The sequence below is a fragment of the Neomonachus schauinslandi genome, chromosome 1 (assembly GCF_002201575.2).
Source record: "Neomonachus schauinslandi chromosome 1, ASM220157v2, whole genome shotgun sequence".
Lineage (NCBI taxonomy): Eukaryota > Metazoa > Chordata > Mammalia > Carnivora > Phocidae > Neomonachus > Neomonachus schauinslandi.
The window spans coordinates 132,871,289-132,943,377 of record NC_058403.1 but is presented as its reverse complement, the minus strand read 5'-3'; the positions used below and the strand labels follow the sequence as shown (position 1 = coordinate 132,943,377).

General features: G+C 38.2%; 2 protein-coding genes and 3 pseudogenes across 2 annotated transcripts in view; 3 read left to right on the top strand and 2 right to left on the bottom strand.

Annotated features, from left to right (window-relative positions):
- Positions 1-26,708: 26,708 nt before the first annotated feature.
- LOC110570669 lies at positions 26,709-28,656 on the bottom strand (annotated as a pseudogene).
- A 114-nt stretch (positions 28,657-28,770) lies between these two features.
- LOC110570668 lies at positions 28,771-31,110 on the top strand (annotated as a pseudogene).
- Positions 31,111-44,823: 13,713 nt separating this feature from the next.
- Positions 44,824-44,979, top strand: LOC110570762 (annotated as a pseudogene).
- A 3,765-nt stretch (positions 44,980-48,744) lies between these two features.
- On the top strand, positions 48,745-61,708 carry SGO1 (shugoshin 1). The gene is made up of 8 exons (XM_021678801.1): positions 48,745-48,766; positions 50,833-50,981; positions 51,063-51,259; positions 54,821-54,888; positions 56,865-56,923; positions 57,918-58,724; positions 61,069-61,255; positions 61,477-61,708. The coding sequence occupies exons 2-8, from the start codon at positions 50,840-50,842 to the stop codon at positions 61,592-61,594; spliced, it is 1,578 nt and encodes a 525-aa protein (XP_021534476.1). The 5' UTR covers positions 48,745-48,766; positions 50,833-50,839; the 3' UTR covers positions 61,595-61,708.
- Positions 61,709-69,843: 8,135 nt separating this feature from the next.
- Positions 69,844-72,089, bottom strand: part of KAT2B (lysine acetyltransferase 2B) — a gene marked incomplete at its 5' end in the record, with an annotated part of 96,616 nt that continues 94,370 nt past the window's right edge. Inside the window, one exon of the mRNA XM_044912586.1 lies at positions 69,844-71,907. Coding sequence (XP_044768521.1) covers positions 71,714-71,907 — 194 coding nt within the window. The remainder of the gene's footprint in view (positions 71,908-72,089) is intronic.

Sequence of the window (72,089 nt, the reverse complement as noted above, 5' to 3'; positions counted from 1 at the left end):
GGAGGGGAAGAATGAAGCGGGGGAAATCGGAGGGGTAGAGGAACCATGAGAGACGATGGACTCTGAAAAACAGGGTTCTAGAGGGGAGGGGGGTGGGAGGATGGGTTAGCCTGGTGGTGGGTATTGAGGAGGGCACATTCTGCATGGAGCACTGGGTGTTATGCATGAACAATGAATCCTGGAACACTACATCAAAAACTAATGATGTAATGTATGGTGATTAACATAACAATAAAAATTTTTTAAAGAAGAAAAGTTTAAAATTAATTCATTGAGCTTTCAATTTAAGATGTCAGGAAAGGAATAAAACAGTAAAAGTAAAAAAGATAGAAATAAATAATAAAATAAGAATAAAAATTAATTTAATAGGGTAAAAAAAAATCAGGAAAAAGGATCAGTGAACTAAAAGTTGGCTCTTGGCTCTTGGAAAATACTAATAAAATTGACAAACTTCTAACAAGATTGATGAAGAATAAAAGAGAGAAGCCTTCCCCAAAAATGTTAAGAATGAAAAGGTAGACATCATTACAGATGCATCAGTACAGAGATTAAAAAGAGACTATTATGAATAACTTTACCCCAATAAATGCAAACATTCAAATGAAGTACACAAATTCCATATATACATATATATTTATGTATACATATACACATGTACATAGATGTACATACATCTATATATATACACCCATATATATACACCCACATGATCACATATATATATGTTTCTCTCAGGGAAAACTGAAGCCAACTTTCACCCCAAACACCATAGCGTTTACCAAACTAAATCAAAGAAAAACTTTTAAAAACTAATAAATTCGTTAATTAAAAAAAGGGAGTCAACAATCCACAGTATTTCCACACACACACACACAAACAGGCCTGTATATTATAACAGGTGAGTTATGACCAAAAATCTAAATATTTCTTGGTCCAGTTGCATACAAATTCTTACAGAGACTGGAAAAACAGGGTGTACTCCCTACTCGCTATATGAGGCTAGTACAAATTTTATACCAAAGGCAATGCAGAAGAAAGGGCAATATCACTAATGAACTTAGATTAAAATATCCTAAAGAAAACATTGGCAACCTGAAATCTAGCAATTAATTTAAAAGATAATACCACATGATCAGGTTGTGATTCCTCCCAAAAATGGAAGGTTGGTTTCAGATTAAAAAACCTATTAACATAAATCACTATATTAGCACTTAAGGAGGAAAGATCATATGATTATCTCAATAGAATCAGAAAAAGCACTTTAAGAACTCTTTCATTCACTCAACAAGGATATATTAGTGCTTACTATGTTCCAGGCACTATTCCAGGTGCTGGGAAAAACCCCTGTCTCCATGAAGTTTGTATTTCCCTGAACAAACAAATGAACAAACAAACAAATGAGATACATAGTACAGCAGATGGTGTTACATGTTATGGAGAAAAATTAAGCAAGGCAAGGGAGGGCATTGTGGGAAGCCCAGAATAGGTAGGAGGTTGAAATTTTATGTAAGGTTGTCGGGAAAGGCCCCACTGAGAAGGTGACATCTAAGAAGACCTGAAGGAGGTGAGAGACATATGGAGGCAGAAAAATTCTGACAGAAGGCACAGGCAGTACAACGGCTCTGGCCAAGAGGGTACCTGAAGTATTTGTAGAACTGTGTGTCTGGAGCAGAGTGAAGAAGGGACATTTGAAAGAGTAGGTATCAGGTGATAGAGCATACATCACAGAGTAGGAAATGAGATCAAATTGCATAGGGCATTGTCAGGACTTCGGCTCTCACTACCAGGGAGATGAGATGCTATTCAAAGAGGTAAAGCAAAACAAACAAACAAACAAACAAACAAAAAACACCACCACAACAACAACAGAAAAAAAAAATGGTGGACAATATGTGATTATACTTTAACAGAATCACTCTGACAACTGTAGCAGAATAGATTATAGGAGGAAAGGACGAATGCAGGGTGATTAGTTAAGATGCTAGAGCAAAAACTCCAGGCAAGTGATGACAGCGGCTTGGACCAGGATGGGAATACTGAAGGAATGAGAAGTCACTGAGTTCTGAATATATTTTGAATGTAGAGACAACCTCCTTTGCTGACAGATTGGATATGGGATCTGAGAAAAAGGAGATCCAAAGGTGGATTCCAAAAGTTTGACCTGCACAACTAAGAAAAGTCAGCATTCATTTATGATATAATACTTTAAGTTTTAAAAAAAGAAAACCCTTCTACAAAAGTACAAAAATAAAATGTTATTGCATTAAAAAAAAAAAAAGCCTTAGGGCAATCACAGATGGGAGGAGGAATAGAAAAGAAAGTAAACCTCTTCACCTGACTAGAGAATTGAATACATTCAACCTCCTAAACCCAGTAGAGAAATGAGGAGGTATCAAGACACTTAAAGCCAGGAGACTAAAATCTGCAAGCGCTAGTGAATGCCAACAGGGACCACATTTTCTGAACTCTCCATTATGGGCACCCAACATCAGTCCCCCAGGCCCCCAATGAGAAATGGTTTGCCTTTTAAGCCCATTTTTATTTATTTATTTATTTATTTTTTATTCTTATGTTAATCCCCATACATTACATCATTAGTTTTAGATGTAGTGTTCCATGATTCATTGTCTGTGCATAACACCCAGTGCTCCATGCAGAACGTGCCCTCTTTAATACCCATCACCAGGCTAACCCATCCTCCCACCCCCCTCCCCTCTAGAACCCTCAGTTTTTCAGAGTCCATCGTCTCTCATGGTTCGTCTAAGCCCTTTTTTTTTTACTCAGGATACATTATTCTCATAGAAACAATGTTAGAGATAGTGTATTACAGCCCACAGAAGTCCACTTAACGTGTACTATAGGTGAATGATATTGTTATTAATAGGCCCACAGAATCTAATCATCATTGACAGTATTGTCTCTCAGGGAAAACTGAAGCCAACTTCCACCCCAAACACCATAGCGCTTGTTTCCCCTTAATGTAGCTCTGGAAATGGGAAGGTAAATTTCCCCCTGCCTGCTATCCAAAGCCATAGGGGTGAGATTCCAGTTGCCCTATAAGCACCAGAAAGAAAATTTAGGAAATAAAAAATGTATTATAGTCCTAGACCTCCCCAACTCCCTACCCCAGCAAAACCTCCACATAGACCGTCTCAGACATAACCAGTGACGGCAAGGAAGAGCCCTGAGCATACCCAGAAGCCACAGAGAGCAGAACTTTGGATCCACTCCCAGCATGCTTTGGGAAGAGGACTTACGGCAGCCTGGCCTAGAAATGGATCCTTTGGTCAACGTTCTTATCTAAGGTAAGTTTTTGAGTTCCATATTCAATCAAGAGCTGTCTGAAACTGTAGCAAATAAATATTATCAATAGGAGATTAGGAGATAATAAGACACTCCCTTCTCTGGGGCAGAAGAAACCAGGAGCACATTACGGGCTAGAGAGGCCCACTGGCCTGTCATTCACAGCACGGGATTGTGGGTAAATGGACTTCCTGTAGCTGTTCTACAACACCCTGGGGAGACAAACGGGTGACAGGCACAGTTCCTCCCGTTTTTCATGAAGAGGAAATGAAGCCCAGAAAGTGTAAGTGGCAGATTTCCAGAATGCTTTTCAAAAACTAAGAAGCAAACCTTCCGAAGGTGGCCACTTCACTCTCTAGGTAAAAAGTCCTGCATCAAATGCAAGTATTTCCTGTCGAGACTTGCTGAAAAGTCTCCTGGGACTTGTTGATGAAGCATTTCTCAGGTCCCCTGGGGTGGGGCGGGGGGGAGTAGCAATCTATAATTGTGACATTTTGCAAATGTTTCAACCGTCTGCATAGCTAATTATGCTTCCTAGGGCTTTCCCTAGATTTTTCTTAACTATTTGAATTAGTGATGAATTACTTGGCATATTTCTTCTGACTACATTTGAAATTAAATCTTCTTATTTCTAGTGGGTTTTTCTCCCCTCTGCTTCTTTTCTAATTATCTGGACTACTCAGAAAGAATATTGATATCTACTCTCACAAATACATGTTATATAATTTTTATGCATACATGTCAGACTTACCAAATTCATCTTCCAACTCTAGAAAAGATATTCTTGTAGTCTACTTTATGTTCAAATTATCTTTATGAATTACATTTTATTATGCAAATCCATCTTTCCATCACAAACAGGACTTCTCAGAAATCTCTTCGGGCTGAAAGATGTAATGGGTTTTGAACTACAATTAAAAAAAAAAAAGATGATAGGTGAACAACACAGAAAAGATAAAGAGAAAAAATGGACAGGTAGTAACAACAGATGCCTCTTACTCTGCAGTTATTTAAGCCATAAGAAATTCTTGTTATACTTTTATCTGGCATCTCAGTTGAAGTTCTTCTTTAAGGCATTCAGCATGCCAGCCTTCTTGGAACTTTTCCTTCTTCTAATGAAAAGAGTAATGTACACTTCAGAGAAGTTCATTTTTAAAAAAATTCATTTCTGAAAACAGAAGATGCCATTTCTGACTTCATTGGAAGTCAAATGTTAAGGCCCTTAACACTCACTGTCTCCCTGGATAATTAGAGAGAAAGAAAAATGTAAAACAACACAAATGCCAAAGAAGAATAAAGAAGATTGGCCATTTTCTCTGTTTGAGATATAGTTTCTAATGTCTCTGCTGTCATTTGGAATGTGTGAACCATGCTGGTAAGTAGATGAAAAAGCCCTAGGTGGTCTCACAATCACAATGGTCAGCAATAGGACAATGGAGGAGGGAGAATGAGCCAGACCAAGAAACAAAGAAAGGGACTAAGGACAAAACAGACTTCTTTCTTTCCATTAATCACAAGAGCCTTTGCTTCTTTCTTTCCCGTGACACACAATTTCCCCAAAAAATCTGAAAATGATATCTAAGAATAGAAAGTGCATTTTAGTCTGGAGTCATTTCATCATCAACTGGAGGACCAGTGACCCATGGAAACAGGGGCAGGGGCCAGGAGGAAGAGAAGCAGCTGGTTTGGCTCTCCTATAGGGAGGGGGTCAGCTGCTGTCACAGACACTTCCAAGACAAGGAGCAGCCACTGAATGAGAATGGGCGACCCCAAACAGAGCTGTAGAGAGGTTCTACTCTAAACCAATGACTGGGGAGAAAAAAGGTTTTAGTTATGTAAGGCTTCTCTGCAAGGTTATTATTTCAATATATAATTCAGATCTTTTATTCCCTCAGCTTCTCTACCACTGTTTTTTTTTAATCATATAACAGTGTTATATATGAATATATAACAATGAAAATATGTATATCCTAGTATGTGAAATGTATATAAATATGTAATGTTTATTTTTATATCATAAAATATATATTCGTTTACTCAACAAATCCTTATGAAGGAATGTAATGAATGGGGTGTAGTCAGCTCTTCCCTAGTCTCACTTCAAATCTTTACTGATGTTTGAGCTTAATAATGCTTACAGAAACTGTTTGAAATCAAAAACTTTCAGGGATATAACCATGTCAAAGAATACTTATTTATGTGACGAGATGGACACAGTATATTGCCAAGTTAAAAACACTAACACTTTATCACTGTCTACAAAACAGTATGTTACTATTTCAGTTACAATTATATATTCATTCCTTCCTTCATCAAATATTTATTGACTATCTACCCATATACCAATTACTGTTATCCTCAAAAAGATCCTTTGGCCTGGAAGAGTTTACATTCTAGAAGGTGGGGGAAGCAAAGGAGATGAAGGAGAGGGGAAGTCAGCCTGGCAATAAAGAACAGATGTAATAAAATAATATGTTCTAAAAATAAATAAATAAATAATAAAATAAAATAAAATAATATGTTCTGCAATATGTTTTAAAAAAATCCTAAGTTCTTGGGCGCCTGGGTGGCTCAGTTGGTTGAGCGACTGCCTTCAGCTCAGGTCATGATCCTGGAGTCCCCGGATCGAGTCCTGCGTCGGGCTCCCCGCTCGGCAGGGAGTCTGCTTCTCCCTCTGACCCTCCTCCCTCTCATGCTGTCTCTCATTCTCTCTGTCTCAAATAAATAAATAAAATCTTTAAAAAAAAAAAATCCTAAGTTCTTGAAATGCAGACTAGAGCAGGCTAAGGGGAACCGGAAGTGATGGGTTTAAGGAAATGTGGGCATGGGCTGCAGTTTTAAATAGGGTTGTCAGGCAAGGCTATTTTGAGAACGTGAAATCTGAGCAAAGACTGGAAGGAGAAGGGTATTTAGGGAGATGGTCCCACTTGGAAAAGAGCTAGAACAAAGGCCCGAAGGCAGAGTATGCCAGGTGTACGTGAACAACAGGAATGAGGTGAGTGTGGCTCAAGTAGAGGGAACAGGTAGAAGAAAAGGAAGTCAGAGAGGTACTGTTGGGGGGGGGGGCAGATGATGTGAGTCCTCATAAGATAGGTAGTACAGTTTAGTTGACCCTTGAGCAACATGGGTTTGAACTGTAAGGTCCACTTATACACTGATTTTTTTTTAATAAATATAGTACTGTAAATGTATTTTCCTTATGTTTTCTTAATAACATTTTCCTTTCTCTAGCTTACTTTATTGTAAGAATACAGTATATAATACACAGAACCAAAAAATATGTGTGAATCGACTATTTATGTTATCGGTACGGCTTCCTTCCAGTCCAGAGTAGGTTATTAGTAAAGTTTTGGGGAATTCAAAAGTTATACATGAACTCTAGACTGTGTGGGGATGGGGGTGAGGCGTGTCAAGGCCCCAACCCCCGAGTTGTTCAAGGTCAACTGTATTATTTTTTTCCATATAAATACTAGAAAAGTGTAAGCCACCAAGGTAAATTTTTTTGAGGGACAGGATTACAAATAATTTATATTTTATTTGTGCTTGTCTTTTGTTTTCAGTTTTATTGAGCTATAATTGATATGCATTACTATTTAAATTTAAGGTATACAGCATAGTGACTTGTCTTACATATATTGTGAAATGATTATCACAATTAAGTTTAGTTAGCTTCCATCCTCTCATATAAAGAAAAAGAAAAAGGAAAAAAAGTTTCCTTGTGATGAGAACTCTTAGGATCAACTCTCTTCACTTTCCTAGATACCATACAGCAGTGTTAACTATAGCCATCATGTTGTACATGACACCCCTAGTATTTATTTATCATAAGACTGCAAGTTTGTACTTTTTGACCACCTTCCTACAATTGTGCTTTTCTGTGTACTGGTTTCACAGCTGGGGAAAAAAGTATCATAGAACCAATTTTAATAAGATCTTCGAAGAAATCCAGGCTATTCTAACCCCTCATTCTCTGTCACAGCTGTGAGCAAGGAATACCTACAGAATTCAGAGCTCCCCCTGGCTCTGATCACCCACCCTGCAAGCCACAGTCTCCCTCTGCACGGCAAGAAAGATAAAGGAGAATCAACAGCCTCAAGCAGCCCAATGATCAGAACTCACACACATCAGGGCCTGCCGCTTGTGACAGTCAGTCCCTCCAGTGGTTTGATCTGACAGATCCAGGGCCTTGCCATCTAGACCCTTGAGTCCCACCCAAACAATTTCTGCCTTAGCCACTCATATCTACAAACACTGACTGAGCACCAGCGATTCAATCTCTGCTACTGTGGGACAAAATCTAGGAGATTTGGGCAAAAATCTCTAAAATCTATTGGCTAAACCTACAATTACAGTAATCTATAATAAGGGATATGGTAAAGGTAAATAGAGGCTGTCCGCAGAAGAATAGCCAGAGTACGTGGAAGGAGGGATGAGGAAGTCCTCCAGGATGGGGATGCCTGAGGTCAACCTTAAAGGATAAATGGGATTGAGCAAGCAGGACGGGTCGAAGACAGTTTCTGCAAAAGCATAAGACATAATCACAGTGCTTCCCAGATATCAGTGTGAACATAAATCACTGTAAAAGCTTGTTAAAATGCAAGTTTTGATTTAGGAGGGTGGGGTAGGGCCTGAAATTCTGCATTTCTAACAAACTCAGGTATGCCAACACTGCTGGTAGAAAGACCACATTTGCTGGACAGAGAACCACATTTTGAGTATCCAGGGGCTATGGCAGTCCGTTTCCAAGCTTAACTGCATAGTGAAATCACCTGGACACTTTTTAAAAGTACTGATGCCTGGCTCCACCCCAGACATGCTGATACCATGGGTATAGGATGCCCAGATTCACAACCTGGGCATCAGGATTTTTTTAAATCTCCCCCTGGTGGTCCTGAGATGCAACAACATTTGGCATTCAAAGGGGCAAAAGAGGGCCCAATGCCAGTGGAGAATTGGAGGGAAATGTAACATGAAATCAGGAGATGCCAATCATGAAGAACCCCCCCCACACACACACACACACCGGAATTTCCACACTAAGAAGTCTGGATACATATATAAATATAAAGAGAGATATAAGTGAATAGTTACATAGATAGATCAAACTTGCTGCCTGCTAAGATCTCACTTCTTGAATAGCTAATAGACATCTCAAAACCACAATGTAAAAATCCAAACTCCTGAATCCCACCCCACCCGACCAAAAAAGCTCTGTTTCTCCATTAGTCTTTCCCACGTCCGCAAGTCTCAGCTCCACCACCACCCCCCAACAGGTGATCTCAGGGCCATCCTTGAATCCCACACCTCACATCCAAACTGGCAGCAAATCCTGTTGATTTTACTCTCAAAATAGATCAGAATTGTCTGGGATTTCTTCAAAATAATATGCTAGGCAGAGAATTGAGTGGTTTATAGATGACTGAAAACTGGTCCTAAGTTAATAATCTTTTTCAAGGTGGAGGGACTTATTAAATTATTCTCTCGATATTAATATATCTAAAGCTCTCCACCGTGAAAAGTTTACATCTAAATTTGCACCACCTTCATCACCACCTCGATGGCCTAAGCTACCACAAATTCTCACATGGATTATTGAAAATGCTCCTTAATTGCCTCCAAACCCCTCTCTAATGGGCTCTGCCCCGTTTCCATCTATTCCCAACAAAGCCACAGAGGTGTCCAGTTGGGTAAGTTCACATTGCTCCACTACTCAAAACTCTCCAGTGGCTTCCAGGCTCACTCATGGGAAAAACCGAAGACTTCACAATGGACCATAATTTGCTCCATCCCTGTTCCCATTTCTTCCTGCCTCTTTGATCTTATTTCCTATTTATTTCTCCCTTCTAAACACATTAGCCTTCTTACTTTTTCTTTAAACCATGAGGCACATCCCCTCCTTACTTCTGCACCTGGAACACTCTGCCATCGGATGCAAGCCCTGTGCTTGCCTCCTTCAGGTCCTCACTCAAATACCATTTCCTCTGTGAGATGTCCCTGACTTCTCTATTTTCAATGTAAAATGCTCCCTCTAACACTTCTTTCCCTGCTTTATTTTTCATACGTATCTATCATGAGCTATGTAATACTTGTTTTAAATATTAATTCAGTTATTTCTATTTCCTCTTAGGCCCTTCTATCCTGCCCAACCACCACCAACTAGAATGTAAGCTCCATGAAGACAGTAATCTTTGTTTTGTTCACCCTCTGAATTCCAAGCCCTTTAAACATATTGCCTGGTAGATGACAGGTATAAATATCTATAAATATTCATTGACTGATTGAATGTTTCAACCAATCAACTAACATCTGTCCTGGCCATCTTGGATAAGAGACTTCTACTCTATATAAAGAACTTGTTACAGTGTACCACAATATCGATAAATATTGATAAATGGTAGTTCTTTTTATAACACATATTTCCCTATAGCAGGCAAACTTGTTTATCTAAAGCACCAGCCCTTCCATAGGAGTCATATAATCTCTGTTACAACTATTTAAATCTGCTATTGGAGCACAAAAGAGCCATACATTACAGATAAGCTAAAGGGCATGGTTGTGTTCCAGTAAAACCTTATTTACAGATTTTGCCCATGGGCTATAATGTGCTAGTCCCTGCCTTATAGCAGAACTTCCCAGTTTTGTTACTGAGGTCTATATAAAAGGACTGCCTATCTCACATCAAGCAATGCAACCAAAAGCAGAAGAAATAACCAAATCCCTCAAAATAGATGAAATAACTTCAAAACAATAAAGGACAGATGTAACTAATTCACTCAAGATTTATTAAGGCACGTGGATGGAGCTAGAGTCTATTATGCTAAGCAAAATAAGTCAGTCAGAGAAAGACAAATATCATATGATTTCACTCATAGGTGGAATTTAAGAAACAAAACAGATGAATATAGGGGAAGAGAAGGAAAAATAAAATAAGATAAAAACAGAGAGGGAGGCAAACCATAAGAGAACAAACTCAGAGTTGCTGGAGAGGAGGTGGGGGGCGATGGGCTAAATGGGTGATGGGCATTAAGGAGGACAATTGGTGGGATGAAGCACTGGGGGTTACATGTAAGTGATGAATCACTAAATTCTACTCCTAAAACTAATACTACACTATATGTTAACTAACTTGAATTTAAATTAAAAAAAAAGATTTATTAAGGCATTTTGGCATAATTTAATAGCACTTTGTATTTTTTATAAACAGTGGTGCAAGGGGCACCTGGGTGACTCAGTTGGTCAAACATCTGACTCCTGGTTTCAGCTTAGATGCTTAGATCATAATCTCAGGGGTGGTGGGATCAAGCCCTGCTCAGGAATCCATGCTCAGGAGGGAGTCAACTTGAAGATTCTCTCCCTCTGCCCCTCCCCTCACTCTCTCTCTCTCCCTGTCTCTCTCTCCAATAAGTAAATAAATCTTAAAAAAAAAAAACAGTGGTGCATCTGACAGTTAAGTTTTGATGAAATATAGTAAGTTCTTTTCTGCTTGAAATACCTAGAATAGTGACTATTTCCTGTACCTTGATTAACATAATGCACATTTATCTAATCTGCTGAGATGAATTTTCTCATATTCTATCTCCAGCATTCTCCTGATCTATCAGTAAATTAACTAGGATAGATAAGTTGCTTTTTTTGAAACAAGTTTAATTCCTAAGAACTTCTTAATTGTTAATATAATTGTTTAAAATTATTTTAATTACCAGGTTTATAATCTTTTCAGGATAGTGAGCAAATTCAGATTATCTTTTTTTTTTTTAAAGATTTTATTTATTTATTTGACAGAGAGAGACACAGCGAGAGAGGGAACACAGCAGGGGGAGTTGGAGACGGAGAAGCAAGCTTCCCGTGGAGCAGGGAGCCTGATGCGGGTCTCGATCCCAGGACCCTGGGATCATGACCTGAGCGGAAGCAGATGCTTAATGACTGAGCCACCCAGGCGCCCCCGGATTACCTCTTTTATGGAATAGCTTTATCTATTTATTTTTTTCCATCAGGACTATTTGCCCATATGTAGTTTTCTTATTTTCCTCCAGGCTGACCAATAATGGCTCAGTGATCTAAAATGCAGCTTCTTTGAATATTAGGAAAACTTATCCTTTATCAATAAGGAAGCAGATTCATTTCAAATATCAAAGTATGGCACATGAAGGAATATCTCTGATAAAATGGTCCCCCCATAGAAACACAGACTGGGAGGGAAAGGAGCCAGAAATGCATAAGATTTGCACACGAAAGCAGAACAATGGATGGGAAACTAACTCAAAACAGGCTTTCTCTTCAGAGAAGCAGCCAGATGGGCAAGGCGCAATGTCTCAAGGCAAAATGGAAGTAACTGCATCACCCTTTCCAATGAGATCTTTCAGTGTATTAACTCTGTCTTCAGCTGGGACCAATCTACTGTTCAATCTGTCCACTGAGTTTTTAATGTCAGTGACTGTACCTTTCATTTCTGAAAGTTCTATTTGGTTGCGTTTGTTTCTTTTTTTCCAGTCTTCTTGGATTTTTCCATGGTTTCTGCTTTTTTCTCATGGTTTTGATTCTCGTTATGTCCTTAATTATTTTAAGCACACTTCTTTTATCTTTACTGTTCAGTAGTTCTCCTATCTGAAGTTCTTAACTATATTACTGCTGCTTATTGTGTATGCTGACTCTCAGTGATGACATATTGTAGTCTTAGGTGCTTTGTAATTTGGTATTGTGATTTGTTCAGGATGCTTCAGGATGCTATTGGTGGAAATCTTGTATAGTCTGGATTGAGGGTGTTCCTCCAGAGAGATTTTATATTTACTTTGCCAAATGCTCAGGGTTTTCACATGCTCGGGCCATGTTTATGTTCATTTATTGAATCAGAGTTTCTAGAACCTGACAACTAGGAATATTTTAATCCCAACTGTGGGTGAGGACAGGGATACAGTTACAAATTTTCATTAAAGACTCTATCTAAAATCTAAATGAAAACATAATACAAATGCCTCTCAGACACTATTTTGCATCAGTGAGTAGACAGTTTTTCTAGTGTGAATCTTCAAAGGCCCCAGCTTTCTATGGTGTCTCAAATGCAATCTTTAAACTCATGAAATCCCAAGACATTATATTCTATTCTTGTGTAGGCACTAGGACCTAAACTTCTATGTGACAGAGACAAGGATTCCATCGCTCTCTCCTGATCCCACTCTCTGTCAAAGCACCAACCAGTGTGGTTTGGCTTGGGTTTTCAGTTTGTACTTCATTTTCTGCCCATTGGGAATTTCCTTACATGCTTTCTCATCCAGCTACATGTTTAAAAATGATATTGTTTTATATTTTACCTAGCACATGTATTTTATATCAGGAAGCTTTCTGGATAATCTAGTTTGTCATATTGCCAGAAATATAAGTAGCAAATGGTAGCATCATGCCATAAAGATTAGTGGGATATGTTAAAACTAAGCATCTCAAACCTGAAGAAAAACCATTATTTTTCAGAGATTGATAAAGTCATGCAACATTAAATATAGAATTTTACAAAGTGTCATGAAATGTGGTAATAAATATTTAGAAGCTTCTTTTGAGGTTTCTCATTTTAAAGCAAAGGTAAAAGGCACAGCCACATCTATTGGGGAAATACTTATTTCTGTCACAGTTAAAATGGCTGAAACATAACAAAACAAAACAAAAAGCATGTGGTGAAACCTAAAACGTATATCTTTGTCAGCAAATATTGTTGAATGATATATGCAAAGCATTATAGAAGAGTGAAGAAACAAATGTTGGAACAAATTATGTAGTGTTGAAGGTTTGCTATATATTTGGATGAAACGCTGATGCTTCTAACACATTTCAGCTATGGTATTTTCTGGATTCTGTTTCCAATAATAAAACACATGAAGGGCTTTTTGTGTGTGTGTGAGCTACTAAAAAAGGGACCAAATAACATTTTCCCTCAGTAATAAATAGCTTCTTTTAGAAAAATTATGATGTTTAGAATATTTCAGGCAACTATTTGAATTGGAATTTTTTAAATTCCCCAAAAAAGGTATAAAGTACTGCACATGAAATGCATTCCCTCTATCATTCACAGACAAGTTATTACAGCAAAGATGGTGAAGCTATACAAAATCAAAGTGCTACAGGATAGGGGCACCTGGGTGGCTCAGTTGGTTAAGCATCCAACTCTTGATTTCGGCTCAGCTCATGATCTCAGGGTTGTGAGATCAAAACCCCGTGTGGGGCTCCATGCTAGACATGGAGCCTACTTGAGATTCTCTCTCTCTCCCTCCCCCTCTGCCCGCCACCACCTCACTCCCACCTGCTCATGCACATGTGCGCTCACTCTCTCTCTCTCCCCTCTCCCCAAAAATACAGTGCCACAGAATATCAAGGTGAGGTTAGCTTTATAAAAATGACATTTAAAAATGTAAGGGCTTCTGCACACCTTTTTCTAGGATCAGATTCCCTGGGGAAAAGATTCTGAGAAGAATCACATACAGAAATTTTACTGGAGAGTGCCCTCAAGATTAACTATGGGGAAGTGCAGAAGACAAGATTGAGCAGAGGGAGAAATGAAATTTAATTGGTCCTCAACCAATCCCATGGGGAGTTCTGGGGTTGGGCTGGTGCTTCAGTTTTGTTCCACCTTGCAGCAGGCTGTCTGAGTCTTTATATCCAGCACTGGCCGGTCTTTAGATGAGAGCTGCCCCATGGGAGGGGGTGAGACATCTTTCCACTGAGTGCAATGCCTAGAGAATGACCTCTCAGCCACCAATATAGTGGAAACATAGCAGTGCACCACAGCATCCAATAATGCAATCACACAGAGAATTGCAGGTGAGACTGGCAAAATCCTACAAGAGTTGGCTGACGTAAAGATGAGTTCTTTTCTCCAGCAACAACAACAACAAAAAAATCAAGTGATTCAAATGTGCTGACTTTTGCAGTTAGTGGGCATGAGAATTCCACGTACCACAAAATATTCAATCTAACAATAAGTGAGAAAATAAACTACTACTTGAAAGATATTTATGCTATGGAAAGAGCTTTATGAGAGCAGAAGTTTGGAAGTGTTTCTATTATTACATACTATTGTTGCCAAAACTTACATAGCCCATAAAAACTCTAATACATGCACACTTAAGAAACTTGGAAAACTATTTTAACTTGTTAAAACTTTTTAATAGTTTCAGTGCATGTTAAACCTACATGTTAATTTTTTAAATTATAAACCTTCAATAGGTAAAAATTTCCTAGTTTTTTTAACAAAAATATTTTATTAGTTTTGAAAGATGAGTATTACAGTTTGGAAAGCATACACAAAGATATACTCTTTGTATTTGGGTTACATATTGTTGGAAGAACTTTTCAACTATGACATCGTTAAAATCAAGTATCTAAATAAAGGGAAAACATAGGTTTTTAAATTTCTGCATCACAAGTTTTGAATTAGAGTAAAGCATCTGATCATACAAAGATGTAAGGCTTAGAATTATGGTCTTAACCCAGAACCAGGATAATTCATTGGCTCAAGGCTTCTGGGCTCCCACAATGCCCAAGTTTAAAAATGTTCATTCTCTTCTTTCTAGCAGCCAGCTCCTAGACTGTTACCCTCACTACCACTTTGCACAATGGCCTCCAACTCTTTATCTTCATGTATCACCATTAGTAGAAACATTTTTGTGCATGGACCTCCATTTACTTATAAATTATATGTATGTGCTACTCTTCTGACAAATTATCTATATTATGTAACACATAGAAAAATAGAAATTTAAAAAAATCATTTTTGCCCAAAATGCATAAATTATGAGGAAATATCAGGTGACCTCAAATGAAGAGACACTCTGCAATGTAAGTGACATCTACTTTTCAAAAATGTCAAGTTTATTAAAGACAAAGATTTAGAAATTTTTCCAAGTGGGAGTAACAACTAAATGCAATACATGATCCTGGATTGGGTCTTGTACACATAAAGGCAATTCTGGAGGAAACAGGCAAACTTTGAGTGGGATTTATGGATTAGATGGTAATGTTAGATAAATGTCAATTTCATAATTTTGATTTTTGCACCGTAAAGACACTCTAAATATTAAGGAATTCCAAGGCATCATGTATGCAACATATTTTCTTTTTTTTTTTTAAGATTTTATTTATTTATTTGGCAGAGAGAGAGAGGGAACACAAGCAGGGGGAGTGGGAGAGGGAGAAGCAGGCCTCCCACAGAGCAGGGAGCCCGATGCGGGGCTCGATCCCAGGACCCTGGGATCATGACCCGAGCTGAAGGCAGACGCTTAACGGCTGAGCCACCCAGGCGCCCCGCAACATATTTTCAAGCAGTACAGGAAAAAACAAAATCCACAGCAATATGTATGTGTATATATCTGCGTGTTTGTGAGTGTGTGTGTGTGTGTGAGAGAGAGAGAGAGGGTGTCTGTGGAGAGAGACAGAGAGAGTAAGAGAATGCAAAAATGCTAACAGTTAGAAAATCTCAATAAAAGCCATACAGAAGTCTATGGATCTTTCTACTACTTTTGGAACTTTTCTGTAAATTTAAAATTGTTTCAAAACAAGAGAAATTAAAATTTTAATATAAACAAAAGAAACAATCCTTTAAAACGATGAGACAAAAATAGAAACTAGCTTTAAAGTATTCCATCTACTAATAGTATAAAATGAAGTACTTATTTTATTAAAATAATAATAACTTTTTAACATGAGAATATTTAAAATTCTGGGTACTTGTCCTGTCCTCTTCTTTATGAAACTGCTCCAGAAGAAAACCTTCAGTGATCTTTTTATTAGCAAAAAAAATAAAATTTCCAGATTATAAAATCAGTCCCTCTTAAAAGATTCGATTTAGTGATTTAAAAGTAACTTTTTACTGGTTAATATTTAATGTTTGAGAATTAATGAATCATAAGTAATTTAACAAATACATTTAATATCTATTCATACCTTATTCAAAAGGTTTAACTTATTTCATTTAAGATAATGTTACAAAATAAAATAGAAATTATGTCCTAGAAGACACTCAAAATCTTGACCACGTTCTAACCACTTTCCACATTCCTGGTTCTCTCTCTTCCCTGTTAGTATCAAATTGGGGTGACATCCTCAGAGTATCCAAGATTTGAAACATTACATAGGAGGAAGTGATAATAGTTTTAGCGGCAAAAAATTGTTCTTCCTTAGACCTTCTCTTCATTCTGATCCTCATCCTCATTCTAATTCCCAAAGGACAATAAAATGATTATTTAGCTGCCAGTGTCACATAATAATCCCCTGCTGCCTCCTTCATTGAGCCCACTGGCTGACTCACAAAGGGGAGCCTTCCATCCAGAAATAATAGAGGGGTGAGGGGATGGTGCACTGACTAACAAAAAGTATATGAAAAATGAATATATAATCACTTTAATTATACAAACACCCAAAATGCATGTAAAGAAAGATGATGTTTTCATTCGAGTATTTATATTTCACCAGCATGTAATACAAGTTGCAGTCAGGGGTGTGTAATTTTGAAATAACTTTCTTGAATAACATGGTAGCATGTCTCCCCACAGCACAGCCCTCAAACACAGAGAGTTATTTAATACAGGTACTTAGAAACAGCCCAGCTCCCCCAAAAGTCTGTCACAAATCTACTGCGTACACGATGCTGCTGAGTACCGTGTTCTATGTACGGAATTAACTGCAAGGGAAAGTCAGTCTGCCCATGTATGAGTAATGAACCATCACCATCATCCGGGAATACTCAACCATGGACATACAAGATCAAAGTTCCTTTGGGAATTCTCCCACAGATGTGGACAAACTAAAAATCTTGAACACAAAAAAGCCACTTTTGCTGCAAATAGAAAAGCCTCATTATTATGAACAAGCAGTATGATTTGGCTGAGTTAAGACTGTTACACTTTTCATATCTTCAATTTGCATAATTTTCCCTATGCAAAATGGTAGCAAGAAAGTCAAAGATTTTTGTCAATGGTTACGCTTCCCCTGACAAAAGAACGTGGTGATATAAAAAGACAAAGAAGTGGGCTACAATGTTTAATAAAGAACCTGGCCAGAACTGCTGTGATCTTATAGGTGTCAAGACATCACATACAAAATTAGAAGACACCAGCCATGTGGATATAGCAAAACACAGAAAATTTGAATTTCTTTAAATATTTATTTATTAGAGAGAGAGGTAATGGGTATGCGAATGGGGGGAGGGCCAGAGGGAAAGGGGGAGAGAGAATCTCAAGCAGACTCCCTGCTGAGCGTGGAAACCGACGTGGGGCTCCATCCCAGGACCCTGAGATCATGACCTGAGCCGAAACCAAGAGTTGGAGGTTTAATTGGGACTGAGTCACTCGGGTGCCCTAAAAATTTGAACTTTTTATTCCAACGGCAAAAGCGTACCAAACCCGCAGACTGTTCCTTATGCTTACTGATGCTCTTGAGCCAAAGACCAGTGGAAACACCTGTAGTTGAAAAAGCTGGGTTTCTTAACCTGTTGCAGTAATGGAGAACCATAGGTCATCTCACTGAATGGTATTATTAGAAAGGCTTTATTATAGGATTTGGGGATCTTCATAATTCTTATCTGGAAGCTAAGAAGAATGGAATGAGACAGGCTGTTGTTGGGAAAGCAGCAGCAACCATTCCCATCCACCAGGATACGGGAGATGTTTGGTCGTTTTCGTGGTTTGGATGATGTTCATGTTTTCCTTTGTGGTCAAATACGGTTACTAAGTGGTCTTGTTTTTGTCTTGATTCGCCATGGTCACACAGTGGTCTTGTCGAGGGTTGTTGGTGTTCCCCAGAACGCCAGGGCCTCGCTCTGCATTCCAGGGCTGTTCCTGGCTATCCAGATCTGCTTCTCTCTTTCTCACGCTGATAAAATGTGTAAATGCTCCAGGAAAACTTCTGGGAATACTCAGTGCTCCAGTTTGGGATGATATATATAAAAATATATCCTAGTATTCACAAGAGATGTACTAGGCAAATGTGGAATAAGAAATTATGAAATAGGAAATAGTTCAAGAGGTCAATGGATTCATCTTCTTGCCTCCAGGATGGATCTCTCTATCTTACTTCAAAAGCCCTCATTTAAAAATTACAGTTTCTATTTGGCAGGTCTATTACTATACGAAGTAATCCCAAATTCTCCCTCATTAAATTGTAAGATGATTTGTCCTTTCCTTCTCTGTGAAGAGAGAAGACAAGCAGCCAATATCCTCTTCACTCTAAAAATAAACCTTTGCCTTTCCTTCTCTGGCAAAAGTAGCCTCTATTCCCAAGGGAGCCATTATAACTATCTCAAATTGGTCTGCGACTCCTCTGCTGCCCCCCAGCTCAGTCTACACCCCGATCATGTCTTAACTGGAACACAACAGTAGCTTCCTAAAGCGTCTCTCTCCTTCATTCTGGCACTGCTCCCCACCTCTTTCCACATTGCTGCCAGAGTCGTCTCTGAGTTCATTTCACTAATGTACATTTAGCCTGCCCATTTTTTTAAAGGCAAAATCCAAACTCCTTAATATCACCCAGAAGACCCTGCCGTACTGGCCTGCATCCACATCACAATCACATTCTGCCACACTGATTCTTCTCTGTACTCCAGCCACACTAAATATCTTTCCGTCCTGAATCCATGGTCTTCCAACCCCAAGGCCTTAACACGTGCTCTTCCTGAAATGCTCTTTTTTACCCCTGCTTTACCCAACTAACTTCTATTTATCTTCCAGATCTCATTTTAAACACCCTAATAACCACCCCTGGATGAGACCAGATCCCCCTATTAGCTGCATTCTTCACATCCTGCACTTCATCTAGCATGTATCACAATCATAATTCACTAACCAGACATGAGTTGCTTATTTGGCTCCATAAGGGCAGAGACAATCCCTGTCTTATTCACTACCATTTCCTCAGGGCCTGTTGGCATACTGCCTTTATTAGATAGGCATTCAATAAATACTTGTTAAGCAAATTTAACAAAACACAATAACTTATGGGCTGGGTCCTCTTTAATTTCTATACATTATTTTTAAAACTAGAAAAAGAACTCAAAAGTGATCTAACATTCTGAATACAGCAATGGAATTGCATCCAGGACCCCATATGTCCAATTCACATTAGAAATAATACAGCCCCTTCATGCTACTGGATGATTGGCATATTGACCAGCTCACTCAACCAATGATTTAAGATAATAAAGTAGTTTATCCTTTTACCGACCCTAAGTCAAGTTACTATGCCCAAGTTCTTAGTTTTGGTAAAGCCATTACCTAGTTACTCACTAATCTTTCTTTTAGGATTCTCTACTTTCTTTTAATTATATTAATAATTAAAGTATTACTATCATTATTGATTATTACATTAGGTTCTCTTCACACGTAATCAGTTTAGTTAATTAATAATTATTAGGAATTATTATCCCTATAGAGAAGAAACTGAGGCCACATAGGTAGATGAAGCTACGATTCAAATCCTGATATGTTTCATTAAAATATGCCTCTACAAACCAGGAGTCTTCTTCAGTAGTGATGGGAGATCCTGGTGCTCACCTGAGTCTGGCAGGCCTCCTTCCCGAGGCCATCCATAACCAAGCAGGTAAGTGTTGATCTAATTGAGTGTGTACAGATTCCCTTGCTTTAACAATTGCCCTTTCCTGACTGCCCACGGACTGCTACCTGGGAGAACTTGCGGCCATGTTCTCATCACCAGGCCTGATCACCTTATCTTGCCAACGATTGAGCTGGGTCTATGATTGTTGTGACTTTTGGACATTGCACCTGGAACTTCCTGGCTCTCGTAGCCTGCATCAGCCATTACAGCAGCTTAGGTCCCATCTTACTAGACACTAGCCTACATCTGGCTTTCCACTCTTCCCATAGACCCCAACATTACAAAGGTTCAGCAGGCCGCACAGCAAATGCACTTGCAAAGAGAATTGTGTGTGTGTGTGTGTTTATGTGTAGGTGTGTGTGTTTGAGTAGGGGAAGGTAGAAGCTGATTGAAATTCTCATTGAGAAAGTAAAACACACACGTGATACAATATATAAACAACAGTATAGTCCAGTGTCAAAATACAGGATTCAGAGAAGACATATGCAGTCAGGATGGAAATAGATAGTAATGAGAGAGATTCTCTAGGAGGATTGAGAAAGAAAGTGCGACTTCAGTCAGATAAGGAGCTAGATTATAAAGGACCTTGAGTGCCCTAAGCATGTGTTTCCTAAGCTTAGAGTATTTGTGTAAACTTACCACATCTATAAACTACCTGTACTGCTTTTCTTTAAGTTTATTTATTTATTTTTAAGTAATCTCTACCCCCCAACATGGGGCTCGAACTCACAACCCCAAATCAAGAGTCGCATGCTCTTCTGACTGAGCCAGTCAGGTGCCCCTGTATTGCTTTTGATATTTTTCTTTAAACTGATTCACTTTTTCTATTGAAATAAATTTATTTCAAAAAGAACTTTATACCATTACTTTTATATCACTATAAATGCTAGTTGTATTTTTCAAAATACACAGTGGACTCAAAGTATGATGACTAAGATTGTAAAAGTATGCCCTGAAGTACTACTTAAAACCATCTCACTTACCAACAGTGGTATGCTAGACATGCTTGGGGAAGCACCAACTCAAACACTTGTAGTTGATCAACAAATGTATGACTCTCCCAGGCAACAATGTTACACATTCTCCTTTCCCCTCCTCCCCAACAACACCTCCTCCATCCTCCTTTTCACCCAACCTTCTTTTTTTTTTTTTTTTAAGATTTTATTTATTTATTTGACAGAGAGAGAGACACAGCAAGAGAGGGAACACAAGCAGGGGGAGTGGGAGAGGGAGAAGCAGACTTCCCGCGGAGCAGGGAGCCCGATGCGGGACTCGATCCCAGGGCCTGGAATCATGACCCGAGCCGAAGGCAGACGCTTAACGACTGAGCCACCCAGGTGCCCCTCACCCAACCTTCTTAAAATAACGGTATGTACCCATTCTCTCCAGTATCTCTTCCTTCACATTCTCTTAAACCCACTCCAATCAGGCTTTCACCCCTACCACTCCATACTTGGCTTCTAAAACACCACTCTTTGTCGGTCTCTTCCTGTCTTACTGGACACTGCCCAGCTTTCTTTGCTGATTTCCCCTTTCTCCTCAATGTCTTAATGTCAGTGAGTCCTCAGGCTCAGTCTTGCAAACTCTTTCCTTCTCCCTTGGTGATCTCATCTCAGCCACATGACTTTAAATATATTAAATATAGTCCATATACTGATGACTTCCAGATTTCATCTCCAGTTCAGCTTTCTCTCCTGAACTCCCAGTGGGTACAGTGCCTACCTATCTATACTTAGCTTTGTGGTAAATCTCTCACATATAACACATTTAATGATCAATTTCCAACTCCCAGTCTTTGCCTCCAAACCTGCTCTACTCCCAAGTCTTTCCATCTCAGTTGATGGCAACTCCATCCAGAATCCATCATTTCCTACCCAAATCCCTGCTCCCATCCTGGTCTAATCCCTCCTCACCTCTCTCCTCAGAACTGCAATTCACTTCTGCCCTGCTTCCTCCTACAGTATAATTGCAATACAAAAGCCTTGTAAATGGAGGTATAGCTCAGTGGTAGAGCATTTGATTGCAAAAGCCTTGTAAAATACATTAGATCATATCACTTGTCTGTTCAAAATCCTCAGCTGTTTCCCATCTCCCTCGCGGAAAAAAACAAAATCTTCACAATGGCCTACAGGGCCTCAGATAACCTGCCTCCCTACTTCTCTGACCTCCTTTCCTCTGTGTTCTTTATTGCTTACACTGCTCTACTGCATGTATTTCACACACTGTCATAGCCCTCAAAGGCTATGATCATGTCCATTTTGAAGATGAAAAAAAACTGGAACCCAGAGAAGTTCCTTGGCCAAGGTCCACATCAAGTGCTAGGGTCAGAATTTAGTCTATTTTGCTCCAAGACATGCCTCTCAAGTATACCATGCAGTTTCACATAAACCTTTGTTCTTCTAAAATAAGCCCAACTATACTGGAATCTTATTTATGACAAAGGTGAAATTTCATGTCAGTAGCTAAGTGCTGTTGGGACAACTGAACATCTATCTGGAAATTATACCAAATTTAATTCCAGGTAGAAAAAAATTTTACTATTAAAATGAATCCCAAAACTTTCCAGAACAAATCACAAGTAAAATTATTCATAATATTAGAGGGGAAAAGGAGAAGAAACTCAGAACCACAAAACCCAGAATTGTAAATAGAAAGACTGGTAAATCTAGAACATAAATTTTAAAAACTGCTACATGACAAAACGCCATAAACAAAGTCAAAGCCAAATAAATAATGGAAAAAAAATATTTGAAATGCATATGTCAAAGAGCTAATTTCCTGAATTTACTAAGAGCTGGTACAAATTTTAAAAAGGAAAAAAAAGATAATCTAATTTAAAACAATTGTTTTGTTTTGTTTTGTTTTAATTTTATTATGTTATGTTAGTCACCATACAATACATCATTGGTTTTTGATGTGGTGATCCACGATCCATTGTTTTTGTATAACACCCAGTGCTCCATGCAGTACGTGCCCTCCTTAATACCCATCACCGGGCTAACCAATCCCCCCTCCCCCCTCCCCTCTAGAACCCTGTTTGTTTCTCAGGTCCATAGTCTCTCATGGTTCATCTCTCCCTCCAATTCCCCCCCACACTTTTCCCTTCCTTCTCCTAATGTGCTCCATGCTATTCCTTATGTTCCACAAATAAGTGAAACCATATAATTGACTTTCTCTGCTTGACTTATTTCACTTAGCATAATTGTTTTAAAAGTACATGAAAATATGCCCAACCTCACTTGAAATGAAAGAAATGCAATTTATTTTATTTTATTTTATTAAAGATTTTATTTATTTGACAGAGAAAGACACAGCGAGAGAGGGAACACAAGCAGGGGGAGTGTGAGAGGGAGAAGCAGACTCCCCATGGAGCAGGGAGCCCGACGCAGGGCTCCATCCCAGGACTCCGGGATCATGACCTGAGCTGAAGGCAGACGCTTACACAACTGAGCCACCCAGGCGCCCCAAGAAATGCAATTTAAATCAGCAAGGAGATATCGTTTTCTCACGCAGCACGAAACATCCAATTTCACAAAATGTAAACCATCACCTCAACAACTTTTCAGGGTACCATCCCTTAATACTTCTACTGCCTTGCCCATGACCTGGTCTCACACCCTTTGTCCACTTCCCTTCTACAAAACCTTCTGATGTTGATATTTCAAAGCAAGGACTAGAGCCAAAGTGGATTTAACTCTCAAACATGTTTTTGAGGAAGGGTAGGAACTAATGAGTAGCAGCTAATGACTTTTTTTTTTTTTTTGAGGCCAGATAACAGCCAAAAGAATCAGAATCCTTTTGTTTCGTGCTGCGTGAGAAAACGATATCTCCTTGCTGATTTAAACTGCATTTCTTGGGGCGCCTGGGTGGCTCAGTTGTGTAAGCGTCTGCCTTCAGCTCAGGTCATGATCCCGGAGTCCTGGGATCAAGGACCTATCCACCTATTTCAAAGTTTTTCATAATTTTTCTTGCCACATCAATGTATGAATATTATACATTAATATATATATGAATTACTACTGAGTTTTTAATAATGTTAATAAATATTATCTATATGAAGAATTATGCCCCAGTTTTCTATGTTTTTGTATATGAAAAAAGCATATAAGTTTTACTTTAAATGTTTTAATTGAGATATAATTGACAAATAACATTATATTAGTTTCAGGTGCACAACATAACAATTTGACATTTGTTTATATTGCAAAATGATCACCTCAATATGTCTCCTTAACATCCATCACCACAAGTAGTTGCAATTATTTTCTTATGATAAGAACTTTTAAAATCTATTCTCTTACAACTTGCAAATATACAATAGAGTATGTTAACTATAGTCACCATGCTGTATGTTACACCTCCAGGACTTACTTGTTTTATAACTGAAGTTTGTACCTTTTGACCACCTTCACTCATTTTGCCCACCCCCTACCTTCCACCTCTGGAAACCACCAATCTGTTCTCTGTATCTATGAGTTCTTTTTTTTTTTAATTTTTTTAAAAGATTTTATTCATTTATTTGAGAGAAAAAGCACAAGCAGGGAGAGCAGCAGAGGGAGAGGGAGAAGCAGGCTCCCTGCTGAGCAGGCAGCCTACCACAGGTCTCAATCCCAGGACTCTAGGATCATGACCTGAGCCGAAGGCAGACTCTTAACCGACTAAGCCACCCAGGCACCCCGAGTTCTGTTTTTTTGGATTCCGCTTATAAGAAAAAGATTATATGGTATTTATCTTTGTCTGACTTATTCCATTTAGCATAATGCCCTCAAGGTCCACACATGTTGTTGCAAATGACAGGATTTCCTTCTTTCTTATGGCTGAATAATATTCCATCATACACACACACACACACACACACACACACACCACAACTTCTCTAACCACTCATCCATCAATGGACACTTAGGTTATTTCCATGTCTTAGCTACTATAAATAATGCTGCAATAAACGTGGAAGCTCATATGTCTTTTCAAGTTGGTGTTTTCATTTCCTTTGGATATGTATATACCCAGAAGAGGAATTACTGGATCATATGGTAGTTCTATTTTTAAATTTTTGAGGATTCTCCATACTGTTTTCTATAGTGGCTGCACCAATTTACATTCCTACTAACAGTGCACAAGGGTTCCCTTTTCTCCACATCCTCACCAGCATTTGTTATCACTTGTCTTTTTGATGATGGCCATTCTAACAGACATGTGGTGATATCTCATTGTGTTTTGTTGTTGTTTTGTTTTTTATTTAAGTATAGTTGACATACAATGTTATATTAGTTTCAGGTATACAACATAGTGATTCAACAATTCCATACATTGTACTATGGTCAGCATAATGAGTATAGTTACCCTCTGTCACCAGACAACATTATTACTATAATATTGACTATATTCCCTATGCTGTACTTTTCATCCCTGCGACTTATTTATCTTGTAACTGGAAGTTTGTACCTCTTAATACCCTTCACCTATTTCAACTATTTCCCTACCCACCTCCCCTCTGGCAGCTACCAGTTTGTTCTCTGTATGTATGAATCTTCTTCTGGTTTGTTTGATTGTTTGGTTTGTCAGATTCTACATATGAGTCAATCATGTGGTTTTTGTCTTTCTCCAACTGACTATTTCACTTAGCATAATACTTTCTAGACACTTCCATATTATTGCAAATGGCAAGATGGCATTCATTTTTATAGCTGAGTATAACATCCCACTATACAGATATAGATATATAGATACAGATACCATAACTTCTTTATCTACTCATCTATCTATGGACACTTAGGTTGCTTTCATAATTTGGCTCTTGTAAATAATGTTGCAATTACCATAGGGGTGCGTGTATCTTTTCAAATTGGTGTTTTCATTTTCTTTGGGTAAATACCCAGTAGTAGAATTACTGGATCATATGATATTTCTATTTTTAATTTTTTGAGGAAACTCTATACTGTTTTCCCAGTGGCTGCACCAATTTACAGTCCTACCAACAGTGCACAAGGGTCCCCTTATCTCCATATCCTGGCCAAACTTATTTCTTGTCTTTGTGATAGTACTGCCATTCTGCCAGGTATAAGACGGTATGTCATTGTGGGTTTGATTTGCATTTTCCCAATGATTAGTGATGTTGAGCACCTTTTCATGTGTCTGTGGGCCATCTGTATGTCTTCTTTGGAAAAACATCTATTCAGGAGCGCCTGAGCTGTTCAGTCAGTTACGTGTCCAACTCTTGATCTTAGTTCAGGTCTTGATCTCATGGTTGTGAGTTCAAGCCCCATGTTGGACTCCACAATGGGCATGGAGCCTACTTAAAACAAAACAAAACAAAAACAGAAAAATATCTATTCAGGTCCTCTGCCCATTTTTAAATTGGATTATTTGGGTTTTTGGTGTTCAGTTGTATATGTTCTTTATATATTTTGTATATTAGTCTCTTATCTGATATATCATTTGAAATATCTTCTCCCATTCAGTAGGTTGCTTTTTCATTTTGTTGGTGGTTTCCTTCACTGTGCAAAAGCTTTTTTATTTTGACGTAGTCCCTCTTGTTTATTTTTGTTTTAGTTGCTTATGCTCTTGGTGTCAAATCCAAAAAACCATCACCAAGACCAATGTCAAGGAGCCTCACTGCCTATGTTTTCTTCCAGGAGTTTCATGATTTCAGGTCTTACATTCAAGTCTTGTTGTTTTTTTAACAAACTTTTATAATATGGACTTGGCTGCACAATATCTAAAAAGAAAGCAATGTGGGAGAAACAGACTACCACCCAGCATGTGTATGAGAATCTGGGGGAAAGAAGAAAGTCGGCTGAGGTGTAACAACATCAAGGAGCAGGCTGATGGGAGCCAGATCCAGAGGGCTAGAAGCCATGAGCCTTTGTGGAGTCCCTGCAGCTGGAGGAGGGCTGTCCCCAGCTTCCTCTTTCCCCCACAGAGAGCACTGGCTTCAAGTTGGGAGGGGGCTGAGGACTGAGGAGGGCTGGAGAAGGATAGGTGGTAGGGCCTCCTTTGCCCCTCCTCTGTTGAGGGGAAGGAGACCATAATGTACTTCTGGACAATGCCAGGGACCAAAGGAAGGTGGGGGTGCTCTTGTGGCAGTGGAGATCAGTGTGACAATGGGCTGCACACTGGGAACAATGATGGTGACAGGAGAGGTAGTGCTAGAACCTGAGCCAGAAGATGAAGTGCTGAGGGACTGCTGATTGGGTGGATGAGCCACTGGAGGACAATGACATTATAATAAACTTGGTTAGAGGAGGGGAAGGGTGAGATGGGCAGCAGTTCACACACATACCAGTGTCTGGATGGGCAGTGTGGTGGCATCAGGGACCTTCAGCAAACCAGAGGTCCTAGGGTAAAACTGAGGGGCCTGCAAAAGGTCAGTATGAACCAGTGCTGAGTGGTGGTCGGAGTGGTCCTGTTGACCTGCTGAGCCTGCAGAGCAGCCTGGGCCACAGCCTTGACCACATGGGAGGAGAAGAGGAGTCCAAGGGACCCAGATTCTGCCCCACAGGAATCCTGATTATCACATGGCGGTGCAGCATTGCTGGTACTGGGGCATAGTGTTTCAGGAGGAGGCTCTGCATGTGGTCAGCTCAGATGTGGTTGATGTTGCTCACCACAGGGCCATCCAGAACACTGCAGATCCACTTCTCTTCCTGCTGTATAGCCATGGCAGAATCAGAGTCTTAATCATATCGTGTCCCATCTCTGCCAAGCCTGAGATGGAGCCACAGTGAGTTGTCCACGAGTCTTCTCAGTCCACCTAGCTCTTGGTGACGGTCATGGTGATCTGGGACTGGATGTTGTTAGTGATTGTGCTGAAATGCTTACAGATCTGGGCCATGAGGCAGGTGGCAAACCACCCAGTGATTGTCCACATCTGACTGCAGGCCCGGCTGTCTGCCCAAGAGGCAGATCATCATACCTGGAATCAATTCATGTGTGGGTTTTTCTAGATACAGTGCAGGGTTTTCCTTCAGTGCCTTCACCCTGCACATGAGATAGATGATTGGGGCCAGGTTGTTCTGCACCACATTCACATTCCCTTTTTCCCTCTTCTGTGGCAGTTACAACTTTGATTTCAGTCCTCAGAAAAACTTCAGGTTTTGGAAACAAAATGTCTGCTCCTTTTCCAAATCCCACATTTTGAAAAGCATTTTTAAATCTCAGTCTCAAACTCTGCACTCCAGTACTGCTGTTGAGACATACAATTGTTTCCTAGTTCATATAATCTTGGGTTTTATACATACACATACACACACACACACACACACATATATGCATATATACAAATATATAAATACCTGATGCCAGATTTTTCATAAATACTCTAGCTATTATAAATATTGTCTCCTCAGAGAGTTGTTTTAGAAAATTAACGCAATGTATTAAAACCAATTAAAATCAAATAATTAAATCAATTAAAATCTCTGAGTTGTTTTAGAAAATCAACGCAATGTATTAAAATCAATTAAAATCAATGCAATCAAGAAAATTTCATGGGCTCACAACAACTTTTATTTTGGAATTGAACAATTATTAAATTGTATCTAACTCTGGACTACAGATTAATTATACTCAGTATTTCCTAAGGCTTCATAATTTTTTTTCAACCTTTAAAGAAAAAAGCAAGCCGGTTGCAGAGGCACAGGGGTCATGAACTCTGACCTTGCAAACAAAAACAGTAACAATCCTCCTTCCTCAGAACCCCAGGGCGCCCCCAGCCGGTCCCCATGCCCCGCCCACCACGGCGTCTCCCCTCTGGCCCATAGCCTTGCAAGCCGCCCCCCTCACCCCGGCTCCCGCCACCAGCCACCAGCCAACAACGTGCCTGGAAGCTCGGCCTTTTGCGCCCTGCCCTCCGTCCAGGGCCGCCCACCACAGATGCCATACCTGCTTCTAGGCCACTTTGGTGCCAAATTCCGAGTTTCTTTGATGATTTTGCTACAAATTTGGAAGGGCTGGTTCAGCAGAGTGTAGGTTGCGGCACAGCACACACAGATCACTTGCAGGAATCTCCCCAGGTAGGCCAGCCCCTCCCGGTGCATCCAGGCAACCTCCGCGCACCCTGCGGTAGCCCGGCCTCTCGGAGCGTTCAGGTTGCGACAGACCAGCAGACAGGACAGAAGATCCAGATTATCACCGCAGTGAGCACCTCTGGATTCCGCAAGCAGCAGTTCTTCCTCATCAGTTGGGACTGAGAAGGTGATCCTGGCTTCCCCAGAGACCTCCAATGCCAGGCAGCTCACTCTCACCACCTGGGATAACCTCATCCTTGGCAGGATCCAGATCATCAGGGACTCTGCTTCTGCGGAGGGTTTCCTGTGGAAGGCCCACATCCAGTGGCCTCAGGTGGTATAGTACTATATGGTCTGGGGCCACAAAGCCCCTGGCTGTCACTATGGGGCAGTCAGTTCTGAAGGATGCAAAATGTATTCAAAAGGGACATTAGGAAAAATTTGACCTACAGCTGTCAGAGCAACTAAGACTGCATCATCAATAAACACCACCAGAACAGCTGTCAGTTTTGTTGAATGAAAAAATGCTCAGAGATGGGTATGGAAATGTAATCTACACAGTGTGAACAGAAGCCCTTTGGGGTGGGGAGAAGAAGCCTTTTGATGTGCCATGGGAGAAACCAAGCAATTATGCTGCTTCAACTAAGAAACAGATCTTCTTGATCCAGGACACTTGTGAACATCCAGGAGCCTTTTTTTTTTTTAAAGATTTTATTTATTTATTTGAGAGAGAGAGAATGAGAGACAGAGAGCAGGAGAGGGAGGAGGGTCAGAGGGAGAAGGAGACTCCCCGCTGAGCAGGGAGCCTGATGCGGGACTCGATCCAGGGACTCCAGGATCATAACCTGAGCCGAAGGCAGTCGCTTAACCAACTGAGCCACCCAGGCGCCCCCAGGAGCCTTTGATACATGGGGATGGTATGGTTCTCCTGACCATGTATTCTAAACCTGAGACAAGCCAAGGGGCTCTGGGCATACTGGCAAATGTAGGAGCCTCCCCTGTCGACCTAAATGAATCCCTTAACAATGGTAATGCTTCGGAAGTACTGTGGGAGAACCAGTCTGCAAGTGAGATTCCTAGAGCATTTGATACCTTAGCAAAAGCACTTAATAACACAGACAGCTTCATGTCTCCAAGCCTCGCAGACAGGACAGACACTAGTGGAGGAGGCAGCATCCACGTCATCATTGGAGACCAGTCCCCACCCATCAATGAGGTCAAAGGCACCCTCCTTTTATTTATTTATTTATTTATTTATTTATTTATTTATTTATTTATTTGAGAGAGAGAGAGAGAGAGCACATGAGAGGGGGAGGGCCAGAGGGAGAAGCAGACTCCCCGCTGAGCAGGGAGCCCAATGCGGGACTCGATCCTGGGACTCCAGGATCATGACCTGAGCTGAAGGCAGTCGCTTAACCAACTGAGCCACCCAGGCACCCAAAGGCACCCTCCTTTTAGACACTTACATCACATCTAGGGTCACGATGCCCAGCCCCATTCCAGAATACCTCAACATGAGCTACATCTGCAAGTCTACATCCCACTTCCCTCCCCACGCAAGAGCCCAGGTCAATCTCAGCAGTTCAGACACTTGGTCAGGAATGTAACACCAGCCTCATGCTGCCCTGCTAGAATGAGCCCTTCACCCTTGGCCTGACCCAGTGTGCCCAGTGGTGAGTCTCTCCAGTATCTTAGCATCCACCATCAACCACCTGCAGAACCTCAGCACCCAGGAAGATAAACTTGCTGGTTACTGGATAAAGCAAGTCATAGAGCACATCTGGAAGTGTCAGGACTTTCTGTTAACAGTACGGTGGAGCTAGATATAGACAGCTAGGAGTAAGCATACCTTAAAGCTATAGTTCTCTTTAGTCCTGATCATCCAGGTTTGACCAGCACAAACCAGATTGAAAAATTCCAAAAAAAAGCAGAGATGGACTTACAAGACTATGTTCAAAAACCCTACTCAGAAGACACCCACCTTCTGAGTGGCCCAGAGTCTCATCTATCCGCTGGCACTGAGCTCCAACATAATAGAACTTAATTTTTTTTAATTTTTTTCATTTTATTTATTTATTCATTTATTTACTGGTCTCACTGTCAATGTTTTGATAGCATAATTCCCTACATGCTCAAGATGAAGATGACAGAGTACAACGGCCAGATCACCAGAGACAGTCTCTGGTGCACACCCCACACCTGCTGAGGAGCAAAAGAATCTTCCCAGGACCATTCAGATACAAAGGCAACGAAGTAGTGGTATTTTGGTATGTACAAATATTCCCAGTATGTTAGCCATTTCCTACCTGGTTTCTTCTTATTTGTTAATCCCCGACAACAGTAACCAAAAGACTAATGAGATCCTTTCCTGCCATAAGAAATGTTTCAATGCCTTTTGATGACACAGATTTTGGAACAATCCTTTAACTTAATTTGTATTTAGAAATTCTCAAAGGGCAAAAAAACAGTAACAGATTTTTATAATATCATGCTTGGACTGAGCCCCGAGGCAGGCTCCCTGCTCAGCCGGGAGTCTGCTTCTCCCTCTGCCTCTCCCTCTGGCTCGTGTTTTCTTCTTTCTCTCTCTGTCAAATAAATGGATAAAATCTTAAAAAAAAGAAAAAACCTTAAGATAGACATTTACAAATAATTTACCATTACATTTAATGCTCAGCTTGTCACCTAAGAAGTTTTATGAACAGCATTTTTAAGAACACAAAAGTAAGTAGACAGGATGATAGAATTCAAGCCAATATTCTCCCAACCTCTCCCAAAGAAGAATAAAACCACAAAGGATTACTATGTCCTTTTGCCTTGTACTTATAGTAATTTGCATTAATATGGCACATGATGGTTTTTCTCATATTCAATAAAGCAGGTAAGTGCCCATTAACAGTTGTTCCTTAAAAAAAAAAAAAAGATTAAAGCTTAGCAAAAATAAAATTTTCAGAGATCTGATTTAAAATTTCTTTTTTTTTTTAAAGATTTTATTTATTTATTTGAGAGAGAGAATGAGAGAGAGAGAGAGCACATGAGAGGGGGGAGGGTCAGAGGGAGAAGCAGGCTCCTCGCTGAGCAGGGAGCCCGACGTGGGACTCGATCCAGGGACTCCAGGATCATGACCTGAGCCGAAGGCAGTCGCTTAACCAACTGAGCCACCCAGGCACCCCTGATTTAAAATTTCAAGAGGTAATTAGATAACCTGTGCTTTTATTTACTCATGTGTTAAGTGTGATATAGTCCAACATGTAGTTACTTTTTAAAAATTATTGGCACTTTATTTCTATTCAGTAAATTTCACTTACCTATGCCATTATTATTAGGCTTTTGGTGGAAATCAAAATCAGTACTACATGTTGAAACAGAAATGTGTGTAAAATTAACACTAGAACTATTACATGCCAACTGCTTATTTTTAAAGACAAGAATTACCCATACCCACATAATGCTCTTATTTCACCTGTCAATCCTTGCTATTATGTTGCCCTTTTATCGAGGCAAAAAAAAGGGAGGGGGAGAAATACCAATTTCTAAGGATTCTTATTTTTAATTGAAAGTTTTATTGAGATAATTTTATTTTTTTTAAGATTTTCCTTACTTATTTGACAGAGAGAGAGAATGCACACAAGCAGGGGGAGTGGCAGGCAGGGAGAAGCAGGTCCCTGCTGAGCGGGGAGCCTGATGCGGGACTGGATCCTAGGACCCTGAGATCATGACCTGAGCTGAAGGCAGATGCATAACTGACTGAGCCACCCAGGCACCTTACTGAGATAGTTTTAGATTCACATGTAGTTCTAAGAAAAAATACAAAGATCCCTTGTACACTTTGCTTACTTTACCCTAATAGTAACATTTTATAATACTATAGTATAATATCATACCCAAGATACAGACATTGATACAATCCACCAATCTTAATAAGATTCCTGCAGTCTTACTTGTACTCATCTGCTGTGTGTGTAGGTGTGTATATGTGTGTTAAATTCTGTATTATTACCTGTGTAGGTTTATGTATCCACCACAGTCAAGATAAACCACAGGGACCTAAACATAAGAACTAAAATTATAAACTCTTAGAAGAAAACATTGGTGTAAATCTTTGTGACCTTGAATGAGGCAATGATTTCGTAGATATGACAACAAAAGCACAAACAATAGCATAAATAAATAAATAAATTTGGACTTTATCAAAATTAAAAATGTTTATACTTCAATGTATACCATTAAGTGAAAAGACAACCTACATAGTGAGAGGACATCTTTATAAACATATGCCTGATAAAAAGATTTTTATCTAAAATATATAGAGAACTTAAAAAACTCTTACAACTCAATAATAGAAACAACCCAATTCTTTAAATGGACAAATTATCTCAATAGACATTTCTCTAAAGAAGACATATAAATGGCCAATAAACATATGGAAAAATGCTTGGTATATTGCACATCAGAGAAATCCAAATTTAAAAGTAAATGAGATACAATATCACACCGACTAGGATGGCTGGACTCAAAGATAATAACAAGGGTCATGAGGATGTAGATAAATCTGAACCCTCATATTCTGCCAGCAGGAATGTCAAATGGTGTGGCTACTTCAAAAAACAGGCTGGCAGTTCCTCAAATGGGTAAATGTGAAGTTACCATTGATCCGGCAATTATACTCTTAGGTATATATCCAAGAGAATAGAAACATATGCCCACACAAAAAATTTTACACAAATGTTCATAGCAGAATTATTCATAATAGCCAAAAAGCAGGAAGGACCTAAATCCAACATATGAATGGATAAATAAACGTGGAAAATCTATACAGTAGCATATTATTCAGCAATAAAAAGGAATTAAGAGTGCATATGTGCTACATCATAGGTGAATCTTGAAATTGTGATGCTAAGTGAAAGAAGCTAGTCACAAAAGACCCTATATTATATGATTCTGTTGACATGAAATATGCAAAATAAGCAAACATATAGAAACAGAAAGTAGATTAGGGATTGCCTGGGGCTGAGGGAGGGGACTGGGGAGAAATGGGGAATGACTTCTAGTAGTTATCGGGGTTTCTTTTTGGAGTGATGAAAATACTCTAAAATTGATTGTGACAATTGTTGCAAGTATCTGTGAATATACTAAAAACCATTGATTTGTACATTTTAAATGGGTGAACTGTATGGTGTATAAATCATAACACAGCTCTTATTTTTTAACGGTTAGAAAAAAAATAAATCTCAAGTGTCCTTCATGTTGCACTTTTATAAGCATACTCACCTTCTTCCCAACTGTCCCTATCCCTATTTCTACTCAGTGACAATCACTAACCTGGCTTCCATTTCTAAAACTTTGTTATTTCAAAATTGTTACATAAATGGAATCACACAGTATGTAACCTCTTGGGATTGACTTTTTCTACTCAACATCATTCTTTGGAGATTCATCGAAATTGTTGCATGTATCAACATTCCTTTTTATTCGTTACCCTTGGTATGAATGTACCACAATTTGTTTAACCATTCACCCGTTGAAGGACATCTGTAATGATTCCAGATTTGGGCTGCTACAAATAAAGCTTCTATGAATATTTATGTACAAGTTTTTGTGTAAACGTAAGTTTTCATTTCTCTGGGGGAAAATGCCCAAGAGCGCAATAGCTGGATTATATGATAATCACATATTTCATTTTTTAAGAACCTACCTTTTTTCCAGAGTGGCTATATGGTTTTACATTCCCACCAGCAATGTATAAATGATCCAGTTTCTCCACATCCTTACCAGAATTTGGTGTTGTCATCATTTTTTATGTTAGTCATTCTGATAGGTGTATAGCTGAAATCTCATTGTGGTCTTAATTTGCATTTCCTTGATGGCTAATCCTGTTAAACATCTTTTCATGTGCTTTTCTACCATTTGTTTATCCTCTTCAGTGAAATAAATGTCTATGCATGTCTTTTGCTTATTTTCTAGTTAGGTTGTTTTTTACTGCTGGGTTTCAACATTCTTTATATATTCAAGATGTAACCCTTTGTTGGATAGTGTTGTATTGTTTTCCTATGGCTGCTGTAACAGATCACCACAAAGGGGGTGCCTTAAAACAACAGAAGTGTATTCTCCCCCAGTTCTAGAGGCTAGAAGTCTAAAATCAGGGTATCAGCAGGGTATTACCTCTTGAAGAAAAGCCTTTCTTTGCCTCTTCCAGCTTCTAGTGGCTGCCAGCATGCCTAAACTTATGGTCATCTCTCTCTCTCTCTCTGTTCAATCTTCACATCTCCTTCTCTGTGTGTTTACCTGGTGGCTTTGCATCACTCCACTCTCTACTTCCATCTTCACATCATCTTCCTTTCTCTGTGTATTTGTAAAATCACTGTCTGCCTTTCTCTTACAAGGATTCTTGTGATGGCATTTAGGGCCCACCTGGGTAATCAAAAATAATCTCATCTCAAAATCTTTAGCTTAGGGCGCCTGGGTGGCTCAATCGTTAAGCGTCTGCCTTCGGCTCAGGTCATGATCCCAGGGTCCTGGGATCGAGTCCCACATCGGACTCCCTGCTCAGCGGGAGGCCTGCTTCTCCCTCTCCCACTCCCCCTGCTTGTGTTCCTGTTCTCGCTGTCTCTCTCTGTCATATAAATAAATAAAATCTTTAAAAAAAAAATCTTTAGCTTAATTACATCTAATTAATTAGATATGATTAGGCAAGAAAATTATCCCTTTTATTGTCACATTCTATGTATTTTGAAAACATTAATTAATGAAAGTTTTTTAAAGGCTTTTTATTTATTCATTTGAGAGAGAGTGTGTGTGAGTGAGAGCACGAGCAGTGGGGGGAGGGTCAGTGGGAGAGGGAGAAGCAGACTCCCCGCTGGGCAGGGTGCCAGATGCAGGATTCAATCCCAGGACCCCGGGATCATGACCTGAGCCAAAGGTAGATGCTTAACCGACTGAGCCACCCAGGTGCCCCTAATAAAAGTTTTAAAGAAAAAAAAAAAAGACCCTGTTTCCAAATAACACAAGTTCCAGGGATTGGACTTGATATTTTTAAGTACCCATTATTCAGCCTACTACAGGTGGTTTGGAAACATTTTCTCCCAGTCAGTAACTTGTCTTTTTATCCTCTTAACAGGACCTTTCACAGAGCAAACTTTTTTTCATTTTCATGAGGTACAGTTTATCAATTCTTCCTTTAATGGATCATGTTTTTGGTGTCCAGTGCATTACCTTTTTTAAGATGGCCTACCTGAGAAGCATATAGGTGAGACCCATCTATTTCACAGCACTGGCTGAAGAGTCATGTCTGCAATCCAAGGCAGTTATTACAGGAGTAAATGTAGGCTGAAATGGAAGTTAAAGCAAATTTATTTGTGGCCTCTTTGTATGTGAAGGCCTTGATGGCAAGAAAGCATACTAACACAGATAAAGCTATATTTTAAAAGGCAAAAGACAATTAACTAAAGGGAACTGAGCCCAGCCAACCTGTCCTAGCATATAGTAGCAAAGGAGTTAGAATCAAACTGAATCTTGAGGAACAAACTAACAAAGTAATTCTAGCATAGATCATGAACCTGAGAAAAAATATAGTTATAAAAAAATTATTGCAACAATTTGATGAAATTTGAATATAGACTGTAGGCTAGAAAATAGTGTATCAATGTAAAATTTTCTGATTTTGATCACTGTACTGAGATTATGGAAGAGAATATCCTTTATTCCTAGGAAAGATATGTAAGGTTTTTAGCAGTGGGAGCACTGTGTCTCCTACTTACTTTCAAATGGAATAGATCTGTTCCTAGGTAGAGATACAAAGGTAGATCACTCTCCAGAAAGGAGATTAGGACCTAAGTGGTTGAGAGGGTGGATAACCAAAAGAGACCAGTTGTTCTAGAATTGGTCATTTACAGCAGTGGTTCTCAGACTTGGCTGTATGTTAGAATCACGTAGAAGCTTTTAAAAATCCCTAGTGCCTAAGTTTCACTCCATCTATGTATTTACCAAATCAAGCTATCTGGGGATGGGTACTAGATAGTAATTTTAAAAGTCCCCACATGATTACAGTGTGCACCAAGTTTGAGAATCACTGTCTTAGAGTTTTGCTACTCAAAAGATGCTCCACTGACCAGCAGCATCGGCAACACCTGGGAGCTTGTTAGAAATACAGAATCTCAGGCCCAGCCTTACATCTAGTGAATCAGAATCTGCATTTTAACAACATGGCCAGGTGATTTATGTGCACATAAAAGTCTGATGAGCATCAGAATCACCTGGAGAACAAATATAGATGAGAAAGGCCCAGGCTTGTTGAGGTAGGATAAGGCCTGCACCTCTGTGTTTTTACCAAGTTCCTCAGTGAAAGAGTTTGACTGACTATCGCAATCTGTCTCTTAGGTAAGGTAAAATTTATCTTCCCTCAGTGCACATATCCATTCTCCCAATCTGGCAAAGTTAGCCAACCACTGTCAGATGGAATAATTCACTATTTAATGTTCTGCAACTTAAGCAAATTACTAGTAAAATCTACAAGTGCCTAGAATTAACCATATTTTATTTTTATTATAACTCCATATTAAATCATGACCAAAATCTTATGCTATTAATAAACAATGCATTTCTATTTGAGCAAAATAATATTTAAAGGAAAGAATGCTGGAAAAATAGTAAATTAGAATGGTTTCCTATTGTTTCACATTGCAAGGAAGCTGATATATTTCATATGTAACTAGACATGCTAATATAATACCACTGCCATAGGTAATCTAAGAAATAATTAGTTTGGAGTTTTACAAGTATGTGGACATCTCTTGACTATTCCAGAAACCACCTTCTAATTGTTGTACCTCCTTCACCATTGGCCTCTTTCTCAGTTATCAGCCCCCTTTTGTTCTAATACCTAGTGCCATCTTAAAGCAAAATTACCTTCTCTCAGCGCATGTTGCCAGTCTAGTCTTTCAGACCTAAAAAAGACCTTGTTTATTTGAAGAAAATTGTTTTGAAAGAAATTATAAAATAACATCAAACGGAATTAAGATTTGCAAGGATAAACACAATGTGTCAAAATAGAGTGTCAAATGTAGACACTTGAGAATATTTATATAATAGAAATGAATATTGAATAAATATGTTTCTAGTCAACATGAATAGAGTTGAGTGTGTATGATTTAGAGAGTTTTGGGTTTTTTTTTTTAATGAAAGGAAAAACTGTATCAGAGTTTCAATCTCTGTTTAATTTCACTTAAAAATTGGAGTTAGAGGGTGGTGGAAAAAGGTAGCAACTGAAATTTCAGAGTTTCAGGACTTTTAATGCAATTTTAAAATAATCTTTCTGATTCTGTTGTTTGTATCCCTCCTTTGCACTAGAATAATTAGCCATACAGCTCTGTAATGGTGGTTAATTTAGGTGAGGTGGTTAATGAGGTGAGGCAGGAATATATTATCAAGGGGAAATATAAGAAACCACTTCAAGAAACTGTGAGACTTTCAATAAATCACATAACCTCCAAAATCTATAACTAAAAGGAGATTGAACAAAACAAACTAATTTTAATTCAACTTCAACATTCTTATTATTCCTTTAATACTTATAACTTTTACTGATCTATAAGTGCTTCCTAGTTCATTACATCAACACATAACACAAAAGCAAACTTATCCATAAAATAGCATAACATTAGTAATTTGTGTTTATAACATAAAGCTTTAATGAAAATGACACATCTTGAACAGACATTCTCCAAAGAAGACATACAAATAGCCAACAGACACATGAAAAAATGCTCCACATCACTTGGCATCAGGGAAATACAAAAAAAAAAAAAAAGAGAGATACCACCTCACACCAGTCAGAATGGCTAAAATTAACAAGTCAGGAAATGACAGATGTTGGCAGGGATGCGGAGAAAGGGGAACCCTCCTACACTTTTGGTGGGAATGCAAGCTGGTGCAGCCACTCTGGAAAACAGTATGGAGGTTCCTCAAAAAGTTGAAAATAGAGCTACCCTATGACCCAGCAATTGCACTACTAGGTATTTAACCCAAAGATACAAATATAGTGATCCGAAGGGGCACCTGCATCCCTGTGTTTATAGCAGCAATGTCCACAACAGCCAAATTATGGAAAGAGCCCAGATACCCAGATGTCCATGGACAGATGAATGGATACACAGACAATGGAATACTACTCAGCCATCAAAAAAAAAAAAATGAAATCTTGCCATTTGCAATGATGTGGATGGAACTAGAGGGTATTATGCTAAGCGAGATAAGTCAATCAGAGAAAGACAATTATCATATGATCTCACTCGTATGTGGAATTTAAGAAACAAAACAGAGGATCATAGGGGAAGGGAAGGAAAAATAAAACAAGACAAAATCAGAGAGGGAGACAAACCATAAGAGACTCTTAATCATAGGAAACAAACTGAGCATTGCTGGGGGGAGGTGGGCTAACTGGGTGATGGACATTAAGGAGGGCACGTGATGTAAGGAGCAGTGGGTATTATATGACTGATGAATCATTGAACTCTACCTCTGAAACTAATAATATACTATATGTTAATTAATTGAATTTTAATTTTAAAAAACCCATAGAACATACAACACCAAAGGTGAACCCTAATTTAAACTATGAACTTTGGATAATAATGACATATCAATGTAGATTCATCAGTTGTAACAAATGTACCACTCTGGGGCAGGATGTTGATAATGGGAGAGGCTGTGCATGTGTGGGGTCAAGAGGTATATAGGAACTCTGTACTTTCTGTTCAATTTTGCCATGACCCTAAAATTGCTCTGAAAGTTAAAGTTTATTAATTTAAAACAAAAAACAAAAACAAAACAAAACAAAAAAGAAAATGACACATGTCTGGGAGGTGTGTATTTCCTCCCCTATGGTATGCCTATGACATTCATAACAAATTGACAATGACATTATTTCCCGAGTACAACACTAACTCAGAATCCTTCTCAACACAAAGTTCAGACAGTCATTGCTTCATTCATTCATTCATTCATTCATTCATTCATTCATGGAGCAAAGATTTTTTTTTTTCTGTGCCTCTTCTGGGATCCAATATAAAACAAGACAGACACAGCCCCTGTCATCATAGAGCCTACACATTTTAGGAAAGAGAGACATTGAAATAAGTAATTAAGGCATGATGTAATGTGACATGAAAGATAAAACCATTTCTGCTACACCAGGTTTAGGATTCAGACTCCTCTTAAGCTACAAGCTTAAGAAAATATGTCATGTGGGCGCCTGGGTGGCTCAGTCGTTAAGCGTCTGCCTTCGGCTCAGGTCATGATCCCAGGGTCCTGGGATCAAGTCCCACATCGGGCTCCCTGCTTGGCAGGAAGCCTGCTTCTCCCTCTCTCACTCCCCCTGCTTGTGTTCCTGCTCTCGCTATCTCTCTCTCTCTGTCAAATAAATAAATAAAATCTTTAAAAAAAAAAAAGAAAGAAAATATGTCATGAAACTTACACAGTTCCCTATACAAGGACTTCCATTCATATTAGATATTGTAAAAGGGAGATTTGAAATGTTCATTATAGCTGTACACACTGCTACTCCAATAATATTCTATTATTAAGAGAGAAGAAGGGATATCAGGTAGCCAACAGAGTTTCTGCCTTAGTGTTTAAAAATACATTTGTTCTATAAGGCACCTGGGTGGCACAGTCAGCTAAGCGTCCAACTCTTGATTTGGGCTCAGGTCATGATCTCAGGGTCCTGAGCCCTGCCTTGGGCTCCATGTAGTTGATAAGGTCTCTTCTAATAAGGTTCAACTGCAATCTTTCATTGATGCCTTTTCCAATAAAACAAATCTCTAGGTTTTACTATATGGGACCCATTGTCTTCTTTTGGAAGTGGATCTCAGAAAACTTTTTGGATTGGTGGAATGTCTTACAATAATGAACCATATCATGATTATTTAGGACAGGATAAATAAGATGAGGTCTCATTTCAAGAGGCAGTATTGCAGGTAGGAGTTTCCATCTAAGTAGGACTCTATATAGTGTGAGCAATCAGGTACTTAATAAGAGGTATTTCTATGGAATCCAAAGAGAAACAGGTTCACAGTTGGAGCAAATTATAAACTAGTTTATAAATGAGTTTCTGAGTCTAAAGAGCAGTCAGTGAAGAACATTTCTAGATTTGAGCTGGAAGCACCTTTAGATGGTGAAATGAAGACAGCAGTTTCAATCTGATGGATTTTCCTGGTTTGCAGCTTTAACATCTGATGATATCAGGGTGTCTGGTGAACTGTCTAAGCAGCCCACAAAGGATAGGTATGAAGATTGTGCATATATGATCTGTTGTGATGATACCTCTGAAGTTTTGCCTGTTTTCCTTTTTCTATTTTGTTTTGTTTAACATTCCAAGTTCTCCCTTCCATCTGTATTGATTTCAAGATTTCACACAGAAAACTCTTGGGGATTGGAACAGCAGCAATTGTATCACACTATTTTAAGAACTTCAAGTTTCAAAAACAAATTGCTTTTAAAGTTCTGACTTGAGTTAGATACAGCGACAAAAATAGCACACACTTGAAGGTTACCTGGTCTAAAATGGTGGCAATATTTTCCTTTACAGAATAGTGTTGTGGGTATATATTTTTAAAATACTCAAAAAGCCTCAACCTCAAGCAGTAATAAACATAAGCAAAAGTGATTTAACTCTTAAATATTCAGAAAAACCTCTCTGTCCATCCAAGTGAAAGAATAAGTTAACACTTTCACATGCATGCATACATACATACATATGGATTTGTTCATACAAGTAGCTAAAATCTGCTATTCCAGCCCTCATGTACTTGTCCCCCTTTAGCTAGTTAGGACATGGAAAAAAGGGCAGGTTTGGTTTTCAGTGATTCTAAGTCACAAGTGTAGGAGAAAAGTGAGTTTGAAGAGTTGTAGCCACATATAAGAGGACTCGAACTAGAAGAAGCAGAACTCACGGTCCAATACAGTTTACAGGTTAATAACAAAACCTCAAAGACAATGAGCAGAAACATAATCTGTAATGGGCACACTATAGTTTTCTAATGAAATGCAATTTTTCTCTCTCTAGTCACCCCATTTTTACCAAAGACAATTACAGTAACTCTGATTTGTTTGTGAAATAAGTCTAGTCTCATCAGATCTGGCCTGGTTATTTACACAAGTGCAGCAAGAATAGTGATTTTATGCACATTTAAGAATATTAAATTTCAGTTAAAGTTTTGCTGATATCCAAGGGGCTTCACTGGCTCCATAAAGTCAACTTTAGTTTCTTAAAACTGTCTGGTAATAATCAATCTCAGATTAGGTTTTTAAAAGTTTCTTGAGGCTAAGATGTGTGAAAGTTCAGTGAGACCCAAAGTGAATATAAAAGTTCAAAGATAAAATCATTAAGAATTTTGAACAGAATAGAGAGCCCAGAAATAAACCCATGATAATATGGTTAATTAATCTTTGACAAAGGAGGCAAGAATATGCAATAGGAAAAAGACAGTCTCTTCAACAACTGATGTTGGGAAAACTGGACAGCTACATGCAAAAGAATGACTACTTTCTTACACCATACACAAAAATAAACTTAAAATGGATAAAAGACCTACATGTGAAACCTGAGATCATAAAAATCCTAGGAGAGAACACAGGCAGTAATTTCTCTGACATGAGCTGTAGCAATATCTTTCTGGATATGTCTCCTAAGGCAAGGGAAACAAAAGCAAAAATAAACTATTGGGACTACATCAAAATAAAATCTTCTGCACAGCAAAGAAAACAATCAACAAAACTAAAAAACAACTTACTGAATGGGAGAAGATATTTGCAAATGATATATCTGATAAAGGGTTAGTATCCAAAACATATAAAGAAAGTATACAACTCAATACCAAAAAAAAAAAAAACCAAACCCAAATAACCCAATTAAAAAATGGACAGAAGACATGAACAGACATTTCTCCAAAGAATACATACACATGTCCAACAGACACATGAAAAGATGCTCACCATCACTCATCTTCAGGGAAATGCAAATCAAAACCACAATGATACAACCTGTCAGAGAGCTAAAATAAAAAACTCAAGCAACAACAAGTCTTGGCAAGGACCTGGAGAAAAACAAACCCCTGTGCACTGTTGGTGGGAATGCAAACTGGTACACCCACTGTGGAAAAACAGTATGGAGAGGCGGCGTGGATGGGTGGCTCAGTCGGTTAAGCCTGAACCTTCGGCTCAGGTCGAGGTCCGGGGGTCCTGGGATCAAGCCCTGCATCGGGCTCCCTGCTCAGTGGGGAGCCTGCTTCTGCCTCTCCCTCTGCTGCTCCCCCTGCTTGTGCTTACTTCCTCTCTCTCACTTTCTGTCAAATAAATAAATAAAATCTCTAAAAAAAAAAAAAAAAGGAAACAGTATGGAGATTCCTCAAAAGATTAAAAATAGAACTACCATATGATCCAGTAATTCCCCCAAAATACAAAAACACTAATTTGAAAAGATACATGCATCCCTATGTTAATTGCAGCATTATTTACAATAGCCAAATTATGGAAGCAATCCAAGTGTCCATCTATAGATGATTGGATAAAGAGATAAATACACACACACACACACACAATGGAATATGACTCAGCCATAAAAAAAGAATAAAATCTTGCCATTTGCATCAACATGGGTGGATCTACAGAGTATAATGCTAAGTGAAATAAGCTAGTCAGAGAAAGACAAATACCATATGATTTCAATCATATGTGGAATTTTTTTTTAAGATTTTATTTATTTATTTGAGAGAGAGAGAATGAGAGAGAGCACATGAGAGGGAGGAGGGTCAGAGGGAGAAGCAGACTCCCTGCTGAGCAGGGAGCCCGATGCGGGACTCGATCCAGGGACTCCAGGATCATGACCTGAGCCGAAAGCAGTCGCTTAACCAACTGAGCCACCCAGGTGCCCCTCATATGTGGAATTTAAGAAACAAACGAAAAAAGACAAAAAGAAATAAACCAAGAAACAGACTCTTAACTATAGAGAACAAACTGACAGTTAGCAGAGGGGAGGCGGGTGGGGGGTATGGGTGAAATAGGTGAAGGGGATTAAGAGCACACTTATCATGATGAACACTGAGTAATGCATAGAATTGTTGAATCACTGTATTGTCACCTGAAACTAATACAACACTGTATGTTAACTATACTGGAATTAAAATTTTTCAAAAATTGTTAAGAATTTCATGATGGCAGGGCGCCTGGGTGGCTCAGTTGTTAAGCGTCTGCCTTCAGCTCGGGTCATGATCCCAGGGTCCTGGGATCGAGCCCTGCGTCGGGCTCCCTGCTCTGCGGGAAGCCTGCTTCTCCCTCTCCCACTCCCCCTGCTTGTGTTCCCTCTCTCACTGTATCTCTCTCTGTCAAATAAATAAAATCTTTAAAAAAAAAAAAAAAAGAATTTCATGATGGCAGGGGTGCCTGGGTGGCACAGTCTGTTAAGCGTCGACTTTTAGTTTTGGCTCAGGTCATGATCTCAGGGTCGTGATCAAGCCTCATGTCGGGCTCTGTGCTAAGCAGTGTCTGCTTGGGATTCTCTCTCCCTCTTCCTCTGCCCCTCCCCCATCTCTCTCTCTCTCTCTCAAATCTTTTTTAAAAAAAGGAATTTCAAGATAGCCACAGAGCACTAAACGAAGTATGAAGCCCTTCTGAGCACAGAGCCCCAAATATAAAGTATGTGTGTCATGGAAGCCATTTACTGAGCATCCTGAACACGATATGGCAATGAGGCAACAAGAGACACAGATGGACACACATATTGCACATTATCTCATTTGCTCATGTGCATGTTCCACTGTCTTATCAGACTTCACCTACAAATTACAAGCTCAAATATAAATTATTAAGCGTTTCAAGCTTTTCTCTTTTTCGCCACCATCCTGCTGTGTGTGGCTGACTGTTTCTCGCCATGTCTTCTCACAAGACTTTCAGAATCAAGTAATTCCTGGCCAAGAAACAAAAGCAGAATCATCCCATTCTCCAGTGGATTCAGATAAAAACTGGTAATAAAATCAGGTACAACTCCAAGAGGAGGCACCGGAGAAGAACCAAGATGGGTCTATAAGGCGTCACACATCATGAGATGACACACCTAATTGGCACCACATATTTAATTAAGCTGCATGAAGATCATGTGTTCTATCACTCTGTAAACTTCCTTCCTACCTGGCCAACAGACATGTTTTATCAGGGAAATGATTTTTCTCTGTTACTATGCCTCTGCACCAGTAGGTTGGTTCAGTAATAAATGTAAGACCTTTCAGGGGAAAAAAAAAAAAAAAGAAAAGGCATTTCAAAATGGTAAGAGCAGAACCTTAAACCAAGTACAAGGCCTTTCTGAGCACAGGTCACATGCTCATTAAGCCAGCCCTGTTCTCACTTTCTAATTCACACCTTCTGGCCTCAAGCAATAAAAAAAAAATTTTTTTAATTTAATTTGTGATCCTTTCTCCTATTATTTTTTTAATCTTCTCAAATGACTGTCAAATTTAATCATAAATATCCCAAACTGCAATTAGTTTTATCATCTTTTCAAATCAAACAAGCAAACAACTGGATCCACAATTTATATGACCTATTAATTTTTCCTATATTAAACATCTATCATAGTTGAAACCCATTAGAGTACTTAATCATTCCAAATAAAGTTTATAAAATCACCTCCATAATAGGTAGCTGCCCTTTTGATTTTCTTCCTTTAAGTAAACAAACTTAATGCTTAAGATTTTCCACTTTGGGCTCTAGCAGTACTTAGTGCTACACTCTATTCCAGACTTCTTTAGTTATAGAAAAGGAATGTACCCTTTTTGTATTCTTTCAGAACAGTGTTGAAAGGCAATATCACCTACTATATTAGGTACTTTCTTGTAAGGACTACTCTATTGCATGTATCTCAAGTTCATTTTATAAAAGTCACACATTAACTCATCATCCTTGTGTGTTCCATTAGAATAAGATTTCTTAACCAGGGTCAGAGGGAGAAGCAGACTCCCTGCTGAGCAGGGAGCCCGATGCGGGACTCGATCCAGGGACTCCAGGATCATGACCTGAGCCGAAAGCAGTCGCAAGAAAGTCTTGGGGACGGGTAAGGGGGGGTCATCAATGAAGACCCCCATGTTGTGAGTCCCAGGATTTTTCTGAAAAGAAAACCATAGCTTTAGCAGATGTGCAAATGGGTCTATGATCCTCCACACCTCCAAAATTTTAAGAATCACCTCACTGGATTCTCTTACTTTATAAAGCTTTAATGTATGAGACTGGTCAGTATAATTTGACATCATCCAGTATTTAATCCTGTTTTCCAAAGTTCTGGTGCCTCTAGTAATTTTATAAGCAGAATTAGACACTTCGATTCTACTTTTGTGTTTTTAGGATACAATTTTTGTTTTTAAGATTTTATTTGTCAGAGAGAGAGAGAAAAAGCACACCAGCAGGCGGAATGACATGACTACGCAGTGTTGGGCCACAGTGGTGAGGCCAATGCAGGTCCACCAGGGCAGACCTATGGCGGTATGCACACCGAGTAGCAACTCCAACGCGCCCTGCACATGTGCCAAGGTGGCCAGGGCCCCTAACCGCTGCCAGGGCCACCTGAGCCAACTGCAGAGACTGACGCCACCACCCACACCAGCAGAGCAGACTGATTAATGCCGCCTGTTGAGGTTGGCGCAAGCAGCAGGCCCAAGGCCCTGAGCTGCAGTGCAGGCAGTAGCCGTGGCCACCTACCGCCAAGCCGGCACAGCATGTCTGCCCTGATCCTTTCTTCTTGATGCTTCTGCACATATAAGCCACAATGCCCAGAATAGTAAACTAATGGAAGTGACCTGGCTCGTAACACTGGGAGAACAAGTTGTTGGCTAAAAACAGATGTTCTAATCTCCTCCACTCAAGCCAAGAAGGCGTGAGGTGAGGCCTAGACAAGGATAAGGATGTGAATGTTAGTTATCTTAAAAAAAAAAAAAAAAAAACCTTCATGATGAATTGATGCCTAAATTCAAAACAACTGCTTAGGTTTCATTTACTTATTCTTTTTTTGTCCTGGTGAATATCTACTAATAGCAAATTGCTAAATAGATGCTGAATACTTTTTTTTTTTAAGATTTCATTTATTTGACAGAGAGAGCGAGCGAGCACAAGTAGGGGGAACAGTAGAGGGAGAGGGAGAAGCAGGCTCCCCGCCAAGCAGGGAGCCCATGCGGGGCTCCATCCCGGGACCCTAGGATCATGACCTGAGCCCAAGGCAGACGCTTAACCATCTGAGCCACCCAGGCGCCCCAACAGATGCTGAATACTTAACTATAAACAGACATATATAGTTCCTAGCTTTATGCAAGTTGAATAAATAGGCAATGAATGACAAGTCACTGCTACACGGGGTACCAAAGGAAAAGTGCATGCACGGCACCAGGATGTACAAAGCAAGCTATTAAGGGGGCTTTGGGGACAGATAATTCACCTCTACAATGAGACCTGCAGCATGAATAAGACTAAGTGGGCCCAGGGGGAGGAAAGACTGCTCTTAACAAAACAGCATGGGCAGGGGCACCTGGGTGGCTCAGCGAGTTGAGCGTCTGCCTTCGGCTGGGGTCATGATCTGGAGGTCCTGGGATGGAGTCCCACGTCCGGCTCCCTGCTGGGCGGGAGCCTGCTTCTCCCTCTCCTCCCTGCTTGTGCTCTCTTGCTATCTCTGTCACTGTCTGTCTCTCTCTCTCAAATAAATAAAATCTTTAAAAAAAAAACAAACAGCATGGGCAAAAGTAGCAAGATGAATTACAAGGTAATGAAAGAAAATTCAGAAGAGGTGAAACTAGAAACCACAGGGCTCTTTAAAGACCAAACATCTTTAGGAGTTGGAACTCCATCTTAAATGCAGTGGGGAGTCATATAAGTGCTTCATACTCAATCACATTTGCTTTGTCAAAATATCACTCTATGAAGAACATAAGGGAGTGGAGTCTGCGGTCAGAGTAGATACTGGTACACAGTCCATAGAAAGAGATTAGGTATTTGGCTGTATGGAAAATAGTGGGGTTTGGACGTGAAAAAAATACTTAAAACGTAGAACTGACAGGACTGGGTGACTGACAGGGCATGGAAAGGGTGAGGGAGAATAAAAAAAAACAATAAGGAAAATTTCCCGGACTTCTGGGTCAGTAGCTGTGTGGATGCCAGTGCCATTTCCCGAGGGTTAAAGAGCCAGACGTAGCCAGACAAAGAAACTGGAGCTGAATATTTCAGATATCTGGAACTTCCCTAATATCCCGTTAATCCAAAATGTGCTTCCTATTTTGGCTTTAACGGCCCTACCAGATGCCTCTGTGCAGCAGGTCGACTGAGTGGGCAAACAATCAAGGAGATTCTTCTCACAAGAGGGAGCCCACGAGTACAATCTCAAAGACGGGAAGCTGCTAGACTAAAGTAACAGGAAGCTTTTGAATGCCCTAAAATACGCACCCTTAAAGATCTCGCAGCGGCTCCACCCCTAAAAGCCAACGACTCTGAGCAAAAAAGTGGCGGCAGGTCACCGCGCAGACTAGTGACTCCGCCCTCCCGGGACCGGGGTGCAGTAGACGCCCGGATGTGAACGCTCGGAGTGAGTCACGTGAGGTACCCGGTAGGGCGGGACTCTGATGCGTCCTTCGCAGCGCCGTCGCCTCACGTGACCACCTGTCAGCCAGCCAATGGGTGAGCGCGGCGGAGAATTTCGAACGTGGCCGTGTTAGCCGGCGGGCGACAGTAGACAGAACCTAGCCCCGGAGGGTCCGAAGCGCGGGATACACCGGTCGGACCGCCTCGCGGAACCTTGGAATGTAAGGAGAAGGGCGACAGCTGCGGCAGAAGTGGTGGCCAAGGTACTGTTTTGGACGTGCCTGTGGGAGGAGGGTTTCCGGGCCCTCTTCCGGCAACCGCCCCCCCCCCCGACTTTACCTGAGCCCTCCGAGAAAGAGGAGAACACAGGTTTTTCAGGTGTGGACCAGGGGTGTTGTGGTCCCTGTTCCTCTATTTTCAGGGGTGTCTCTGTCGTTCCAAGTTCGGCGTCCAGAAGCTCAGGCTGTGGCGTGGGATTGATCCGGTACCTTTCTGTGTTCATCCACCCGACTTGCGCTTTCCGACGCTACAATTTCCTCTTCTGTTAACTACTGGGGTACCCTAACCTCATGCCTTGCAGAATTTTGTGGATTAAGTGATGTGTAAAAGCATTTACAGTAGTTAAAAGCCAGGCTTGATGTAAGGGCACACACAAACTGGCAGCTGTTCTTTGTGCAGCGCGATACCGTTGACCTTGTTTGCTTCTTCGGTTATCCTGGAGAAGCTAGCACTGATCAGTGTCCTACCTCGCTGCTTCAGCAGCAGGAATGATGAAAGAATTATGACGGAGATCAAATATTCCAGGTTCGTCTGAATCCAGACCCTTTACCTGAATACACACGGACTCTAATCCCACACTGACCTGTTTTCATTCGCTCCCCCCACCACACCCCCTGTTAATACCATCGGCCTAGACAGGGAACTTCTGATACGGCAAATTTCTTTTGTGATTTTAAGTTGGTTAAAGGTAATAACAGTTTTTTAGGTAAGGCTTTGCTAAACTAACTTGATCAGTTACTTAATCTGTATGGCTCTCAAACATCTCCAGTTCGAACTTCAAAAATTCCATTGTGATACATTGTCTTATACAACCCACTTAACATTAGTGCTTTAAAAAAAAATAGTTGTGCCTGCTCTACTAGAAACATCTCAGTATATGTTGTATCTACACTGTAAGAGAGAAAATAATGAGATTTACAATGTCTATATTTAACACCCCCAATGTTTAGAGGAAAATAAGTAAGGCCTGGAGAAAATACTCAAGAAAATGTAAGATTGAGTAAAATATTTGACTAACTTAGAGGAGATGGAGGTATCTTTTGTAGTGTATATGTAGTTGTAGGAAACAAGAATTATTTTTGCAATTTTAAGATCTGCAAAGTGCAATCTAGGGTAAAAGATATTCATGAAAAGTAGTTTGATATGCTTAGTAGCAGAATATTGAAGCAAATCTGATTTGCTGCATTGAAAGATTTGAGTGTATTTATGTATTAATACACTCAGTAGCATATGACACTATCAGCACTTGTTTTGCTACTTTTAACTATGTAGAACAATCATTATTTAATGTGTTGTTTGCTATATTCGTGACTTACTAGGAGCTAGCAGACCTGAGTTTTAAAAATAACTTTGAGAAAACTGGCATGTTCCCCTGCCTCAGTACCTATTCTTTCTAGCTCTATAATTATTATAGTAGCCTATTAAAATTGTATATAGTGCTACATAGTTTAATTAAACCTCTGAAGATCACCTTGACTTTCTTGAGAGTATGTGCTATATCTTAAGTATTGGCTTAAAAGAGTGTGGAAGAAAGAGTTAATCAAGTGACCTAATCTGATAAATTAATAATATAGAGCAGAACTGGAAAACAAAGCCCACATATATGATTACCTCTGAACTAATGCTGTAAGTCTAGTAAACACTAAAACACTAAATGTTAGTCATAAACATTGTAGGAAACATAAATAATAATAACATCAAAATATAATATTAAGTATTTCCCATAATGCCTAGTATATAGTAAGCCCCCAGTGAGTATTTGTTAAAGAATAAATAGTGGCATATTACAGAGTCTTTGGGTTGAAATGCATACTTATTAACCTTGCTTATAAAGTACCTGAAGAGGCTAATATTATGCCAAAATATTAATGAGATTTAAAAGCTGCAAAATCTAAGTTATTACTAGGTTAGCCATCTTCTTTAAGCTAACTCTACAGTTACTACCTCTATTTAATCCATTCTCTGTGAACAACCTGTGTTTTCAATCTTGTTTTATATTTGATGATATTCTCTCTTAGAAAACTTACTTTTTATTGTTTTAAATTCCCAGGCAGAAGATGGCCAAGGAAAGGTGCCTTAAAAAGTCCTTTCAAGACAGTCTTGAAGACATAAAGAAACGGATGAAAGAGAAAAGGAATAAAAATTTGGCAGAGATTGGCAAACGAAAGTCTTTTATAACTGCACCATGCCAGATAATCTGTAAGAGATTTTCATGTGCTTTTGCATCACTTTTTAAGTTTAGATTTAATACATAATAAAAAAAATTTTATCCTCTTTTAGCCAACACTTCTACACTGCTAAAAAACTACCAAGACAACAACAGAATGTTAGTTTTAGCTTTGCAAAATGAAAAATCCAAAGTGAGAGAAGCCCAAGATATCATCCTCCAACTGAGAAAAGAATGTTACTACCTCACATGTCAGCTATACGCATTGAAAGAAAAACTAACTGCACAACAAACAGAAGAAACTGCTCAGGTATTTTTATTACAAATGGTGAATTTCTGAGGAAAAAATGTGACAGCCATGAATTGGCAATTTAGATCAATTATGTTATTTAAATTAATTACTCATAGCTCTGTTATCAGTGAATTGATTAAAACATCTCTCACCAGTTAAGAAAACTTCAAGCACATACGTGATTGAGGCTTGAGCTTGTATAACTTGGTTCTGAAAGCAGGTAGCAAGACAAGGTACAGAAGAACTAGTTTAGCCTGTTGCACTGCTGGTCCCTTCGACTGTTCGGCTAAGTGAATCAAAGATAGCTAAAGGTCTAAAAGTGGTACTTGATGTAGGCTAGTCCAGAAGTTTTAATCAGTGGTATAAATCTTACCTTTTCTATGTAGTTTTGTTACATTTAGTAAGGTTTTATAAGAAATACCTTAATTTGGGAGGGGGGTATTTAAGTGCTTTTTGAAGAGTCATTTTTACTATGAGTTGGTTAAATAAGGAAAACTACATATTAACTGGGTATTAACAGAAACAGTTTACTTTCTTCCTGGCTGGCCATCTGTTTGCTATGCTGGTGAAGACAGTTGTGTTGGCACTTGGGCCAGGAAACCAGAGAAGAAAGCCAGACCATAGTGATTAGGGGATATAGACTCAGGAAAGGAATAAAGTCACCTCTCTGCTGACAGGGGGAGTCAAAGAAAGAGTTCTTGCTTCCCTGCACCTAAGATGATTACATATTTTTTTCTGTGTATGATACAGGGAATGTACATATGCATATATATGCAATACATGCATATAAAGTGTAGCAGAGAATTGTCTATAAAGATTTGATATAATTTCCTTCATGTGAGGGTTAGATTATTTTTAAAAGGGTTTTTTTTTTCTTTCAGAATATAATCTTTCCTAATTTTTTTTTCTTTTCCTTGTTTAGTCAACTAGTCAGGAAAAAAAAAAATCCCTCCAAAGATATTTGAATCTTCCTTTTCCCTTTCCTAAGTTTTTGATGGAATCATATATAGAATAGTGAAAAATGAGTACCTGATAAGATAATCACAAAAACAGTGGGAAGAATTCTATTATTGCAGGCCTTTTGACATTTATCAATGATTTTTGAGTATTTATTAAAACATATTATTAGTTGCTGGGCAAAAGTGTTCTTAGCATTTAAAACATCAGTTTGTTTTCTGCCATATACTTGCTACATATGTCACTCTCTCTCAACCATCATTCTATACTCGTGCTTCCATGCTCATCAAGTCAATTTATCAGTGATGGAAAAGCTTAAAATGTTTTAATAAGAAGAATGTTTTTCTTGCCTGACAATAGTTACCTTATAGGGATTAATCACAAAGTAATTTCTAATAGCCTTTTCTTGCCTAAATTTTATAATGAATCTTTTTAGTAACTTGTTATTAAATTATATTATTCTGGGGATGCCTGGGTGGCTCAGTCGATTAAGCGTCTGCCTTCGACTCAGGTCATGATCTCAGTGTTGTGGGATTGAGTCCTGCCTTGGGCTCTCTGCTCAGCGGGGAGTCTGCTTCTCCCTCTGACCCTCCCCTCTCTTGTGCTCGCTCTCTCTCTCAAATAAGTAAATAAATCTTTAAAAAAAAAAGTCTAAAAAAATAAAAACAAATAAAAATAAATTATATTATTCTGTAGTTAAATATTCTCCTTTATTTACCTTCAGTAATACTACTATTTAAATTTAGAACATTAGCTATACTGAAAATAAATTGAAGACTTTTAACAGGATTAAATTTCTAGTTTTGTTTCTCTTGAACAGTTTTAACCTATCGTAATGTCAGCATCTTTTACGTGCATCAAATTCAAAAAAACAACTGAACTGAATTAGAGTGATCTCTAAGGAATCTGTCTGGAGCTTTCACCTTCCTGATACAAATCTACAAATCTGCCTGTGTCTTTGCTGTTCTTCATCTTTCCTCCTGTCACAGTGGCAGAAGTGCCTCTGCTCCTATGGAAGGCTGAGACCTTCCCTTGTGCATCAGATTCCCTTTTTCTCATCTCTAGGACTTTGCTCCTAAAAGTTTGTGCTCTTTCAACACGTATTTCCCTCTTGGCTGAGTCATTCTAGCCATCATACAAATGTGCTTTAGTATCTCTTCCCTTAAGAAGAAAAGAAAAGAAATGAAACCTCTCCTGGTTTCATATCCCTCTACTCATTTCTCTGCTTCCCTTCACAGCAGAACTTTAGCAGAGAGAACAGTGCACTTACTGTCTTCACTTCCTCAGCTTCCATTTACATTTGAACTTACTCTTACCTGGCTTTTATCCCCATTGTTCTATGGTCACTGTGCCAGGTGCCCACAACCCCCATTTTTAGTGGCCACTTCTCTTTCTTCTTGACCTTGAAGTAATAAACAACATACTTTGATCTCTCAGCTTTCTTACTATCATACTCTCCTGGTTGTCCTACCTTTCTGACTGTTCCAAGTCAGCCTCCTTTGCTTGCTTCTTCTTTACTTTCAAATGTCCATTGTCCTAGACCCATCTTATCTTATCCCCCTCCCATAGCTTTAAATACTATCTGTCTGCTGATGACTTCCAAATTTATAGCTCAACACACACCCCCACAACTACTTTTTGATATATTTTATTTATAACATATTTTGTACAAAGTACAACTCTTTATTTTCCCTCTCCCAAAGATATTGTATACTTCTGCCTCTGTGAGTCTTACTCATCTCATAAAACAACCTATCCATTTGCTCAAGTCAAAACCAAAGAGGCTTCTCTCTCCCTCACTGTCCCCACCTCCACCCCTATTCAATCTCAGCACACTTTGTTCTCTTAACACCTTCCACTGGGCTTTACCTCTGTAGCCATAGGACTCGAGTCCTAGCTAATATGAATGTCCTGCTAGATTTACTACAATGACTTCCTAACTCCTGCTCTTGGCCCCTTTCAATCCATGTTTCACACAGTGGCCAGACTGATCTTCTTAAAACTTAGATCATTTTACTTTCCTGCTTAACATTTACGTGACTTCCCATCACACTTAGACTAAAATCCAAACTCATGGACTCCCAAGGCCCCACATTATGTGGCCTCTGTGCGCACATGCCCTACTGTTCTCACTATGAGACAGGTCATAGATGACTCCAGCCACAATGGCCTTTCTTTTCTAAACACAGCAAGGTTTTTCCTACACCATGACTTTTGTATTTGCTGTTTCTACCACTTTTTCTTTCCCTGCTCTTTCAATGGCTGGTTCCTCTGCATTCTTTAGATTTCAGATGAAAGTCACCCTATCTAAGAGAACCCTCCAACCTCAAGTACTCTTGTCACTTCAACTCTGAGTATTTCCTTCATAACACTTTATCAATATCTGAAATAATTATTTATATATCTCTTTCCCTTCATTTAAAATTTTTCTCTCCCTACACTAGAATTAAGCTTTATGAGGGTTGGACTTAAATCTATTTTTAAGCTGCTATAGATCTAGTTTCTAGAACAGAGCCTGACACCATCTAGAGCGCGCACATGTTTTTATTGTTAAATAAATGAATGCTTTGTTATGAATATTTCAATTGTACCACCGTTTTCTTTGTTTTAATATATTAACAGAACCAGGAAATATGTCCCTCTGGAATGGACTCCAATAGTGACAACAACTCTGGGGATTTATTTATGAAGTTAGTATCAAATTTCATTATTGGGGGGTGGGAGGGAAGGGGTGGCTGGGTGATGGACATTGGAGAGGGTATGTGCTATGGTGAGCGCTGTGAATTGTGTAAGACTGATGAATCACAGACCTGTACCCCTGAAACAAATATTATAGTTTAATAAAAATAATAAAAAATTTTCATTATTATGATTACTAATATCAAGAAAGATTTAATTCTGTGATGCATTTACGAAAGAAAATTTGCATAATACAGATTCTTGTGTTTGGAGTCTGATGTTTTCTCTTCTAAAAATGTATTTTAAAAAATATGATAGGGCGCCTGGATGGCTCAGTTGGTTAAGCGACTGCCTTCGGCTCAGGTCATGATCCCAGGGTCCTGGGATCGAGTCCCACATCGGGCTCCCGGCTCAGCGGGGAGCCCACTTCTCCCTCTGATTCTCTCCTCTCTCATGCTGTTTCTCGCTCGCTCTCTGATAAATAAATAAATAAATAAAATCTTTAAAAAAAAATAAAAAAGTATGATACATTGATATTGTTACATTTAGCCAAGCCAAAACTTTCTTATGTTTACTTTTCTGATGTCTAGGAATAAGCTAGTTATTTAAATATAACTGAATTTCTTCAGTTATATTTTTCTTATATCATGTTTTTATTCTAAGGATTGGTTATTCAAATGACGGTATTTTGCCAGTACTACAAATAGTCTGGTTTAGAAACGAAATATAATAAAACATCATGTTTAACACAGCTTTCACCCTGTCTTGCTAATCCAATTCATTCCTAAATATAGTCAGACCCCCATATACCCTCCTCCCCTTCTGTTAGATCAAGTATACTTTGCTTATGAATTATTGAGATATAATTATATATAGTAAAATGCACAGATCTTAATTACACAGTTTAATGAGTTTGACTAATGTATACACCTGTGGAACCAAAATCTCAATTATGATATAGAGCACTGCTGTCACTCTAGCTGGGCTTTCTTAGTTTCAGCATTATTGACATTTTAGGCCAGATCATCCTTTGTTGTGGAGGGCTATCCTAAGCATTGTGGGACATTTAGCAGCATCCTTGGCCTCTACCACTAAATGTCAGTGGCACTTCCCTCCCCCAGTTATGAGAAGCAAAAATGTCTCCAGACAGTGCCACGTATCCATATAATTATCCCCAATTAGAACCATTGCCATAAGCCATCTCCTGCTATCCCTTTCAAGTCTATGCCCTTCTCTTCACAAAAGTAATCACTAAGATGCTTTCTATCCCCATATTAATTTTAATCATGAATAGTTGAAAATAGTTGAACTGTAAGATCTGACAAAATATTTATGTAATGGTCAAAAAGTAAGATGGGGTAATTGACTTTCTATAAGATTCCTGAAATTGTTAATTAGTTACCATAACTTACCTAAACCTGTATTTAATTTTCAATGTCTAGAGGGAAAAATTCTCTATAGGGAATAAAGAATAAAATTAGGGTGAAACAGCCAGTCATAGTATTAAAGCATAAAGAAAATTGTTTCATGAGCCAAAGGGGGACAAGATTTTTAAAAATAAATAGGATTAACTTTAGAGGGGTCAGTAGTTAGGCATCATAAAAACATAAACTACCAAGAAAAGAAAAAAAAGATCATAGCTCAGCTAATGATGAAGCAGGCTGATAAAGAGTAATCAGATTCCATTTCTATAATAGATTTTATAAGTCAATACCGATTGGCTGTTTCTCCAGGTAAATGAAATTATGAGTTATGGCATGTTTTCATTGATAAGGTAGTTCTTCCAGTGGGAGTTGAATGTCAGTCATAACAAACCAGCCTCCATATAATCAGCATAAATGTTTTTTTTTCTTTGAAACTGAACAGATACACTGATTTAAAATAGAATTATGAAATGATACTAAAGAGAAAATTTTAATCTTAAGAAAATCTTAAATTTGTTTTTATTATAAAATTGTTAAATAAATTTCTATTTTTCATTGGCTAGACAAGTTCCTCTTCAGGAAGCTCACCTTCCAGGACAAGGAGAATCATTCCAAATAGAAGGTAATTCAAGCGAAAATCTAAAAATACTATTAAGGGGAAGATGAGATCTTTGTGAACAAGTAACAAATTTCTCTAGTATTTTTTTAACTTTTTAATTTGCTCATCTGGCATTCTTCTGCTCAAAGCAAATCTGTTTATTTTACATGGAATAATAACAGTTTTAAAATACTTCCATTTATTTTGCCAAATATATAATCAGCTATAAACGGCTACAATTTACTGAGCCCTACTATGTGCCAAGCTCTGTGTTAGCCATTTTACATACATTCTGTCACTTGACCCTCACAACAACCTTGGACTGTAGGTACAGTTGGTCCCATTTTATAAAGACTCAAAGAAGTAAAGTATCTTACAAGAAGTGGCCCGAATGGTAAAAGCTAGTGTTTAAACTCAAAGCTGACCTCCAAAGCCATGCCATTCTTTCCACTTCTAAATTGACATGTCCCTGTTCTCAAATATCAATCCTTTCTACTTGAACTAAGCTTTGAAGAAGGGATAGCATTTGAATAAGCAGAACCAAATATCCTCACTTTTCCTAAAAATACAGATTATATTTCTTACCTGAAGGGCTTTGCAATTATCCCAATCTTACTCATTTTCAAAGAACACCTTAGCTCCCACTTTCTCAAGTGTACTTGTACTACTTTAAAATATGAGGTTCTTTTCCACTGAATCCCATACACATAGATACATATAGCCTACTAGTTTTTCTTGAAACCTTTAAATCGGGGACACAGAAAACCCCCAGTTAGAATATTTTCGAAGGTTATATAAGAGTCTTTCACAAGTCAGATAGAAGCCATCAATTGATCATTGCCAAATAAATAGATGGCAGTATTAAGTTCCCCAGATTTGTATTTACTTAGAGCCAATGTGGAGAAACTACAGAATGACTTTTCATTTATTCCATTTTTAATTTTGAGTTCTAAGATTGCTGAAATTAAAGTTTTCATAAAGTAAAACTATTTTTCTCATTTATTTTTTAAATTCTCAGAGCAAATACCTATTTCTCAAGATAGACTGGGATTTGATTTGGATTCAGATGAAGATAAATCTGCTGATAATGTCTTACCTAGAACTGTATCTGTCCGTCGGAGTTTAAAGAAACATCTCAACAATCTATGTCAGTTCAATACCTTGGATGATTTTGAAATCAGTCATTTCTCAGTGCAGCCCTTTGAATCTGAAAGATGTGTAGACCCACTAGTAAACATGCACATAACAGAAAACGTAGAACAAAGTGTTTGTCAATGGAATAAGGATCAAATTAACTTATCACCAAAGCTGATTGACCCAGGAAGACCTGCTAAAACAAAAGAAAACATTTTAGAATATAAATTTGAACAAACGGAAAATAAGCACAGAGGTCCACAAGGAAGAAGAGGAGAAGAGAAAAGAAAAACTAACAGAAGGAGAAAATCAAAATCTGTATCAAAGTATAAAGGGAGCAAAAGTGAAAACAAAAAAACTGTTTCCAAAAAAAAGTTGGATGAATCTGTCATTTCCAGTGATGCTTACAATTTTAACTTGGAAGAGGGTATTCATCTCACTCCTTTCCGACAAAAAATGAGCGATGATTCTAACAGAGAAGAAAACAACAATGAATTTGAAGTGAGCGTCTATGAATCAAGTGGTTCAGGAGATGATTCTGATGACCTCTATTTGCCCACTTGCAAGTACAGTCAAGATCTCTCCAGTGAATCAGATAGGAGCCCAGTCGCCAGGTCTCGACCTAAGAGAGCACTAAAATACAGGGATGAAAAAGAGATGGAGGATTCTAAGCTTACAAAAACTCCTATAAGTAAGTGATCTACTTGTTTGCCTGCATTTTTAATGTTTATAATAAATGATCACTCCTGATGCTTATATGCTATATCTGTTTCTCTGGGGGAGATTAGAGACTTGCCATCTGTCTCTAGGGGAAGTTCTGATTAAACAATGGGGGCCTGGGATGGAAATCACAATTGTATGGCTCTGACCTACTTTAAGCTAATTTAAATCTTCTTTAAAAATAAATACTACTTTTTACAGAGCATTTTTATTTTTAGTAAATGAAGCCTTCCAACATAAGGAAAAACTTTTTGGTGGAGTTAGGTTGAATTAAAATATCTTTTATACACTCACCTGAAACAGGCCCTTGAAAATGAAATCAAATTTGAATCCAGTGACCTGTCATTTTAATGGCTTTGCTTCATATTCAATTTGACAGGAACCATGATTATAAATTGATTCATTCTAGGTAATGAAAGGTGGCTAGACCAAACTTTTTCCTCAGTTGATAGGCTTAGTATTCTTCTCTAAGACATTTGTAAGACACCTAAAAACTGTGACTTAGAAAAATCTTGCTTTTATTAGATCAAAAGTAGGCATGGTTCAAAAGTTGATGATAGAGCCTGCATCTGCCCACAAAGATTCTCATCTGGAAAATTTAGTTAGTGTGGTTAAACTAATTTGTTTGGTCAGGTTGTAGCATTCCTAAAACATTGTCATGCTATTTCATTTGATACTCAGAAAAACTCTATGAAGGGGCACCTTGGTGGCTCAGTCAGTTAAGCGTCTGCCTTTGGCTCAGGTCATGATCTCAGTGTCCTGGGATCGAGCCCCGCAGTGGACTCCCTGCTCAGCCCGGAGCCTGCTTCTCCCTCTCCCCTTGCTTGTGCTCTCTCTCTGTCAAATTAAAACCTTAAAAAAAAGAAAGAAAAACTCTATGAAGTGTAGGTATTACCATGTTTGTATTATTTATAAGGAAACTTAAAACCTAAAAAATTTAAATGACTTTCCAAGGTCAACCAGTTAGGCAGTGGTAGTATACAAATGCGTGGTTTTTTTAATATGCTATAATAATGTTACAAAATCAAACAAGACCGGCAAAATGTTGATAATTATTGAAGCTAGGTAACTGGGGTTTCATTATTATTGTTGTCTCTGTATTTGTGTATCCTTGAAATTTTACACAGTAAGTTTAAAAAAAAAATTACACTCTAATATAGTGTCAGAGTTTAATCCCCAGATTATCAGCATCACCATTACATGAAACCTCTTAAAAATGCAGAATCTGAGGCCATACCCTTGAATCAGAATCTGCATCTTTTTAACAAGTTCCCTGGGGAATTTGTATATATATAAATTTTGAGAAGTACTGTTCCAGAATATAGCAACTAATCGGATGTTGCTTAGCCATATTTTCCAAACTAAAAGTTGGAATAATTAGTATAGTACAGTGTACTTCTGTGGGGACAAAAAAAGACAGTATTTGAAACCTAGATAACCCTGGTTGCTAAATATAGGCATTTTACAGTTATAGTTTGACTACGAAAAACAATTTGCCTTTTTAAAGCTGTGTGAAGAGATTGTCTTATAGTGTCCTTCTGTGTGCTGAGTACCTGTCACTCAATACAGATCTAGCTCCAAAGTAGAATAACTTGGATGCCTATGATAGGAAAAACATTGGGTAACTTTTTTAACATATTAGCTTTACCAGAGTGAACCCCTTTCCTGCTAGTCTCCACAGAGGCTATGGTGTAGAATTCTCATTTATTTAATAAAGTGAGTTTAAGTGGCTTTTTTTTTTTTAAGATTTTATTTATTTATTTGACAGAGAGAGAGAGACAGCGAGAGAGGGAACACAAGCAGGGGGAGTGGGAGAGGGAGAAGCAGGCTTTCCGCTGAGCAGAGAGCCCGACGCGGGGCTCGATCCCAGGACCCTGGGATCATGACCTGACCCGAAGGCAGACGCTTAACACCTGAGCCACCCAGGCGCCCCTAAGTGGCTTAAGACTGTAGGAAGCCACTTGATAAATTTTGGTATTGAAAAAGATGGAGGCCTTGATGATTCTACAGAGGAAGGTGGAACTAAAATGCAATTCCATAATTGAAAGTAATTCATTATGCCCACGTTATCGTTAAAGAATTGTGATTTTTTTTTAAAAGAATTTTAAGTTTTAGTAACTTGTTGTATCAGTTCTTCACATCCACAGTAATATTTCAGTGTTATCTGGGATGAAAAAATGAATGGTTTAAAAAAAATCTATTACAAAATTCTGGATTTGTATATGTTTAGGATGTGTAATTGCACACAATTTTAGTTCCTGCGGGTTTTTTTTTCTTTCATTTGGAACCATATTCAGTAAAAGTTGTTTTTATAGGTGCACTACCTAAAACTCACCGCTCACCTCATTGTAGCCTGAAGGATATCACCAATGTCCCCTTGTATCCTGAGGTGAAAATCAGAAAACTTTCTCTTTCTCCAAAAAAGAAAGAAAGCCCAGCAGTGTTGCTGCCTAAGCGCAGGTGCGCAGTCAGTATGAACTATAAGGAACCCACACTCGCTTCGTAAGTATTTGATTTGTGGGACCCCACCTCTAATGATATATGTGGGGGGAGTAAGGTTTGGAGCTTTGTTCAAGAATGAGTCTTGTTGAAATATAAAATTTTGATTAAAAACTGAAGTGGGAATATTAGCACTGGCATATTTTACAATAAGTTTATATTGAAGAGTGAATTAATATTGGGATGTTTATAATTATGCTTAAGAGTTCTTTTTACCCTTATAGGAAACTGAGAAGAGGAGACCCTTTTACAGATTTGTGTTTCTTGAATTCTCCGATTTTCAAACAGAAAAAGGATTCCAGACGCAGTTCTAAAAAAAAAAGTATGAAGCAAATACAGTGAAGTGTTTGTTGGATGCTGTTTAAATTCATCCTATTACACTTCCTTCTATCTCTCCAAGGGAGAATCTCTAAGATAGTACACAATAGGGTTGAACTGTTGCCATGGAATATTCTTTGACCGAACTCTAGATCACGGAAATTTCTTCAAAACTGTACTTCAAATGTGATTCTTTTTTTTTATACCATTAATAAATTTGGTTTATTTTTTCTTTTAAATATAAATAACTGGACTTAAGCCCTATTTCTTATACTGCCTAAAACTCTTAGTTTTACTCAGAATGTATCTTCTGCAAAAATTTTAGAAATGAGTAATCAAATTAAGATGTTTTAATTATAAGCTTCTGGTGCCTTTATTTTTCCCTTAAGTGGAAAGTACTAGAATGAATGATTTTTGGACAGGCCAAGGATCTTTTGAAACTCTTTATATAACATTTGAATAAAATAAATCCTTGGCATGCATAGTAGGGTATACCCTAAGTTGTTTGTGGATCCCTTATACCACTGTTGTATTTAAAATTTCAAATAAAATGTGAGATCATTATTAAAGAATTAATGGTTGCTTAGGCTCAGGGACTAGGTGAGTGACTAGCTCTGAATACCAGGCAGTGTGTGTACATTGTTCAGTGATACCTCAGCAAAATCACAAGTTGTTATGTCTTGGACTTTCAGGATAGTTCCCTAATTAGTGGTTACCATGTTGGGGTCAATGCAGATAAAGAATATTTCCATCACCACAGAAAGCTCTCTATTGGGTGATTGCATTTTTAATATTTCTGTATTCTTGCTGTAGCATTTATCCATACACTGTTAAGAATTGTTTTATATTTTAACATTTTACGTGAATGTTATATTGTATATATTTTTTTGCAACCAAGTTTTAACTCACCATTATTTTTGAGATTTATCCATGTTGGCAGATGTAGATTATTTTCATCATTGTACAGTATTTTATTATATAAATAAACTAGACTTATTCTTTTGAGAGATAATTTGCTTCCACTTTTTTCATTATTACAAGTTAGTGCTGCGGTGAATATTCTACATTCTTGCACACATGTGAATAAGTTTCCGTGGAGTTGATACCTAGAAGGGGAGTTACTCTCTAAAGTGGTTGTACCAATTTTCCTGTCACAAGAAGTGTATAACTCTCCTGTCAGCAACATGTAAGTTCCAGTTTTCCCACACACTTTCACTTGGTATTATTGGACATTGAAATTACCTATGGCAATGAATGTGAAATGGTTTCTCTTTGTTTTATTTTATCTCATTTGAGTTCATTACTTATGAGAATTCAAATGTTTATTGGTCACTCATTCCTTTTATGAATTGCTTATTGTGTACTTTGCCCACTTTTTAGCTAGCGTGTCTTTTTCTTAATAGAATGGGCTCTTTATATATCCCAGATAGTATTCCTTGTCTTTATTTACATGTGCTATAACTATCTGTTTCTACTTTATTTTTACCTTATGTTTTTTTGATATTCAGGAATTTTAAATATTGATGTCCTCTATCACCTTTTCCCTTAAGGTTTTCTCTAAAATTTGTAGTTTTTCTTTTTCACTTGGGTCTTTAAACCGTTTGGTATTTTGTCAAATGGGGATCTGATTTTATTTCATTTTCCAGAGAATAGCCCATTGTCCCAGCACTATTCATTGATTAATCTATCTGGTGTCTTTGACACTGAAGTTTCTTTCTATTGGTTTTTGTCAAGCAATGGGCTGCGTACTGTATAGTCACATTTTTTTGTTTGTAGTTTAGTGGTAAAATACTTATCATTTTGATCATTTTTAAGTGTATAGTTCAGTAGCATTACATACATTCACATTGTCCATCACCATCACCATTATCCATCTGCAGAACTTTTTCATCATCCCAAACTGAAATCCTGTACCCATTAAATAGTAACTCCCCATTTACCCACCCCCCCATACCCTAGTAACTATTCTACTTTCTGTCTCTATGAATTTGACTATTCCAGGTACCTCATATAAATGGAATCGTACAGTACTTGTCCTTTTGTGTCTGGCTTATTTCACTTATCCATGTCTGCACCTAACAGAATTTCATTCCTTTTTCAAGTATTCAAGTGCTAGAATACTGAGTAGTATTCCATTGGGTATATGTAGCAGATTTTGTTTATCTCTCAGTGGACATCTGGGTTGTTTCCACTTTTTATCTATATGCTAATACAAAGATCTATTTGAGTTCCTGCTTTTAATTTTTAAATATATACCCAGAAGTAGAACTGTTGATTATATGGTAATTCTATATTTTGATGAACCAACATACTGTGTTCTAGAGTGGCTACACCATTTTATATTCCCACCAGCAATGCATAGGGGTTCCAATTTTTCCATATCCTTGCTAATACTTTTGTGCGTTTTTTCCACAGTACCTATCCTATTGGTGTGAAGTGGCATCTCATTGTGGTATATTGACTTGCATTACATTAATGATTAATGATGTTAAGCATCTTTTCATATGCTTATTGTCCGTTTGTATACCTTCAGAAAAATGTCTGTTCAAGTCCTATGCCTGTTTTTGAATTGGGTTGTTTTTGTTGTTAATTCTTAGTTCCTTAAACGTTCTAGATATAAATCCCTTATCAGATATGTGATTTGCAAATGTTTTCCCCCATTATGTGGGTTGGCTTTTTATTGTTGGAGTATCCTTTGATGCACAAAAGTTATTAATTTTGATTAAGTCCAGTTTATCAATTTTTCCTCGTCTTTGCTTTTGATTGTTATACCCAAGAAATCATTGCCAAATCCAATGTCATGAAGTTTTTCCCGTACTTTTTCTTGTCACATTTGTTTTTAAAGAAATAGATGGAATTGGTTTGCTAATATTTTGCTTAGGATTTTTTATACCTATGATCACAAGTAAAATTTGCCTATATCCTTTCCCATATATATTTTTGGTAGCAAGGCCATACTAGCCTCATAAAATTAGTTGAGAACCTTCTCTTTTTGCTCTGTGGAACAAATTGTTACCAATTCAGGTTTGGTAAAACTTGCCATTAAAACTATCTTATCCTGTTTTGTGGGCAAATTTTTGTCTTGGTTTTTTAAGTGATGATAAATTCTCTAATTCTTCTTGATTCTATTTAGCTAAATTACCTTTTTCTTAGGAATTGCATATTTCTTTATCTGTCTTATTTAATGATGTTACAGTATTTCTTAAATTTTTCCAATCTCTGTACTATCTAGTTATGTCACTTTTTTATTGCCTATTTGTGCCTTTCTTTTGTACTGAATCTATTTTGTTAGTTGTTAATCTTTTCCATTTTGTTAATCTTTTCAAAAGACCAGCTTTTGTTGATCCTCAGTTTTTTCATTTTCTACTTTATTAATTTCTATTATTTTCTTTGTTCACATTCTTTGGGTTTATGTTGTCATTTTCTAACTTCTATCTAGCTCCTTGATGTCTAGCCTTCCTTTTTTTAAAGATTGTAATTTTAAGTAATCTCTCCACCCAATATATGACTCAAACTCTTGAGTCCTGACCCTAAGATCAAGAATTGCATGCTCCACTGACTGAGCCAGCCAGGTGCCCCTAGTCTTCCTTATTAACATAAGTTTTTAAAGGCATACACATTTTTGCCTCTTAGTTTTACTGCATGACCTCTTCAGTGTGTTTTATATATATATCTCCTTAACTTTGATTTCAGAGGCGCTCTCAAGTATTTTTTAACTTTGTGATTTCTTTTTTGACCTATCAGTTATGTAAAATCATTTTTTTTCATACCAAAGTGGAGATTTCTATTGTTATTTTTTGTTATTGACTTTTATTCTTTTTGTAATACATCAGAAGATTATTTGTATGGTGTTGATTCGTTGGTATATGTTAAATCTTTTGTGACTAGTAAGTTGTCAAATTTTACAAATGTTTAACAGTGTGTACTAGAAAAAAATATAAATTCTCTAATTGTTGAATGTAATGTATAACGTTTTCAAATTTTTCATAGCTTTACCAATTTTTTCTGATTGTTTCATCATTTGCTTAAAAGTATAACATCTTCCACAAAATTTCTGGATTTATTGATTTCATTTTCCTAGTGAACTGTTCCTTTTATCACTGTTGTAGTCATTCTTTTTCCCTCAGAATGCTGTTTTAATATCTTATATAGCTAAGGCAACTTATATATGGTTAATATTTTCCTGTATATGGTTAATATTAGTATTTTTACTATATCATTTTTCTTTCCATTTCTTTAAGCCTTCCTATGTTAATGTTTTAGATATATTTCATTAATGAGCATATTACTAGATTTTTGGTTTTGGTCAAAACTGAATTGTCATCTTTTACCTAGCAAATTAAGTCCATTTATTGTGATAACTCCTATGATTTGATTTATTTCTATCAAATATTTTTATGCTATCTACTCTGCCTTTTTCTTCTTCTTTACGGTTTACCACTGGATTGGTGGCGTTGTCTTTATTTCTACTTTTATTAAACGGCTATCCTGGGGTGCCTGGGTGGCTCAGTCATTAAGCATCTGCCTTCGGCTCAGGTCATGATCCCAGGGTCCTGGGATCCAGCTGCGCATAAGGCTCCCTGCTCTGCGGGAAGCCTGCTTCCCCCTCTCCCACTCCCCCTGCTTGTGTTCCTTCTCTGGCTGTCTCTCTGTCAAATAAATAAAATCTTTAAAAATAAAATAAAATAAATGGCTATCCTGAAATGGCTTAATTTGTACACTTGACTTACCAAAGTCCAAGTTTCTGAAGCATTTATAAGTCATTTTGATGAGGGCCAAATTCTTTTTTCTAGAAACAAATTTAATTTTTCCCCTCACTCTTGTTGATGTAGATTGACAGTTACTTCCCCCAACATTTCATTTTCTTATGGTCTTAATTTTGCTGTTGAGAAGCCTTGTCTAATCTTTGCTCATATTTTGTTAATTTATCCTAAGCATTTCATACTGTTGACTTAATGTAAATGTACTTTTTTTAATTTTTTTTTTTAAAGATTTTATTTATTTGAGAGAGAAAGAATGAGAGACAGAGAGCATGAGAGGGAGAAGGATCAGAGGGAGCAGCAGAATTCTGCTGAGCAGGGAGCCGGATGCGGGACTCGATCCTGGGACTCCAGGATCATGACCTGAGCTGAAGGCAGTCGCTTAACCAACTGAGCCACCCAGGCGCCCCAATGTAAATGTATTTTTAAAATTCATTTTCACTTGTTGGCTGCTAGTTTATGTAAATGCAATTGATTTTCATATATAGACTTCGCTAAATTCACTCACTAGTTCTATTTTTATGTAGATTCCTTAGAATTTTTTAATGTACATTACCTTATTGTACCAAATAAAGACAGTTCACTTCTAACTTGTGTGCCCTTTCTTGCCTAACTGCACTCACTAGAACCTCTGCTATAATGTTAAATCGAAGTAATGAGAGCAGACATCTTTGCCTTAATCTCAACCTTGGAAGCATTTGGTTTTTCAGCATTACTCTGATGTTGGCTGTAAGTTTTTATTAATAACCTTTATCACACTGAGGAAGTTTCCTCTTACTCTGTTTGCTAGTTTTTCTATTAAATTATGAATGGGTGTTGAGCTTTTGTCAAATGCTTTATCTGCATCTATTGAGATGAACGTGTTTTGTTCTCCTTTATGCTATTCATATAGTTAATGAATTTTCAGTGTTAACCTTGATTTAATCAGATGCACCCCACTTGGTCATGATCTCTTATAATTTTTATATATCACTGAATTCCATTTGCTAGTATTTTGTTAAGGATCTCTGCATCTGTGTTTGTGAGGGTTGTGTTGTATAGTTTTCTTAGAATTCTTTTCCTGGCTTCAGTATCAGGGTAACAATACTGGCCCTCATAAAATGATTTCAGAAGTCTTCCCACATCTGTTTTCTGAGTTTGTGTAGGATTGATACTTCTTGTTCCTTACACCTAAGACCTGTGTATCTTATTATATGTGCTTTATATGATATTGTGTTGTATTGCATGTTTATTGTTAATTATACTTTAATTTTTTTTTAATGTTAAAAAATACAGGAGGGGATGTTGAGCTTTCCACAAAACAAGCTACAACTATACAAGTGTGAGTGTGTTGAGGAGTAGAAGCAGTCCTGGCACACTGAATTAATAACAATTGTATGGGGGAAAAAAAGGTCTGAATTAGAACTTGGTCACAAGATTTGTATAAACCATGTGTGTATTCTATTCAACTCTTTAAAACAACCATTAACCAAACTTAGGCACTTTCTTATAACCCTTTGCCTATCCTGCTGCTGGACTGCCCTACTGGACAAAAAGGCAGATTTTCTGTTCTTAGATATTTTCAAGCATAAATAGGATACCCATCTCTTAACTGTAGAAAATGGGTAGTTAACAGCGAAGAATAGAGACCAGTGAATTTTAGAAAGGGCCCAAAAACCAAGTGAAGTGGTATGCAGAAAGTGCATATGCATGAATACGTGCATGATTTTGAGAAGGTTCCTACTTTCCAACAAATTCTCCAAGGGATTTTTCTTAAAGAACTTCAAACCTACATAAATTAAAACTGACAACCTTCAGTTCAGCTCAGAAAATTACACACACACACACACATTAGTCGTGTAGTTTTTCATCTTTTTAAACTAATTCTGCCAAGGTTGTGCTGGACTTCCCAATAACAAGAGGGAGTAGGAACACTGACTTTTGTATTCCTTGCTTTTCTCTGCCTTGTTGAAATATACTGCTTTTTAATAAACCCACAGAAAATCTCCAGCTTTGTCTTTGTTAACTTTTTTCCACAAAAAAATTAAAGATGCTCCCATAAAGAAACCAAGGCATAAATATACATAAATTACATTAGAAAACTTTTCATGATACTTACGGGTGTTCCCTCACCTCCTCTCAGCATCTTCCATTTACTTTGTTGAAGCTCTCCCTTCAAAGTATCGTTTCTACTTTGCTAAGAGGAGAATGCTAGTTAACGAGGCTGGCGCAGACCAGGGCAGAACATCATGGAAAAAGTCACGGGCTGCCTCCAACAAACTTGCCTTGTACAGCTCTTAGAATCTCTTAAAACAGGAAGAAGCCTGCTTCTCCCTCTCCCTACTCCCCCTGCTTGTGTTCCCTCTCTCGCTGTGTCTCTGTCAAATAAATAAATAAAATCTTTAAAAAAAAAACGGGGAGGTGACACGTTATTAACCTGTCCATAGTGCCTCAGACTGATTTGTTTCCACTTCTTAGGTTTCATAATTTTAAATTTTACTTCCAGGTAATATGAAATCCTCAAAGTCTTCTTTTCACTATTCTAACGAATACAACCAGTTTTCACATATGTTGAATACAACTTTATAGCGATTTCTGATATGGATATATGGGATATGAGTGGGAAGGAGACCTATTCTCCAACTCAGATGTTTATATTTCAGTAGAAGGAGGGACATCACCCCCTGGCCTCCCTCTGCCCTTATTCACTCCTCCCCCTGGTTGATGAGTTACCGTGAGGCCCTGGGACCGCACTGTGTGGCTGCTCCCCGCCTGTGCCTCTCCGGAGCTGGCCTGCCTTCAGAGGGCACCACTGCTGTTGGCTATGCACTGAGCTCAACGGTAAAGGCCCTGCCCTTGGAGGGGAAGTGGCAGTGGTGCCAAACTGCTGGCAAGCCAAGCACATTCTGGGGTTCAGTATTAGCCCACTTTCCACAGATACATAAAGCCACATTCTCCAATATCCATTTATTATTAATAAAGATATTCTGGTCATCATATGCCTTATTCTTTTGACTTCTCAGTTGGTTCAGGATTCAGAAAGAAAAGGTATTCTTTGGTGGGTTCTCTCATATCCCCAAGAGGATACTGTATTCTCTCCTGCAGTCAGCCTTTTGAGTAACATTAGAAGCTCATGAGGAGATGTGTAAGAATCAGCTGTATTTTTATCTGTCTCTTCATTCATCTATTTCACAGATGCACAAAGAAAAACTGGGGAAAAACCGTCTAATTTCTAAACCAGTAACACTCTTTTTTCAGTAGGATTTTTTTTTCTTCGTTTAATGAGTGACAGTGGGCAGGATGCAGTGAACCACTCAAGACCCAGACACACTCAAGTGTCTCCTCATGGAATTCTCCCACCGGTGGGCGTGAAGTTTTACGAAACTTCCAACATATGCAACAATTCTAAACATCTTCATCAAAATGCCTAAAATCTAAGAATTATGGATATAGTCGATGGTCATCAACTGGATCATACACTTGCCCTGTTAAATTTAATAGGCTAGAAGAAGAAAACACAACACCAAATTGAGAGCCTTTTAAAATATAATTTAAAACTATGTTGTACCAGTACAATATATTAATTTTACAAATGTAAAATTTTATCCGCTGTTAAAGCATTTGCAAAAACCACACATCCTACTTCAGCTTTATTGCACAATATCTATAAGAAAATATTAATTTTTAAATTAGAAAACATAAAAATGCTTTCAATATAGAAGAGACAATCTGATTTTAAAGACAATACTCTATAAGAATGTCTACCCAGAAAATAAAAAACTTTCACAGGATACCAAGCTGGACAGATGCTTTGGCAGATTCAGGACAAAGCACTGTTTAAAACCAGTCCAAGATACTTAATCCAAACTGTATCATCATTCTTCATTAGAAATCTAGATGCCACTCAAGGTGGTTTCTTACACTTACAAAAGTTGAGGCATTTTTCAGTGTGAGCATTCTGAATATCTCTTACATATTAAAAACAATACTTCCCACTCAACAGCCATTTGCAGGTTTTTTTTCTTCATGCAGATTATCTCTGGCAACTGTTTTTGACAACTATTTCATGACCATTTTAATTCATTTACGCTGATAAAAAACATCAAGTTAAATACACTTTTAAAACCTAGTCCTTTACAAAAATCAGTTTATAAATTTGTATCATAAAAATTAGTGTCAAAGACCATCAAAATGGCCTTCATTTTTTTGATATTAGTTGGTTCTCCCAGAGTCGGGATGGCAGATGTCCCACTTATGTAGTGTTAATCAGGAAATAAATCCAAGCACTAAGCTGGAATCCCAAGACAGGTTAGTAAGGTTGTATGATGGATTTTAGTGGGATATTACCCTGGGTCTGTCTTCCAATACAGGTGTTAAAATACTGACAGCAAATCTTGGTGATTTAATTCACCTCAGACAATGAATACAGTCTGGAGATGCAAAAGGAAAAATGTTCATATAATACATTATCAGTGGGGTTGTGTATATCATAGAAAAGGGAAAAAATCCTTATTTGTTAGAACAAGGATTCACCAAATTTGATACATATGTAGATTATGCATCTTTTCTTATTAAAGCATGTTGATTCAATCTCCAGTGTTTTTAAATGTATGCCTTTGTGCATCAGGAGATTGCCTTTTGGAACTTACGGCCTGCACAAGCAAAGTCAAATATAATATTACACATTTGTGTAGAGAAAATAATTATTAAAATAGTGGTTATGTGCTCACAAGTTTATTGTAGGTAGACAGAATTATCAAAAATCCAGATGCTTATAAAAAAGTGTGCATTATTTAGAATTTCTTCCTTAGGAATCAAAGCAGTTGCTTTTCTGGAACTGCATTTTTCAGAACTGCTCAAAGCACCTCATCTAGATGAGTGTTTTTAAAAATATATATATAAAAAGTCTACAATGAGACTTCAAACATCACATATTTCACCTTTTACAAGCTTTTTATCATGTATCCCTTCCTTAAAGTCCTTCAGAATAAAATAAAAATAAACTCTCACATTCCATTAGAAAAAAATGGAAACATTCATGGTTTGAAAAGTTTCTGCATTCCCCCAAATCTTGGTACTATGTGCAATCTCCTCATACACAGGTGTTGAGGAAACCCCTGATAATCTATTATTGAATATTCAGCTAATGGACATGCCATAGAAAATGTACATTAATAGTAGTAAATAGATTAAAATCTATTCCATAAAATAAAAATGTTCTATGACTTCAATTTAAATACATATCTGAAAAGCTAAGAGGAGGTTTTCTGTTTGTTTTTCAAAAGTGCTAATTATAACATTTACAAGTATCTTCAATACATTATGTCCAATTCTTTATAAAACTAAACCACCTTGCTTTAGGCACACTGCTTGATGAGTTTCTAAGAAGCAAAGGGGGAAAAAATCACTTGTCAATTAATCCAGCTTCCTTAATTTTACTGAAGAAGAATTTCTCCAGGATATTGGCACATTTGTAGTATTCACTCTCAGGGGGGTTGTACTCTTTGCAATTGGTAAAGACTCGCTGTAAGTCTGCCATGAATAATTTCTTAGACACGTAGTACCTATTCTTGAGGCGTTCACTCATGGTTTTCAGATCTGCACAGGAAAAAAAAATATTAGCAATCTTTGACTCCTTTTAAACACTAGCTGACAAAAGGGAGACAGGGAGAGAAATCTATGTCATCAGTCTGGCTACATTTTTACCATCCCAATGCCCTTGCTTAAGAGACACAATGAAGGAAAACATTTCTTAAATTTTATATTGTTTCTGTTGTGAG

What these genes read in the sequence shown, in the direction of transcription:
- SGO1 (XM_021678801.1), top strand. Translation starts at nt 50,840, where the DNA reads ATGGCCAAGGAAAGGTGCCTTAAAAAGTCCTTTCAAGACAGTCTTGAA. An exon ending in TCTGGGGATTTATTTATGAA is followed by an intron (nt 54,889 to 56,864) that starts GTTAGTATCAAA and finishes TTCATTGGCTAG; the next exon opens with ACAAGTTCCTCTTCAGGAAG. An exon ending in AAGGAACCCACACTCGCTTC is followed by an intron (nt 61,256 to 61,476) that starts GTAAGTATTTGA and finishes TTACCCTTATAG; the next exon opens with GAAACTGAGAAGAGGAGACC.